Below are 72,089 nucleotides of genomic sequence, written 5' to 3' on the forward strand. Positions count from 1 at the left end.
ATCTAATGATCTTTTCATTGTACCATCCCAAATTCCAATAGCATTGATTATATGCAATTCTGGAAACTTAGTGCAAGGTATCTTTATTTATATATGTTCTATCTATCCAACTAATTTGAATACATACCAATTTATGAATAACTCTATTATATCATACATTTATTGAATATCCATGAGTTATTTTTAAAAGAGTGAATTCTGCTAGACATCTTGTTTATGCTAGGAAAAAATTTTGCTTACATAGCTTGCAGTGACAAACATTTTGAATAGTTCTCAAGGCACATGGATGAACAGTGTAGCAGAACTTTTCATGAAGCTTGAAAGTTTGGAAGCCTAAATTATTCATATTTATAAAGTCTATAAGTTGTATGAACATAGGCAAGTTGCTCGATTTTAGGGTCTAATTTCTTTATTGGTTAAAAAGAGAATGACAACAGAACTTGAGTAATGGGTTATGTGAGTAACAATTAGGTTATTGCCTATAGAAGAGTATGACTAGCTCCTTGACATTCAAGATGCAAGAGATGTCATTTTGCTTTTTCTATGTGAAACTATCTGTAAATCACTATCATAATCCACTGCGCCATCTACCATCCAGTCAACCATTTAGTTCAGGCCTGCTCTTCCAGATCTTCTCTCACAGGCTCTAAGATCCTTTTCTCCAGAGCAAATTCCTTCAGGGAATTCCAGTCCCCAAGAATGGTTTGTAGATCCCTGATAACAACAGGTAGAACAGGGTTAAATTCTCTCCTTCATATATGTCAGGATCATGCAAAGCAAGGTGTGTGTCTGGGTGTAAGCTTTGGTGCTTCAGAACATTCTAAGATGATCAAGAAGCTGGTGGAACAGACTACTAGAGGAAATTGTGCTATTTAGGACACACAGAGGACTGCATCCAAACTTGACCAGGGTCCAAGATGAGTCCAATGTGCATTATCAGCTGAGGTTATTCTCTTTGGACTTTACAAAATTCCTAAGAAAATGGAAGGGAGCCTGGCTCTTGGCCCATAGGAAAGGTCATTTTCCTCTTGGCTCCATTTGGTTGTTATACACAGGGTCACTTTGCACATAGCCTTCTCAAATGTGGATGATGGCCCAGTCTTCTAAATGCTTATTGGTAGTTGAACATCGCTTCTTTGCCATATACTGGAGACAGCTTCCTTGGGAGGGCAGACATGATAGTCCATCAGAATGTCCCTCTCTGCTGACTGCTTAGCCATAAATGTCTTACACAAAATGCCCAAGACACAGTTCTCATCTGTATGTAAGTATCCATTCTCATATGAGGACTTGCTACCTCCAGAATACTGAATCCAAGTACTTGAAGAAATTCAGAATTTCCCTATATTGCCACCAGTAGAACCAACTCCAGGGTTGGATCACACTCCCCGAGCTTTAATTTTTATCCTTTTGGGGGTAATCCAGTTTATTTCTTCATTGGCTCTTGGCTTTGAAATGAGTCCTATTACCTCTCACTCCGGATGAGGGAAATCCATACCCCCAGGGATCTAAGCCAGGGCCCTGGCATTGTTCTTTCACTGATGAAAGCATAATAGGAAAAAAAAATACTAGTAAATTTCTGAATAAATCATACTATTGCACAAACAAATCACAAAGCATCTATCAATTGTTCTATTTATGTGATTTTTATCACTATTATTTGGAACATTATAAAGGTCTATTGGATATGCTCCATTAAATCTTTCTTATCTTGATAAGCTTTAAGGTATGGAAGAAAGATCCTGGCTTTTAGAGTCATATAGCTCAGGTTTTGATTCTTGGCAGTGCCTGCCTCTCATTATCTCTGCGAACTTAGGTAAATTACCAAAGGTTTTACTCTTTAAAATTAAATGTGAAGGTTAATTGCACATAATCTATATAGTTTTAGGCTATACTTGCCAGGACATATAGATATTTCACAAATATAATAATAGCATACATCTTAAAACTTTGAGCCCAAATCTGCTTGGCTGGTAAAAAATTATGTCCTTTGGTAGAAGTCCCTCTCATTAATTTTTTCTGTCTTGGAGGTCTCAAGGGTGAAGGTTAGCCATAGTACTTGTGTTTTCATGTCCTGTTTGACACCTGGATTGCTGGTTTCTTGTTTAACTCTCTCTGGCCAGTTGGAAAACTTCTTGATAGTCTCATGATCGGAGATGGTTCTCACAGAAGAACAGTTAGGCTCCTAGAAACATGTCTGTCACTTATATCTCAGCCTTCTCCTTCCATTGCACAACAACACTTAGGGGAAAGGGAAGGTATTGGGGAAGGTCAAATTCAGTCTCCTATTATTACAATCCACTGCTCCATCTACCATCCAGTCAAGCTTTTAGTTCAGGCCTGCTCTTCCAGATCTTCTCTCACAGGATCTGAGATCCCTTTCTCCAGAGCAGCCTCCTTCAGGCGATCCCAGTCCCCAAGAATGGTTTGTGGAATGGTTTGTAGAACAGGGTTGAATTCTCTCCTACATATATTGCCAGGATCATGCAAAGCAAGGTGTGTGTCTGGGTATATGTTTTGGTGCTTCAGAAGATACTAAGATGATCAAGAAGCTGGTGAAACAGTTTACTACCGGAAGTTGTGCTATATAGGACACACAGAGGACTGCATCCAAACTTGACCTGGTCCAAAATATTCCTAAAAGCAACTGCAGGCTGCCACACAGTAAACTCTTAGTAAATGTAGTTCCTTTTGGTCTTTTTTTGTTTTGCTTAAGAACAATTCAATGTATTTGCTAGCCAATTGACTCTAAAAATATTTTGGTTTTATATCAACCCAAGTATTATTATAGTAATAAAATTTGAGACTCAAGTTATCTGGGTCATGATGTTACATATAGCATCTCAGAACTTGGGGACTCATTAGCAATGTATCCTTCACAGCTGTAGGCATGATCAGTTAATCAGAATAATTTCTAGAGGGGTGTTTAATTTATCCAGGAAGAGTCATGGTACTGCCTCAAGGCGAGAGCCATACAGCTTGAACAAAAAGAACAAGCGATTCTTTCCAAAAAATGGAGCAGAATGAAACCAGTTCCTCAAATGCTGTGTGAGAGAGACACATAATATAGAACACTTAGGTTAAAAGTATAGAGCCAACAAGACAAATAAGAACCTTCCTCAGGGTTTATGAGAAAGCGGGAAGACAACTGTTTACAAATTATATTACAAGGAAACAAATCCTTTACAACACTTTTATTTAGGTGAACTTTGAACTTCTGATAATGCAAAATAAGAACTAGTTACAAATGCCTATGAGGTCCAAAAGGCAAGAAGCAGTTGAACTACCAGGACAGAGTGGGTTCGACATCAGGGTAGAACAGAAAATGATTAGGAGCTGGAAGAACATAGGAGAGTTGTCCAGACCTGACCAAATCTGAGAGGATTCTTTTTATGTCTTGGGTTTCAGGATTCTCATAAAATCTTTCAGGAAGAGAATCCAGTTGTTGCTATTGTGTGTATTTGTTAATAAATATTTATATGGTATTTAGAATTATTTAATGAGTTTTCTAAATAATAACTTATTTAATCTTTTTTTACAGTCATATGGGATGCTGTTGGCATCATTTATAGATAAAGAAACTCGAGGTATAATTTGGCCAAGAACTTAGAGCAAGGAGCAATAGAACTGGGATTGAAAATTGGGTGGTCTGGTGTTGGAGTTTGGATCTTGAATGTACCTCAAAGTTCCAATGTTTAAAGCTTGGGACATGATTGGGAGGTGGTGGAATCTTTAGGAGGTGAGACCTAGTAGAAGGACACAAGGTCATTGGGGGGCATGTCTTTGAAGGGAATATTGGGCCCATGGCCCCTTCCTGTCTCTGCTTCCAGGCTGCCCTGGGGTAAATAACCCTCCTTGGACACACAATCCTGCTGTGATGTATTATGCCGCAACAGGACCAAGTAACCATGGACCGAAAACTCTCAAATGTGAACCAAAATAAACATTTCTTCTTTTAAATTAATTTATCTCAGGTATTTTTCAGAAGAGTAGAAAGTTATCTAACACATAACATCTAGTTACCATCTGAATAATCCTACTCATAGGTATATACCCAACAAAAATGAAAACGTGCACACAAAAACTTGTGTATTAATGTTCATGGTGGCATTATTCATAATGAAACTGGAGTTTTTCAGCTTCTGCTGGAAGCAGGATTTGCATAAGCTATAGGTCTCTGCAGCTGAGAAAGCTCGTTTAGTGTTAGCAGCTAATCAAAGTGGGGAGTACCTGCCGGCATCAGCTCTGAGGATTGCAGCTGGCAAAGTTGGATTCTTCTCCACAGGAGAGGTATAAAGCAGCTCTTAATGGTGGGCTGTCCCTCCAGTGTCACAGCAGATACCAACAGATCACTGCCCATTTCTTCTCTCCAGGTTCTAGTCTAGTGAATTCAAAGAATAAAATCCACAGATGATGAAGAGTGAGTGTAAAAAAGTAGGATTTATTTAAGTGGGAAGAAAAGAGACAGAGTTCCCACAGTGAGAGGGGAGGGGACGGGGCTGCAGCTTGAGCTGCTAGTGTAAGGTTTTATCTAGTTCTTGGGTCAATACTATTGTTCCAAACTTATGCTAATTCACATTTGAAAAAAGGTACTGATGCTATTGGTCCAAATTTATGCTAATCAGTTCTTGGAAAGTATCACTGCTATTGGTTAACCATGGAGTAACTTTCTTGTAATCTCCATTCAGATCTGCCCCCAATTCCATTTTCTCAGTGCTCATCTGGCCCAGGCAAGACCATTAAGGGGGTAACAGGGCAGTTTTCCTTGGCTCCCCTTGTCTGCTTAGCTGCATCTCGGGCCTGTGCTGGCATGGTGGGCCCCATGCAGCCATGGCCTGTACTTGCCTTTCATGCTCCCGACTGCCTGAACTGCTGCTCTGGGACAAGGGCTTGGCTTCAATAATAGCCCCCAAAGAAGTCATAACCCAAATGTCCATCCAGATATGAATGGATAAACAAATATGACATAGTCATACACAATGGAGTATATTCAGTTATGAACAGGAATGAAGTGATGATAAATATGTCAAAGTAGATGAATCTTGAAAACATTATGTTAAATGAAAGCCACCTGTCAAAAAAGGACCACATAGTGTATGATTTTATTCATACAAAATATCCCAAATTAGCAAATCCAAAGAGACCAGAAGTAGGTTAGTGGTTGTTCGGAGTGGGAAGGATGGCACATGAGTAAGGAGATAATGAATATGGAAATAATATCGGGGAGTCTGATTCAAGACTCTGGGCTCTCAACCTTGGGTCATGTCATCTTTCTTGAGCTCTCAAACTTACTGACTAGAATTAATTGTTTGGATATTATTAGACACTCATGGTTTTGGAATTCATATGGAACAAAGTCAAAAGTTCCCAGGCAAAAAGAAGCCTTGATGAATGAAGTTCAATAATAAAAGAGTGAGTAAGCACTTTATAAGAGGTTTCAGCATCTGCTTGCTGTGTTTCATCCTATACCCTTCCCTGCATATGGAAAAAAGCCTCTTTTCTCTTATTACTATTGAACAGCACAGGAAAAAAAAATCAGAGAAAAACGTCAGGGAGAGATTCCAGGAGGGGTCCATTACATTGCTGCTCTGTTAACCTTTCAGAAATAGCTAAATAAAGGAAGTCATGCTAAAATTCTGAGAAAAACATCAGTTAAGAATGGAACACAGATACTTTAAAAACCAAAAAGTCAAAAGCTTATTTTTCTTGCCTTTGTAAAAAATTCTTGCCACTGATTTCTTTTAGTGGGTTTCACCTTGGCATATTTACACATGCATGTAACATTTTGATCATCTCCTCCTTTCCATCACTCACTTTTCCCCTCCCCTCCCCACTTCACTAATAGTCTCACTTATACATTCATGTCATCTCCTCCATATGAGATAAAACATTCAATACTTGTCTTTTTGAGCCTGACTTATTTCAGTGATGATCTATTTTCATTCATTTTCCTGCACATGACAGGATTTCATTCTTTTTAATGATGGAATAATACTTTATTGTGTATACATGCCACATTTTCTTTATCCATTCATCTGTTGACAGGCCTCAAGGATTATTCCATAAATTGGAATCGTTACGGGATAAATATGAATATACAGGTATCTGTGTAGTATGCTGACTTTAATTCTTTTGAGTAAATACCAAGAGGTGTTATAGCTGGATCATATAGTAGTTCTATTTGTAGTTTTTTGAGGAACATCAATACTGATTTCTGTAATGGCTATACTAATTTATTCCCACTGAGTGTATAAAAATTCCTTTTTCCCTCATCCTCCCCAGCATTTATTGTAATTTGTATTCTTAATGACTATCATTCTGATTGGGATGAGATAGGAGTTCAATGTATTTTTTAAAGTTTTTTTTAATAGTTCAATGTATTTTTTAAAGTTTTTTTTTGGTGCACTATAATTATACAAAATCGTGAGATTCGTTGTGATATATTTGTATATGTAAATAATTAATTTGGTCAACTTCATTGCCTAGGACCTCCCCTTTCTCTCGTTTCCTCCCTACTTCATCCTCATATTCTGTTCTGCTGGTCTTTCTTTTATTTTCATGAAAATTCCTCTCCCTTTTTTCTCTCTAGCTTCCAAGAGAAAACATAGGACCTTTGGCATCTGAGTCTGCCTGATCTCACTTAATATGCTATTTTCCAGTTCCGCCCATTTACTTGCAAATAACAATTCCTTTTTTATGGTAATATAAAACTGCATTGTGTGTGTATATATATATATATATATAATATTTTCTTTGTCTATTCACCCACTGATGTGCACCTAGGCAGGTTCCACAACTTGGCTATTGTAAATTGCACTTCTATAAAATTGGGTAGGCATATATTGCTGTAGTATGCTAACTTTAGTTCTTTTGGATAAATACTCAGAAGTGATATAGCTGGATTATATGGTGGTTCCATTTCTAGTCTTTTGAGAACCTACATACTGATCATAGTGGTTGTACTAACTTACATCATTGCCAATAGCGTATGTGTTCCTTTATCCCCACATCCTCACCAGCATGAATTATTATTTATATTCTTGATAGCCATCCTAACTGGAGTGAGATTTAAATCTCAGTGTAGTTTTAAAATACAAATGACCAAAAAATATATGAAAAAATGTCATATTCTTAGCAATCAGGAAAATGCAAATAAAAAAATACATATCCTCATGTCTTGCCACTTTAAGATCCTGGCCAACAAATAGATGTGAAGGGCCCAAAGTGCTAAGGACTTTGGTGTAGCATATATAACTTTCTAAGATGATCAAGGCACTTGGTTCTTTCATGAGAATAGTTTCAGGCTGTAAGTCATCATCTCACCATTACCACAACCTTCTCTAGTTTACCTGGGTTTCATCTGTATAGCTATCAATCACAAGTAGGACGTTGAAAAATCATACACCTTCATTTTTACTTGCTTTCCAAGGAAAGGGTTTAATCTCCCAGATTTTAATTCCAAAGCTTTCAAAAATCTTTTACTTGGAAATTTAACTTCATCTATGGTAATAACACTAATTGTAGCGAATGCCTAAAATTGCAGGTTCCTCAGTCAGCAATTCCTTAAATTCTTTCTTTTTTACCACCAGATGGTGCTACTTCCTTTCATTTCCTAAAGACAGCCAGTTCATCTGGAAGGGAATTTTTTTACAGTGAGTTTTAAGTAACCTGGGTTAATATTCAAGTCTCAATATTCTGCTCTTCAAGACTTTGTGATGCAATAGGAATTTTGAAATTGGAAACCCAGTACTGGTAGTTGGAGAGCTAGTTGCAACACAGCCTGATGTTTCAGTTCCTTTTGTGTATTTAAACCAGAAGTAAGTCCAGGCAATTATAGGTAGGCTGGTTATAGAAACTACAATCAACAGAGCCTCCAACCTTCTATTTCTTGGTGCTCTATTCTTCAAAGATGTAGAAGTAAGTGTATTTCCTCATCACATAAATACTGCTTCATTTAAAAAAATAACCCACAATGATCTTAGAGCCATTATTTAGTCTTTAATAAAAATTTATAAAGATTTAGCCATAATTTTTTCTAACCATGAGGTAGAAAGGATAGTAATATTTATCTTGAACCTAAAAGCAACCTTGGAAAAGAAAGCTTAAATTAGGATGGGGCAGGTGCATGGGTATGTGAATCATGTTCATGAGGCTGTAACAGAGGAAGGTCAAATCTTCCATTTACTCTTCTACATTCTTGGTTCCTTTGAAATTAGATAGGCAAAAGACAAATTTTGACCAATGAAATACTATTTCATGTAAGGGTACCATTTCCAGGCTGAGGAGTGAGAAACTCAGGCAAATTTCTCAAGTTTGTGTCTCTGTGTAGAATACTAAGGAAGCTCAATGCTCAGGGTGGTGCAGTAACAAGATGGTAGCTCCATTGGCCTGGGTCTCTGAGTGACTTCATGGAACAGAAAGTTCTGTTGACTCTTGTGGGAGACGTAATGTGAACAAAAATAAACTTCTGTTGTATTAAGCTACTATATTTTAGGACTATGAATAAAGCCAGCTTCCTCTCTGCAATATTATGCTGTTCTCTCATGCCATTCCTAATGGATATGTTACTTGATTCAGATTATTTGCCTTTGGAGTTTCTGGTAGCATGTCGATTTTAAGTCACTCTGTATCATTTGTATTATGTATTGGTTTTAAATCCTTGACTTTTATTTTCCTTTTTATCAGGATTAATTGGAAACAATTTAAGAAAAGGCATTTTAGCAGGCATTTCCTAGATAGAATTGGCAGGAGTCCCAGAAATGTCATTTTATAATATTATATAAATTTCACAAACATCACTTTATTCATCTCTAAAATGGGAGTGATACTAAATTTCATATGAGGATTGATTTCATCAATAAATATATTTTGAGTAACATTTGGAAAAGTAATAATATAATTTTTGCTGCCTTCCTAAGCTCATGGTATTTATGTTGGTTTTAAGAAGGCTTCCATTTGTGTAGGAAGAATTTAAAATTTGTGATATGCAGAACGCAAATAGAAATAATAAATAAAATTTCTGCACATATAAATGTGGGTTTCTATGTCAAGACAATAACAGTGTAAGCTTGTAGAACTCAGATAAACCCAGCTCTCCACTGATGGAAGGATGTCACCCCTTCTACCTGTGGCTGTCAGACCCTGTATAGGGTAACATCTGCTTCTTTTTGATCTGAGTTATGGAAATAAGAAGAGAAAAGAGAGAGAGAGAGAGAGAGAGAGAGAGAGAGAGAGAGAGAGAGAGAGAGAGAGAGAGAAGCAGATCTTTCCCTGTGCAGTTTTCTCTCTATGGATCTTTTTTTTTTGGCTCTGTTATTCAATTAAGTGAGAGAACACAGGGAGTGATGAGGTATACTTTCACCCTCCTACTCAATCTTTGAGACTCTGAAAGGAAGCAAATATGCTGGCTGTAGTGTGCCAATATGGAGCACAGTCACATAAAAATGAACTATGATCAGGCAGAAGAAGGCCTGGAGATCTGTTTTTCTTGGCAGCCTTTGAGCCTGTGGTATAGACTGACTTCAGGATACTGAGCAGCAGTTGGAGAGCTTGCTGGAGGGAGTCTCCACAGCATTTTAAAGAGATAGGTATTTTAGAAGAGATTCACCTTACATTGGAGGCACAAGCAGATTCAGGGCAGTTAGCTGGACCAGTAGAAGGTAGTGCAGAACACCAGGTTATCACTGAGGTCAGAAAAACAAAATTACAGTCATACCAGACTCAAACTTCAGTCTTAAATATTATCAGGGTAAGTAACAGCATCCAGGTGGATAAAGGGCATTGAATCAAAACCTGAGGCCGAGGACATGATACTCAAGACCACTTACTTTTTCCTGTTGCCAGGAGGTTTATTAGCTCTGCCCACTTGCCCCACATTGGACATATCCAATGGACACATTGGACATACCTCTTGGAAGAAGAGGTAGAAGAACGGAGGAGACCATTCTTCTTTGAGAGCCAGAATTTTTATTTCAGAAAAAAAGAACATTTTTCAAATGTTAGGTTGGATTAAATTTAAACATAATTGGACATTTAGTTAACTTTTTCCTACTCAGATATGGAGGATTTAAATTGAAGGATGAAGTAGTTAGAAACAACATAAATAAATTACATTTTATGCATTCTAGTATGAGTTAAACTTATGACCTTGCTATACATACAAAAGAACACAGATGTTCCATAAATGACTTTCACATAAGTTCTTAATAAATGTTCATGTTAACTTAAAACTTGCAGAATACCTGACATTTCCTTTTGAATATTTAGGAAACATCAAATTCAGTATGTTCAGTAAAGAATTCTTGATTACTCACACTTCGTATTTATTTCTTCACTGTTTCTTACATTTAAAAAAAATGGCCTCACCATTTTGCTATTTTACTCAGCATTTAAGTCTTTTCTTTCATCTCTATATTGAATCCAGCAGGAAATCTGTTATATCTCTTACCAAATACATGTTGAGTGTTCTGTTCTCTGCCTCTCCATTATTTAAACTTAATAAAAAACCAAATGCATTTCTGCATTTAGCATCCTGTCTCCTGGGCATTCTAATTTTTCACCAAGAGGCTAATGTGGTCTTTTAAAAACATAAAATAAATCTTTTCAATCTCCTGCTTAAAATGCTTTTGATGACTTTCTATTGTTCTTAAAAACCTAAATCCATTACTTTCCTGAACCACGCCCTGTGTGGTTTGATCTCTGATTGTCTAACTCCATCTCCCACCACTTTCTTCCTCTCCTGACAGCTGCAGGCAACAGGCCCTCTTCATATTTATCAGTTATGCCAGGACTTTTGCATGTGTTCTGTCTGGAATTCTCTTTCTCCAGATCTCGGCTCCTTTACAGCCTTCAGAGATCAACTCAGACATCAGAAAGGCTTTCCTGACTATTTTTCTTATTCTTTATCATATGCTTACCTCCATGATAACATTTATCACTATCTATGACTTTTGATTTTTTAAAAATTGTTACCTGTTGTTTATAAGGTTTCCCTGGTGGACTGTAAGCTCCCTGGGAGCAGGAATCTTGTCTATTCACTCTTGTATTCCCACTACCTAAAATCTTTACAGTTACATAGAAAAGGTCAATAAATATTTGCTGAAAGAAAAGAGGAAGAGAAAAAACAAAACAGAAGAAAGGAAGGGAAGAGGTAAGGACAGAGTGAAAGTCGTCAAGTCTAAACCATTAATAAGGTTCATTATAAGGAATGAGACGTATCTTAACCATTTTTTCTATATGTCAAGAATGAACTACTTATTATTCATAATGAGATTAGCATTAATTTACTTTTTATAATCATTATGTTTCTGAACCAATTGGCACAAGGAATTTATAAAACTTTGTCAAACATTGTTTTACTAAATTTGAAACACAACTGCAGCATATAGTAGTGCTATTAGTCAAGTTTTTCTAGCTTTCTGCCTTCAGATAAGATAAGATTATGTTTTGGGTTATATCTTTTTTCATTATCTGGGGCCATGTGGATAAGTTCTAGCTAACATATTCTGATGAAATTGGTGTATGTTTCTTTCAAGCTGGAATCTATGTTTGCTGGTACAAAACCTTCCAAAGTGTCTTTCTTCAGATAAAGTTATCATCATGTTCCTTTTTTCCATTATATATACATATTGACATATAAATATAAATATGTATACTAATACACATATGTATACTAATACATATATAAACACTTAAGAATTTTCCCCAATTATTTATTAAATAGTGCTGAATGTATGTATTGTTTGTTTCATTTTATAAAATCATTGCTTCAACATGTCTTGGAAATTTTTATCAACTCTATTTTTTTATCAACTCTTCCGCATCCATTTGTCCCACAATTTGCTGTGTATTAGACACTCTTCCGTGTGCTTGGGATATATCAGTGAGGAAAACAGAAAATTTACCCCTAAACTTTCATTTCATATCATAAATACAATTATACAGTGTTTTTGGAGATAATAAATGTCATGGAAAAGAGAAAAAGTAGAGCAGGGTAAGGGAGAATCAAAATCTGGGATTGGAAGAAGACCTCCAATGGAGAGTTCAATACAAGAAGTCCTTGACATATAATGCTTTGACTTTCAGATTCCTTCCTTCCTTCCTTCCTTCCTTCCTTCCTTCCTTCCTTCCTTCCTTCCTTCCTTCCTTCCTTTTTCTTTTCTTTTTGAGAAAAAGGAGAAAGTGGTGTTATTTCTTTGATAGCAGATGAAAATACACAGTGGACACCAGACTTTTGAGGCAGTGATTCTGCCTGCTTGTGGGAACAGTGTGGTTTGAAAGAGGGAATACCAAGGCTATACTCCAGCTGTGCCTTATCAGTAGTCATAATTCATTTGTGGCCTTGAGAGAGAGAGTCATTTCTCAGAGTTGCTGGTACCAGTTCCAATGTCTGGATTCCTTCATTTCTGTGGCCCAGGAACTGAAGGACAAATAACTCATCCCGTTGTCATTTCTCTCTTCCTGATCTTTTGTCAAAAGGGATGAAGAGGTGATTCTGATCTTGGTTAAGACCTGTTTTTTCATAACTATGACATACCCAGCTATCTGCTTGCTGGTCATTGTCCATGAACTTGCTCCCATAAGTAAAAAGTCTCAGTCCAGTTTCATGTTGGATCAGAGAAGTCCAACCTGTTTTCGAGTATACCTCTAGCAGAGCAGGTTCATCTTTCTTTCCTGATTGTCAAGTGAAAGGGTTTCAGACATTCAGTCAATGGTTGGCCAAATTCCATAGTTCTGGGCCCAATGTGAGGCAGAACATCATGGCAGAAAGGCATGCTGGAGGAAAGCAGCACAGGACGTGACAACCAGGAAACAGAGATGCAGATTTTTCAATTTTATTATGATGGAGCAATAGTGACATGCACTCAGTAGAAGCCATACTTAGAATTTTGAATTTTGGGCTTTCCCCAGGCTAGCTGTAGGCCATATGAGTCTCTCTTGTCATATTGGGCGGGGGCAGCTAGCCTTTGTGCCTGGTCAGCCACACAATCACAATAGTTAGCAACTGACACTCTGTAAGTGCTTTGGGTTGCTAATCTATGATGTGCGGTAGGTTAGATCTATGGAAATGTAGTCAGTGCATTTTCAAATTGGGATATTTCCAATTTACTATGGGTTCACAAGGATGTCAATCTTGAAGAAAGTGTAAAAATAGTCCAGCAGACACTTGAGGGGAGAGCCCTCTGAGCTGAAGTGGACTTGCTAGAGCAGTGATTCTCAATGTTTTGGTCTCTGGAAACTTTTACACTCTTAAAATTTGTTAAAGAACCCAGAGTTGGTTTTAAAACCTTACAGATCTTCTAAAGAGTCCTGGGCCACCTTTGACAATCTGTGAGCTGGAGCAAAGGCTCTGAGGGCAGCACATGCTTAGTCATTTGTAGGAACATTAAGGGCAATAATACAACTGGCGGGTGATTCAGGGAGGAGAAATAGGAAGGAAGTCAGAAAGGTAACCATGTCCCATTATGTGAGACCTTGAGAGAAATTGGAAGCCATATATGAGCTTTGAGCAGAGAAGTCTCATTTTCTGGCTTAAGTTTTCAAGAAGACACAGTACTAGAAACTAGACTAAAGGGAGCTGGAAACACAAACAGGGAGAACCATAAAAGGTTATACAAAAACTGAGGGGAAGGACTCCGCACCTCAGTGTTAACCCTAAATATATCAGTAGACTAATACACAGTCTGTTAGTATTAAAGTAATGCCATTTCCCTCTGACTGATTCCCATTCAATATAGTTTCCTCTCTTTCTTTTCCTCATTGCTTTACACAAAGACACTATTATGTCTTCATTTAATTTTAGTTTTCTTGTTAAAAAGCAATATAGAAAAATATTATTTTCATAGATCCCATTTAGTCAACATTTTCCAATTCTCTATTTTAGTCTCCTTTTTAATAGAAATTTTAAAAATATAACAATTTGAAGGGCAACCAAAAATCTTTTTGCTAACGTTTTTGTTAAGAGTTTTTCATTTAACCATTTTGACTCCACATTTTTTTTTGTTGTTATTTTTGTTCTTTTTACCAGATAAATTTTCTACCAAAGGAATGTCTTGCGTTTTAATATGGATCTATCTTTAACTTCAATACCAAGATAGCTTTTTTTTTTTCTGAATACATTTTTTTGGTACACAAATTCATTATAAAATAAAAATAGATGTTGCCTTTCTTTTGGTATTTGAAAAATCAAATAAGTACATCAAATGCTATGATTTAATTAGAATACAATCACTCCCTTTCTCTGCATGTTTAACAATCCCTCCTGGCATCAGATCTATTTGAAATCTCAATGTTATTTTGAGATAAAATGTTTTGTGCAATATCATCCTTTATGTCTGTTTCATCCAATAGGTTATAAATTCCTAGAGAGTAGATTTCATGAATCTTCCTTTAACCACACCCATTTCCTTGTCCCTCATTGACTGATGGGTATATGATTAATTTAGGCATTTCTCATGTTATTTCTCATTCATTTCTGGTTTCTCTGCTGAAGCACCTAAAGAAATCTTACTAAATATACTAAAAATGTAAAACCTATTATTATTTTTTTTAATTTAAGTGGAAAATTTTGTGAGTCAGAGTGGAATTAGGAGTTATTATTATTATTATTTAGAATTAGGAATTGTTAATCTCAAAAAGGAATTTTTGGTCTATTTGGTATCCATGTAGTTTACCATCCTCTCAAAAAGAGATTAAATATTTCAGTGTACTCATTAGCTTGAATCAAAGGTTATCTGAAGCTTTTTCTCTCATGAAGAGAGGAAATGAAAAGGGACACATTGATTTATTGAAGATGATTAACAATTGTACAATTAAATTTATAACTATAAAAACCTATTCTTGTTTCTAAGTGGTTTAAATTAACTCTCATATATGAAGAATGAAGTTAATGAATCAATGTATCATGTCTATATGATATCACTACTTCTAATCATATCTTTTTGATGTCCCCACTTTTATTTGATGTTTGATTTTATAATCTTTGTCCCCCCTCAATATTCCATTTCTCCATTTTGTAAGCTAAGAAGAAAGTATTGAGATACTTGTATTTTTGGTATCATACTTCTCCTGAGTCTATGTAGAGCAATTGGTACCCATATAATTTATTGTCTAAATTGGACAGATTTGAGGGTTTTAAGATGCACTATAAAATATCACAGTAGAGCAGTGGATTTAAGTTCTAACTGTCCCTGGTAAGCCAGAATGTCTGGCCACTCTATAGACAGGTGTGATGGGAACACATTTTTTTTTTTAATCTCATAGTTAAAGGGGAAGGAATTTCCAGGATAGAAAGCAAGGAACACTTTCATCTGCTATTTACCTCTTCTCTGATTCTTTCTCAGTGGAGAGGAAGTGACTTTGCTGATCAATGAATCTGAGAGAAGAAACTGAGCATAATCTCCAAGTTTGGCACTGCCAAAGCAGCCAATGCGATGCTCGATACTTCTGAAAAGAAAGCCTTCCCCAGATGCTTGTTGTAAAAGTTTCCGATATTGTATATAAAACAGCTTTTGTTGACTTCAGAATTCTAATTTTATATGTCCATATGGACTTTTAGAAAATTAAATTTAAATATATCCTTTCCCTCACCACATTCTCCTTTACTGTATATCTTGGAATAATCTTGGAATAAAATGTTCTTTTTAAAAGAGAGCTTTCTTCTCATTTTTACATATAAAAGAATGCCTTAGTAGTTCTTGAGAATCTTCTGTTTACTTGTTAATAAGTAATCAGATTTAAATTGAACTCATGACTTTTGGAATGCATTAGCAATGCATTTATTAGAAAATAAATCAAGTTCCACCTTATTTATTTTGTTTATTCTTTACCTATGTTTATTATCAATATAAAATTTAAAAATACAACCCAACTTGTAGATCCTAAATTGGGAAATATTTTTTTTAATAATTCTTTTGATGACTTTCCTACAAAAGAGTACAGCTTTGAGTATATGTTATTTTTGAACACCTTCCTATTATTACAATTTTCATTATAAGGCAGAAACAAAAGACACTAAAGGCAAAACCAAATATTAACAAATATCTATTTTCAATTGCTTGAAAAAAATAAGATAGCTTAATAAATAACTGAAAGATATAGCACCGTTCTAAATAAGATATACCTTTTAGATTATGAAACATATGCAGTTGTATATCACTGCATTATTCGGGGTTACCTTACATCTGACCTTGTTGGTATTTCCAGACTGAAAGACACTCAGCTCCATGTACCTGGTTATTTACTGTGACTAAATCTGGTGTTGCTCTATTCTGTTAGTCCTTCAGGAGTAAATTCAATTGAGCACCTGAAGTTGAGAGGCCTGTCCCTTTCTGGCCTCCATTCTTTGGAAGTATTCCTCCCTTTTCTCTAGCTAAAGGATCTCCAGAGAGAGGGATGGAGAGGCTACAGAGCTGCTCTTGAGTGTGAGGAAGAATGCGGCCTTTCCTGGATGGACTTACACTAACTCCCTTTCCTGTTGTAACACTGCTTCGTTGGAGGTCCTCTTTCTACATCTGCTCACCTTGGCTAAATTGCCTGTCTTGGTCCTCATCTCCACACTTCACCTTTCTTAAATGCCCTTTATCTTTAGATTCACTGTACTGTTCTTCATTTTTTTTTTTGTACCATTGAATATTTTCCCTTCTTCTTCAACAAAATGTAGGTAATTACTCAAAATCCTATCTATTGGTCTCACCTTTTCTCTGCAGGTATTTTCCTTTGTGCCAACCATTACCTCAACCCAAAACTCCATGCTTTAGAAAAATTCCTGAAGGCCTACTCCTCATGTCCAGTTGAAGATACATCCACTTCAGAAATCCATATCTGTTACCACTTGTACATGCACTTTGTCTCTCTTTTTCTACCTCTTTCCTCTTGTTATCCCCTCCTTCTAGAGTACCTTTGAAACGTCAACCTGTTGTGATTTCTGCTTATGTATCAAGCCTTAGGTTCCACCTCTGGTGAAGCTAGTCTAGATATTAACTACATCTGATATCTTCATGATTTGAACTCATTCAGCATCTTAGGGAACTGATTTTCCTCCACAGAACATGTAGGTTATTTCTAAGATTGTCTTATCCTTGGACTGCATCTTGTAGTTGCCTACCACTATACCACATTTTTATGCTAAGAAAATGAAGCTTGTTTTCCCTGCCTAACCAAGCTGATTATTCTCACAAACTACCAGCCACCTGATGTGAATAAACACAGTAGCAAATTGCATTTTATAGTGTGACACTGTTGTTTTTGCAAAGAAGTGTATGCCAAGTGTGGTTATGCACATATATTTCCTGACTTACCATCTAAGATAAATGATTCTCATATGTAGCAATACTACCAATTCCAGTTTTCACAGACCTAAATTTTTGCCCTGGGAACATCTCCAAGATTTACCTAAAGGAGTATTAAAGGAAGGGAGAGAGAAGTTTCTCATTTAATTAGCAACTTTGCCTCCCTTACACCCACTGGATTTACTTTATGCCCTATGATCTTAGTTCCCCAAGCAATTTTGTCCCAGCCCTTTCTGTGTGACTGCCAACCTACTCCAGCCAATTGAATACTGATCCCCTTTTATCTCCCCAGGTAACTGGGAAGCTTGAGATTTTTCTTAGTTCCATGGGGGAATTGTTGGCTCTCTTTTATCCAGAATATTCATGCTCTTGAAAGGAGTAGTCAGGGTGGGTCAGGAGATGATCAAGCTCAGTTTCTCACTGTATCTGTACCTGTTCCTTCTGATCTTTGGACACTGGAACTCAACCTACCTATTCTTTGAGTGTGCTGCATACCATTTGTATTATCTTCCACTACTCTCAGAAGCCTAAATTTCATGTAACAGGTCCTATAAATTTGGAAGCCTATCCACAGGCCAGATTCAGTTTTTCTCTTATCATTCTGGCTCCATGCAGATCAGAAGATGCATCTGTACTTCTGATGATGTTAAGGGGCTGCTCCTCTGGGAGCTCATAGAAAGCCTGGGTGTCTGGACTGATGAACACTACATTTTAACCCAGTATAGATGCTGCTATAACTTAGGAGAATGTGGATTTGTAGGAAGAGAAGTGCCTGTAAGGGTGCCCAGAAAAATATCTTTTGAGTAATGAGAATATCATTAATCCTGATTTTGTCCTTTTATGTTCTCTATTTAATGCAACAATTATATAATTTACCAACTAGTTTTTGAAAAGAGAAAAATCATCATTCATCCCATTCTTCCAGGTATCCTAAACACAAATCCCTTGCCTCCCTGTTCCTACCTCATGCATGTGCATGTATCCAATGTGCATATACATTCCCACCTTCCCTCCACATAATAGACTGAATTTCTTAGAGGTAATGGTTTTGTGTTCATCTTTAGCATTAGACATGGTGTCATCAACACAGTGTCATCAACTCTCAATGTTCACCAAGTCAAATCCATGTGTTAAGATCTCTAAGAATCTTGGCTATGAATGAGAAATTATGGATCTCTTTTTTATCAGTGGACTCTTACTGGGAATTTAAAATATTTTGTCTTAGACATAATCATTTCTGTTTATAGTTGTAATCACTTCTCATTTTCCATGATGGAGGTGGGGTCTCCTAAGCAGGATCTCAGACAAGCCCCTCTTAATCTCCAGACTCCTTTCCCTAAGTGTTTAGGAGATGTGGGAACCACATAGATCAATGCAGGCAGTGCTGCTTGGGAATGGCAAGGGTGGAGAAGGAAGAAGTACAGCTATTGTGGTCTCCCAAAGTGTATCTTGATACACATTTTGAATCTTCTCTTTCATTTTTCTGTCTTTAATCATGTTGGTGACTAGAAACATATATGACTTTTATAGGTAATTGTCTATCTATCTCTCTGTTAGGCTTGCCTATTATTTCAAATTATTTGTTGATACTTTGATTTTCTGTGTAACTAGATCTGAGTTTACTATATAAGTGGTAATGCTGTTCACAGTGGCACAGTGGCAGCACACCCTTAATCCCAGCAATTTGGGAGGCTGAGGAAGGAGGATAACCAGTTCAAGGCCAGCCTCAGCAATTTAGCAAAACTCTGTCTCAAAAAAAAAAAAAAAAAAAAAAAAAGGTAATAAAACTAATAATGTTTCAAATCACTGGGGGAAATGCTAAGATCTATGATTGGTGGTTCCTATGGTAAGAATATATTTAGTTTCAATGAGAAACTGCCAAACTGTCTTACAAAGTGGTTGTCCCATTCAGCAATGAATTAGTTTTCTGTTGCTCAATATCTTTGTCAGCATTTGGAGTTGGAATTGTTTTAAAATTTGGTCATTCTAATAGGTTCATAGTGGTATTTCATTGTTGTTTTTTTTTAGCTTGCAATTCCCTAATGGCCTGTGATGTTGAACATCTTTTCATCTGCTTATGTATCATTAGTACATTCTCTGGTGAGATGTCTATTCAAGTATTCTGCACATTTTAAAATCTTATTCTTTGTTTTCTTGTTGAATTTTACATTTTTGATAACAACTCTTTGTTGGATGTGCCTTTTGTAAATGTCTTTTCCCAGTCTGTGGCTTGTCTTGTCATATTTTTAAGGAGCAGACATTTTTAATTTTAATGAAGACCAGTTTATCAACTGTTTCTTCCATGGATCATCCCTTTGGTGTTATGTCAGAGAAGTCATTGCCATGCCAAATGTAATTTAGATTTTTTTTTCTATTTTAACTTATAGTATGTAGTTTTATAATTTTGTGTTTTACAATCTATAATGTTTTGAGATGTGTAGAATTATGTTGGTTTACCATGGCATACCTTTACCTACCTGAGTCACTGCCTGAAACGTATCGAATAATCAATAAATTCAAATGTTATAAGTGTGTGTATGTGTTATAAATTGGATTACTTAGATCAGTTTTATACTTTGAATTGCAAAAATGGCTATAAAAGGAATAAAATCTCAGTAAATATCAAATATCATATGGAAAGAATTCATTATATTGAAAGAGTCATGAAATTCATAATTCATAATTTTATTACTGTAGTAGATGTTTGTTATAAAAGGCATAATGGGGACCAAGATAGTACTAAAATAATGTTTAATAAGTTCTCCATGAACTAGTGACAAAGATAGATTGTGTATATTTATATATTCAAATATGAAAAATTAAAAATAAAAAATATAACAGAAGGAAAAAACATGATTAAAATCTAGAAAGGAAAATTAAAAGTAGATTTTATTAAAGTACATACATTAAACTTTTAGCTACTTGTCTATGAAAAGTTCAAAGTGATCTGACATTTAACAAAACTTTCTTTCCAACGTGTCACAGTATATTAGGCATCTATGCCAAACATGTGCAGTCATGACAAAAGGGAAGTAATGAATAATATTCATGGAGAGTAGGCACTGTTACATTCATTCCCCTGAATAACAAAGAAAAAGATTAATGTTTACTCTTCTTTTTCAGGGAGTCACATTCAGGTCCCATATTTAGAGAAGAATGCAGGCTCTGAAGACATTTCTAGTGAGAGATTCATTTGATGCCATCATACAAATTCCACACAAAGTCACTGTCTCAATAAAATCCAACCAATTTAAGAGTAAATTATCATTTACATTTGTTGATTTAAAAAATCAATATATGGCTGGGAAGAGTGGCAAATACCTGTAATCCCAGTGGCTTGGGAGGCTGAGGCAGGAGGATCACAAGTTCAAAGCCAGCCTCATCAACTTAGCGAGGCCCTAAGCAACTTGGAAGGACCCTGTCTCAAAATTAAAAATAAAAAGTACTGGGGATATGGCTTAGTAGTAAAGACCCTCTGGGTTCAATCTCTAGTAACTAACTAATTAAATAAAATAAAAAGTCAACATACAGAGAGCCTTGAATTTCTTTACAAACTTGGGGTGCTAGGTTTTGTAATTTTGGCTGGTGTCTTTTCCTACATTTAATACATTAAATAATGACAGTAGGAACTACATACACGGGAAGTAATATTTGACTCTTTCGCTAGAGACACTGATTTTAATTATTTCAGAAAAAATTCTGGGTTCCTGTATTTAAAAACTGTATAGTACATTATAAAATAACTTGGAAACATAACCTCAACCATATGCTTTTCAGGTGAGATCCTACTGACAGGAATGTGTCAATTCTGAGATAGTCCTTGTATTCTGGGAAGGTTCTTTGGCAGTTTTTGTCCCAACTGACTTGTTAGAGGGGACTACAGAGCCAAGTTTCATTTGGAATTTAACTGCTGAAAATAGTCCAGTTTCTTCATGGAAAAACAATGGAGTTAAAGAACTGACAGGTTTTTAGACTTATTTGTGTGTTCCAGAGAAGATGCTGGCACCAAAATCCATAATCAACAACAAATAATTAGCATCACTGTTTTCTGTTTTGCCTACGCTGGTTCTAAGGATAATTGCTCTCTGTTTTAAAAACAATTAAAAAAAACCCTTTGAGGCCAGTTCATTTCAAATTGCATAAAAGATATTCTTTACTTACTGCTTAGAACAGTTTGTTATTTCTTTCTCTTTCATTTAAAATCTGCTAAAATGCAATAGTTGTTAATTTTCAACGGGGCATGTCTCTGGAGTTACTTTTCCAGTAATTCATAAGAAAGTTATGTCAAACCATCCAACTTCCTTAGTTGAGGGTTTGTAGGAAGTTTTTATTCACTGGATCTTTCCCCTTCACATTTCAAGGAAAAAAAAATGTTTCCTTTTTCTTCCGTTATTCAGATGAAAGTATAAATGCAGCCTACATATCACTGAACCTCATCTTTTAAAATATTCAATTTATTGTGTACCATTTGACTCCATCCTGTATAATTTTCTTCTTCTCATTTTTAAGGGACTGCTGTAATGCTGAGAAGTACGAGCCATGTGTAACCTGGGGGTGACCCGCTCAGGGGTGCTGCTGCTTTTCATCACAGTCACTCAATCAGCCCTCAAACCAGCAATGCCTCCCGTGATCAAAGACCAGCCTTTCAACATTTTCTGGGCAGCTTCGACAGTTTATTGTAAGGATTTCTTCAAGGTGAATCTGAACCTTCAATCATTTAACATTATATCAAATCCTTTAGAGACTCACAGTGGATCAACAATTGCCATATTCTATCCAAATGAATTGGGATATTATCCTTTTTTCTCCCAAGATGGAAAATCCTTTAATGGAGGAATACCGCAGAATATGAGCCTTTCTAAACACGTTAAGAAAACGGCTGAAGATATTGCCAAAGCTGTCTCTTGGTGGCAGTCGGAAGGACTTGTTATTATTGACTGGGAAGGTTGGAAGCCCCAGTGGGAGAGGAACTGGGGCAGCAGAATAATATATAAAAAGCACTCCTTAGCCTTCACGAGACAGCATCACCCTGAGTGGCCAGAAGCCAAAGTGAAAACAGTCGCCCAACAGGAATTCGAAAAGGCTGGAAGGAGTTTTATGAATGTCACGCTCACATTGGCTTTAGAAATGAGACCAAAACATTTATGGGGCTTTTATCTCTATCCAGATTGCTACAATTATGATTACAGGATAAACCCAGAGTTCTATACAGGTAATTGCCCAAATGATGAGATTTTCCGCAATGACCAGCTCCTTTGGCTGTGGAACAAAAGCACAGCACTTTTTCCTTCAATATATTTGGATAAAATACTAAAGTCAAGTTTAAATGCATTGAAATTTGTTCATTATCGAATTAGAGAAGCTATGAGAATTGCTGAAATGGCTAGACAAGATTATGCTTTGCCAGTTTTTATTTTTTCCAGACCATTTTATTTGAAAAGTATTGAAGTTCTGTCAGAGGTAAGAAAAGGTACATTTATTCACATTTAAAAAAATATAAATTTAGTAGAATGTTTTAAAGTCTAGAAAGAAACATTGTGGGATATTTTCCCCTTGATAATGGAATGCAGTTCTATTATTAGAGGCATGTATTTCTTCAAATGTCAACCCACTGAAACAGAATGATGGCAACTAAAAGTGTGCTTAGAGATTTTGGATAATGATTCTTATCAGCTTAGGATTCACAATGGTTTCTTGCAGAACAATTTTAAATTTAAAGTTAAATAATGTAACAGATTAATATTAACCAGGGATACATTTCAAAATCAGCTTCTTAATATGAGAGCATACACAGCAGTTCTCCAAGTCAGATTCATACTAAATGGAGCTCTGGGTAAATTCTGAACCAGTTATATTTTTCATTGTATTACATTTTTCTGTTTTAATTTATTAGGTTAACTGAAAACTTAGCATGGATCATGTTGATTATTTCTTTAAGAGTCTACAATGTGAGCTAGTAGTATCATGGGATTAAAAGTGATTTATACAAATAGATATTGTCTTTAGGCTTAAGCCAAAGCAGGATGCAGAGATGAGGGGATGAACTTGTTTGGAAGATAATGAGTTTGTGGACACTGCAAGTGTTCATCACTTTAGGACATTAATGTAAGGATGCAGTCATTAGATAGGTGGCTATGTAACAAAAACTATTAAATATCCATTCATACCTGAGAACCAACCATTCTATAATTTTAGTACTCTATATAGAACTGTTGAAAATAACACACAGCTCACTTTCTTAGACCATTTATGTTTGAAACAGTAGTAATTCTTCCTAAAAATATCAAACTTAAACTATTGACTGAAATATTATTGACTAGGTGTTTTATCATTGTAGGATTTCTAAGTGTTATGCAAATGGAGAGTTGATTTAATAAATTTAGGAGAGAAAGAATTCTAGCATCACGGTGGCATTGTATCTAATCTACTTCCTACTTACACACAAAATCCTTTTTTTTTTTTGGCCTGGCTTCTGCCTTTGCACTTTTTGGTGGGGTGGTTGCTGTATCAGAAGGAGAACTGCTGTTTGGGGACAATATTAATGCCTAGAAATTTCTTGAGTATGTTGAATTTACTTTGCCTCTGTCTAAGTTCAGATCACTAGTTCCCATTTCACCTTCTGGTACAGCATAGAATAAATTAAATCTTTCTTTCAAAGGCCACTCTAAATATTTTAAGACACTTATTAGGCTTACCAAAGTGTTTTCACTAAGGTATTACTCAAGTGACAGATTTCTCAAATCATGCCACTTTTACAAATCCTTTTGGGAAAAAAAGAGTAGGTTAGTATTTATTCATTTAAAATAATTTATTGAGTGTCTATAATCTGTTGGGAATAATGTTACAAACAAGAACAGTAGAATATAACAGTAATCCATGAAGTCTAATTTGCATTTGGATTCTGCTTATCTACAAGGATTCATGTGCTTTCACTTCTCCCCAAACACGTGTGGTTGACCACAAGGAGTTCCTGGCAATTCTCTCTGTAGACAATGCTCTTCTTTGCATATGAGCCTCTGTATCTTCCTTCTGGGCATAAGACTCTTTCTCTCTTTTTTGCCTTGTGAATTCATTCTCATTCTCAAAGACCTACCTGAAATTTCACCTGTTCAAGGAAGCCCTCTCAGACTCTTCTATGCAGAATCAAGAATTTATTCTCATTTATATATGCTTTCTGGGTGCTATTAATATAGCTATTAATTTATTACATTTGCAACTTCTTGTGTACATGTCTGTCTCAAACATCACTCTAAAGAATTTACTCAAGTATGGGAACTGAAATCTGGTTTACTGCCTAGAATATTGCCTGGAACATCATAACTATTTGTGGAATAAACTAAGAATACAAGGCAGAATCCTTCTTTCTAGTTCTGCTGTAGTCTTTTTAGAAACAGAGATGACATTATTAATGTGTTCTTTACCACAGTTGATGGGTTTAGCCTTATATTATTAAATTATCAATGACTAAATGTGATTTGGCAGAAAATGCTTCTGATACTTCTCTTTTCTAGGAGGACTTAGTGCACACCATTGGTGAAAGTGCTGCATTGGGGGCAGCAGGAATAATATTGTGGGGAGGAAATGAATATTCTGGTTCAAAGGTAAGCAATTATTTCTGTCAGCCTCTTGAATACACTCTAGAGAGTGGCTTGAAAATATTTCACATCAGGTCCATTGGTGACTGACTGTCTGCTCACCTGACTTAAATGAAGTTCAAAGAGTATAGGGATTGACATTGTTTGAGCACCTACTTTATACCAACCACCATAGTTAGCATAGGTGTAGAAAGAGCACCCTCCTCATCAGGCTGCCCAAAGTGAGAGACTGATTATTTCATTCTGCAGGTCTAATTTGGGGCACATTAATTAACCTCTTGGAGTCTCAGCTTCTGCATATAAAAACAGAACTAGAATTAAGCTGAATATGCAGGAATTTTAGTAAACGAAGTGGCATTATATATTATAATACACTATATATTATGTATGATGCCATTATATATGACATGACAAAGAAAATATTTGTACATAGGACAAAGAAAATGATCTAATATTTAAAAAATAATTATTTCATCTACACTGAAGGTGGATGCTCCATAAATTATTCTTTATTTTTCTGATTACTGTGACAGAAATATGCATGGGAAGTAAACTATTTTTATGTAAAGGTTTATGAAAAATTTTCTTTTCCCATTTCACAGTAAAAACACTTAACATGAGATCTATCTTAAAAAATTTTAGCAAAGTTCTAACACAATACTGTTAACTATAGATATTGTGTCATACAGTACATCTCTAGCACTTGTAACTAAGATGAATGAATCTTTGAATAACAACTCTCCATTTTCTGTCCTCTAACCCTTGACCCCTACTATTGTATTCTCTTCTTCCATAAGTTTGACTTTTTAGAACACTTGTATAAATCATGCAGTATTTGTCCTCCTCTGATTGCCTTATTTAAGTTAGCATAATGTTTTCTGGATTCACTCTTGTGTTGTCACAAATGGCAAGATTTCCTTCTTATTTTATTTTATTTTTTGGTACCAGGGATTGAACCTAGAGGCATTTAACCACTGAGCCACATCCCCAGGCCTTTTAAATATTTTATTTAGAGACAGGGTCTCACTAAATTGCTTAGGGCCTCACTAAGTTGTTGAGGCTGGCTTTGAACTTTGAACTTTCGATAGTCCTCCTGAGATTCTGGGATTACAGGCCTGTGCCACCACACCTGGCAAGATTTCCTTCTTTTTAAGGGTAAATAACATCCCATTGTACATATGTATCACAGTATCTTTCTCCATTCATCTGTTGATACTTGGATTGTTTTCATACTTGTTCATCATGAGTTCTGCAGTGAATATGGTTGTGTAGATCTCTTCAAAATCATGACTTCAAGTGTTTTGGATCTGTACCCATAACTATGTGCAGATATATATCCACATGAATGTATGTATGTATGTATGTATGAATCATATGGTGGTTCTATTTTTAATCTTTTGAGGAACGCCATAACTCTTCCCATGGCTCCTATACCATTTTACATTCATACCAACAGGGTGAAAGTGTTCCAATTTCTCTACAACCTCAATAACTTTTGTTGTTGTTGTTATTATTATTACTAAATTTTAGCTACCCAAACAGGTATGAGCTGTTATCTCATTGTAATTTTGATTTACATTTTCCTGATAATTAACAATGCCAAGCATGTTTTTATGTCTGTTGGATATTTGTATGTCTTTTATTGGGGGAAATGTTTGTTAAAGTCCTTTGCCTATTTTTAAAAATTGGGTTATTTGAATATGTGTATGTTTTTGTTTTTCTTTTGCTATTGAGTCATGGTAGGAGTTCCTTCCATGTTTTGAAAATTAGCCTCTCATCAGAGATAAGAGTTGGCTTATATTTTCTATCATTGCATGGGCTCTTTTCATTCTGCTAAGTGCTTTGCTCTCCCTTTGCTGTGCAGAAGCATTTTAGTTCAATGCTGTCCCACTTGTACATTGCTGCTTTTGTTGCCTGTGCTTGTGCTGTTCTACCCAAGAAATAATTGCCAAAATCTATACCAAAGAGTTTTTACCCTATATTTGCTTTTGGGAGTTTTAAATGTCCAATTTTTAATCCATTTTGAACTGATTTGTTTGTATGGTGTAATGCAGAAGTCCAGCTTCATTTAGACCAGTTTTCCCAACTCTATTTGTTGACAGGGTTGTCTATTCCCTATAGTGTTTTTTTGGCACCCTTTTCAAAGATCAGTTGGCCATGTATATGTGGGCTTATTTCTGGACACTATTCTGTTCCTTTGATCTATATATTCTTTTTAAAATTCCAGTACCATAGTGTTTTAGTTACAGTGGTTTTTTAACATACTTTGCATGGGAAGTGTGTGGCTTCCAGTTTTGTTCTTTCTGAAGAACACTTTGGCTTTTCTGGGTCTTTTGTGGTTCTATAAGGATTTTAGAAAAAAAATTTCAAATTCTATAAAAAAATACCATTGATATTTTTATGGGAATAGCATTGAATCTGTAAGTCACTTTGAGTAGTATGTGAATTTTAATGATATTATGTCTTCCAATCCATGAACATGGGATGTCTATTTATTTTTGTGTCCTTTAATTTCTTTAATTAATGTATTTGTGTTTTTTCAGTGTAAAAATCTTTAACTTCCCTGGTTTATTCCTATTTTATTATTATTTTTAAATATTTATTTTTTAGTTGTAGTTGGACACAATACCTTTATTTGTTTTTATGTGGTGCTGAGGATTGAACCCAGGGCCTCGCGCTTGCTAGGCAAGCACGCTACCACTGAGCCACAATGCCAGCCCCCCTATTTTATTCTTTTTGAAGCTATTTCATTTTTAATTGGTTCTTCTTAGTTATACATGTCAGTAGATTCCATTCTGATGAAGTTATACAAGCATGGAATATGTCTTATTCTAATTATAATCCCAATCTTATGAGTGTGCATGATGATGGGATTCACTTAGCTATTTTCATATTTGTATATAGGAAATTATATTAGATTTATTCTACTGTCTTTCCTATTCCTATTTCCTCTAAAATGGATTGATTTCTAAATTTCCTCTTTAGATGATTCATTATGAGTATATAGAAATTGAACTGATTTTTGTATGTTCATTTTGTATGCTGCAACTTTACTGACTTTGTTTATTTCTATCACTACATTTATGTGTGTGTGTGTGTGTGTGTATGGTCTTTTGGGTTTTATACATATAGGATCTTATTATCTACAAACAGGATAATTTTACTTATTATCTTCCAATTTGGACTCATTTTATTTTGTTTTTCTTGCCTAATTATTCTATGACTTCTAGTACTATATTGTCAGATTAAACATCATTGTCCTTTTCCTTATCTTAGAAGAAAAGTCTCCAACCTCCCACAGTTGACTATAATGTTAGTTAAGTTCATTTTTTCCCTCTAGTTTTCTATTGTTTTCCCCCTAGTTTATTGAGAGTTTGTAAATCATAAAAGAGAGTTGAATTAATGGAAACAAATGAATAAGTCGGGTATATTTATTTGGATAAAGATTTAAATTAGAAGTTAAGAACAGATACCCTGAAGTTCAGCAGTGTTTGACGTAATGGTGAAATGCCATTTGTTGAGTCCTAGGAAACTGGTGACCAGCTACTGGTAATGAGATGGAGACAGGAAATCCACTCATCCGATGAAACAAGTAGCAACTACAATGGAGCTTCCAAGAATAGAAAGGTGACTGAGGATGTAGAGAACTGGAGTAACAGGAAGCATGGAGGAAAGCATAGGTAGGAAGAGCACCTCTTAGTGCCCTATCAGCTAGCACTTAACAGGGCTGCACAGCTGAATGGTCTAAGTGAAAGGCAGTGCCACAGAGCCTTGTTTCTGAATTAATGACTGAATTGCCTGTTGGCAAAAACATTTATGGTTAGGCTTATAATGCAGAAAATTGCTGTGGCTGTATTAGTAAATCTTAAGACATAGTGTTCTAATTGCTATTTTATAATTTGTTTGGAAATATATTTAAAATTTTTTTCTTTGACCAAGTTATTACTTGGGAGAGCATTTTTAATCTGCGCAAAACTAGGAAATTTTGGCTTACCTCATTTATTATTAACTTATATATATATACTGTGTTTTGAATGGATTGGGAGTGACTAGTTAGGAAGCTATTGCAATAGGTGAGATTTGGTAGTGACCTGAACCAGGTTGGTAGCAATTGTTGAATTCTGGATATGTTTTGAAGGTATACTGAAAAGGATTTGCTGATGGACTAAATGTGAATAGATAAGCAGTTAAGAATAAGGTAGCAGAATACAACAGTTACTAATAGGGCATTATGTAAAAATGTGGATGTGTAACCGATGTGATTCTGCAATCTGTATTTGGGGTAAAATTGGGAGTTCATAACCAACTTGAATCTAATGTATGAAATATGATATGTCAAGAGCTTTATAATGTTTTGAACAACCAATAAAAAAAAAAAAAAGAATGACTCCAAGGTTTTGTTCCTGAGGCATTGAAAAGAGGAAGTTGGCACGTGCAAAGATGAATAAGGCTGCCAGAGTTCTAGGGTGGAAAGTGGGTCAGTGGATTAGATTGAAGTACATTAAGTTTGAAATGCTTGTCAGACATCCAGATAGAGATATAAAATAATTAGGTGAGTAAGCAATCAGTTCAGGGATAAGGTCAGGGAGATTATACGTTTGGGAATTATACTTAAAGCAATGAGTTGGGATGAGTTTATCCAGAGAAAGTGTATAGCTATAGAAGACAAAATGTCCAAGACTTGAGCCTAAGACACTTCACAATCAAAACATAGAAAAGATGAGCAGAAGCTGCTAAAGAAAGCTAAGAAGAAGCTTTAGTGGGTTGGCTAAAGAAAAACAGGGCAATGTAATATTCTGGAAGTTAAGTGAACAAGGTGTTTCCTGGTGTGGGATTGAGAAAGACCAGGTGACACCTAAGTTATATTTGATTGTACTTGCTTGGGTTTATGCTCTCTTAATTATAGCTCCCCAAAATCCTTTCCATCTTTCCCCTCCCCTTCTTTCTTTACTCTTTCCCTATTTCGCCTCCTCCTCCTTCTTTAGTCCAATTGTTTTCTTGTTTTATTTTATTCCATCATTCTTAGAAACCTCTTCAGATGGCTCAGACAGGGAGCCTTGTCCTAATTAAAAATAACATTTTTTCCTAAATGAAGTATGAGACTGGCTCAGATCAATTGTGTTTGAAACAAATAATATTACTCACATGATTTTCAGAACCTGCTATTTTCCCAAATGTTACCTTGTTTAACTACCTGTCATTAAGAGCTTTATTCTGTTTTATGATTCTTCATTTGAATCTTCTGTTTACCTCAGGGAATTGTCTCCAGATGATCTTCATGTTCATCTCCCCCTAGAAATGATACAAAACTTGTTTGGATAAGACTCTTCCTAATCAAAGGCATGGCTCATCGTTTCTGTGAACATATTAAGCTTATCCTTACTTAAATGATTAATCAATGAAAATACTCTTCTTCTTTCACTTTACCAACTGCAAAACTTCAGGCATTAATTCCACCTGGATTATAGAACCACATTGTGAGAGTGCTTTAAGCAGATTTCTATTTTTTCCTGTAGGAGACCTGCTTATCTGTGCAACAATCTATTCAAGGGCCACTGGGACACTATGCTGTTAATGTAACATCTGCAGCCAAGCTCTGCAGTCAAAGTCTATGCAACAGTCATGGAAGATGTGTTCGAAAAACACCTGAATCCTCCTCTTATCTGCATATGCCTGAAAGCAGCAGAAAGAAATATGTTCCACAAAAGAGCTTCAGATTTGTCATTTCTGAAAAGAGCAAACTGCAGACAATAATGGACATGAAGAATAGATTTGTGTGTCACTGCTATTACAGCTGGGGTGGAGAGTCTTGCCATCTTCCCTCCTCAGATTTCTTGAGTTGGAAGAACAAGGCTCCTGATGCTAACTTTAACTTCCCAGTTTTTCTTGGCATGAACTTATCTGTGCTTCTGATGAAATTTCTTTCCTCCCTACTACAATGTCAAAATTTTTTCTTTCAATAGTAAAGAGTAGAAAATGTTGACTGACTTTCTTCAACGTCAGACCTCTTCTACAATATTTATTGGATTTAAAATAAAATATATATATATATAAAAGGAATCATTGACTGCATTTATTGATATAGCAAGGACTTCCTGGATGCTTTCTCAGTTCATGATAATGACAGGGCTAAGGAAATGACTATGCCTGTTCTTCAGGGAGCTTACATTATTGTGAGAAAATGAATAATAATAAGTAAACAATGAATACACTAACACACATAGTTCTGGTGGTAATAAGTGCTGTGGAGAAAGTAAAGGAAGGTCAAGGAATCAGGAAAATGAGAAAGCACTGGGAATTTATATAGAGTAGTCAAAAAAAGACTCTCTAAGATGATGCTCAGAAGGTTGGAGGAGCAGGTCAAGAGTATATTTGGGGAACGCTTTCTTAGAATAGTGAACAGCAAATCAAAAGAAAACAGCTGCTTGCACTCCAGCAATTAGGAATTCTTAAGTAATAGAAGTGACCCCAGGATACCAATTATAAGTGTGAGGGACTCTATGAGTGAATGCTGTAGGATCTAACTTTATCTAAAGTGTCTTAGATATTCATCAGGCAATCATCAATATCAGAAGATAAGGCCTATCAGACTCCCATATAGTGGAATTGATGTGGAAAATTCTTTTGTTTGATACTTTGTCTATTAAAGTCTATTGTTCATTACCAATTTATCAATTCTCAATGGATGGTAATTCAATTCACTTGAAAAATTTACCTGGTCTCTTGATTTGATCAAATTGTTATCTAAATAATTTTCTCTCACCAAGAGTCCAAAGAGATTATAATAGTCCAAATGTTATTTCCCTCCTCAGGTTAGGAAAGCTATTTTCCTGTCTGGCATTTTCTAAATATCACACTTGCAAAACTGACACAGAGTTTTGTCAGGCAAATCACATTTGAATTCCTATTTTATTAGTTCGTCCACTCATTAGTTATTCTTTCATTCATTGTGGGGAGAAGTAAAAGTTAAAAGAGGCAGTGAAATATACTAAGCCAAATTTGGAACTATTTGATAAGTTCCCATATCTTGTTGATATCCTATTGCAACAAGGCTGCAATTCTAAGAATTAGATTCCTATACTCAAGCATGACATATTTAAGTTGGTACTAAGCCATTATAAGTGAAAAAGAATTGGCTTTTCTATCCTTCCAATGACAATTATTTGACAACTGTTAGATAAGGGTTTGGATAGTAAACATATTCCAATGAAGCAGGATAAGGCAAATATTATTAAATATTATCACTATTTTGAAGACGAAACAAATACTATTTTCCACTTACATGGAACATGTGACATAGTCAATTCTGTCCAACCATCAGTGAATACATCAAAGGTAGAATACACATCAGTCCGTTGTTTTATCTTACAGTGCAGCCACAATAATCAGGGTATTAGAAGGTTCGAGGTAGGGAATGAAAAGGGGAAATAATAAATACATAAAAGAAAATAGGAAATATCCTAGTTCTACCACCTATATATAATCATTTAACTTTTTTCTAAGAAAATATTATTAGATATTATTTTACTCAGATTAATAGGCAGCAAAAGAAAACTAAAATGGAAGGAACTGCCACATTTTTAATAATGGATTCTTCAAATTTTTTTGTGTATAAAACAATCTGCTCAAGTTAAAAATAGGTTAGGATAATGAAAAACATTCAGTTTTGTCATGATTTATTTTGACTTGCATAAGTTTAGTAAATGAAGCATCTCTTCTAAGATGTTAAGTAAAATCTGTTAGAAACTTGAAGAGGGCTTGTCTCAGTTCTGAATTACCTAAAGACAATTTGCCTGTATCTAGGGCAGCATTGTTTTTTTTTACCTTTCTATTAATTGTTAAAACATCATAGTACCTTTTGTTCAAACACAAAACTTTTTGATCAGATACCCAGTTTTCCCAATTGTGAAAATGTAATTGGTTCACATGAGTCATTGCTTTAATCAAAAGGAATGTATATCTTCATCTCACAAGCAGAATGTGATAATCATACACTTTGGTCCTTTTCACAATTTGTGTCATGTTGATTTTTATATTGAAGACATTCTTTACAAAGCTTTTTGGTGTTGTAATTTAAATTCTCATCCTTAACTCAGGATAATTTTCTTTCAGTATTTTTCAGAGGATTTTATTTCTTCAATTTTTCTATTCATTTATGAAATTACTTGGTCCTTCTACATGAGTACTCTGTGTTCCTTTCCTCTCAACTATTCTTCCTTTGTCTGTTTCTGTTTTTTTATTATGAATTTGTTAATTTTATTTTTAGAATACTATATTTTGATACTCATTATTAATTATAAGGAACTCTTTTTCCAAGGACTACTGTAATTACTCTTTTCTCACAGTAACCTTGTTTTGGCTTGTAGATTCAACAGCTTATTAAATTTCTTTGAAAATACAAATTAGATTTTTTTTAAAAAAATTTTTGTTATTATACATTTTAGCCTGTTTCATTTTCTTTGGAATAGCTGTTCTTTTGTTAATTTATTTTCTTTCACATTGTTGGTCAGTGTTAAACGTCTGGAAATCTTTCATCATCATTTTATTGAAAGACTAGAGAGACTGACAAAATCTACCATGGGGATTCCTCCCTTCCCACATGTGTTTGAGAATAGTTTCTTATCAGATTTCTTGTGTGGCATGGAGGATGCCCTCTGAGAAAGGGGTTTGGGCACATTGATGAATAAGATACCATCTGGGGCATGTGAGTGGAAAATAGGCAGGTTGCTAGGAACCCCCATAATTATCAAAGCAAAGAGAAAATTATCATGGGAGAGGAGTATAATTCCCTTATGAGTTGAACTGCCTTTTTCACTTTTATCTCATATGCTCAGCAGAGAGACTCAGCTATATCCATTTTAGCTCTGCTTTTGGATTTGGTCCAATATACAAACTGAACTCTGTATAGGAAGGGACATTTAAAATATCCTGAGGTCAAATGTCTTTGCTACTTGCCATTGTGTGTACTCCTGGGAGGTTGCATGCTCTGACTTGTTCTGCCATATTAGAAACAATATTTTGAACCGACCGGGGGATCAGGCCCAGCGGCCTGCCGGCGTGGTACACACGTCACCCCAATTGGAGTAGGGGCAGAGCAGAGCCGCCACCCACGCTCGCAAGGTAGGCAGACCTGCGACCGACCGGCAGGACAGGCCCAGCTGCCCGTCAGCGTGGTAGAGAGATCACCCCAATTGGAGGAAGAGCACAGCCGCCGCCCGACCCTGTAAGGGAGACTTTTCAACTATACAAGAGCAATATAAATATATAAGGGGAAAATTTCAAAAACACAACAGTTTCACCAAGCAGAAAGAAATGCAAGCAGTATGAAAAGACAAGGAAAGAAAGGACCACAAGCAATGCAGGTCAACTCAACTTTAGAAGAGGTAATAGCTGCAGCTGATGGAATGTCAGATAAAGAATTCAGGATATACATGCTTCAGATGATCTGGAGTATCAAGGAAGACATTAGACAGCAAAATCAAACAATGAAAAATCACTTCGAGAATGAATTACACAAACAAATCCAGGAAGCAAAAGATCAACTATACAGGGAGATAGAGGTTATAAAAAACAAACAAACAGAAATCCTAGAAATGCAGGAAGCAATAAACCAACTTAAAAACTCAATGGAGAATACTACCAGCAGAGTAGAACACTTAGAAGATAGAACATCAGACAATGAAGACAAAGTATTTCAACTTGAAAAGAACATAGACAGCTCAGCAAGACTGTTAAGAAACCATGAGCAGAACATCCAAGAAATATGGGATAACATAAAGAGACCAAATTTAAGAGTCATTGGGATACAGGAAGGGACAGAGTTTCAAACCAAAGGAATGAGCAATCTATTCAATGAAATAATATGAGAAAACTTCCCAGACTTGAAGAATGAGACAGAATCCCAAATCCTAGAAGCCTACAGGATGCCGAATGTGCAAAATCATAAGAGATCCACACCTAGATACATTATAATGAAGATGCCCAACATACAGAATAAGGAGAGAATTTTAAAAGCTATAAGAGAAAGGAAGCAGATTACATTTAGGGGTAAACCAATCAGGATAACAGCTGATCTTTCAACACAGACTCTGAAAGCTAGAAGATCCTGGAATAACATATTTCAAACACTGAAAGAAAATGGGTTCCAATCAAGAATTGTGTATCCAGCGAAATTAAGCTTCAGGATGGAAGATGAAATTAAAACCTTCCACGATAAACAAAAGTTAAAAGAATTTGCAGCTAGAAAACCATCTCTTCAAAACATCCTCGGCAAAACATTACAGGAAGAGGAAATGGAAAATAACAATGAAAACCTACAGTGGGAGGTAGGACAGTAAAGGAGGAAAAAATAATCAAAGAGGAAAACAAACCATGTTTAATAACATAAATAAACAAATATGGCTGTAAGAACAACCCATATCTCAATAATAACCCTAAATGTTAATGGCTTAAACTCACCAATTAAGAGACACAGGCTAGTAGAATGGATCACAAAACAAGACCCAACAATATACTGCCTACAGGAGACGCATTTGATAGGAAAAGACATACATAGGCTGAAGGTGAAAGGTTGGGAAAAATCATATCACTCATATGGACTTCGGAAACAAGCAGGAGTGTCCATACTCATATCAAATAAAATAGATTTCAAGCTAAAGTTAATCAAAAGGGATAAAGAGGGACACTACATACTGCTCAAGGGAACCATACACCAACAAGACATAACAATCATAAATATATATGCCCCAAACAATGGTGCAGCTATGTTCATCAAACAAACTCTTCTCAAGTTCAAGAGTCTAATAGACCACCATATAATAATCATGGGAGACTTCAACACACCTCTGTAACCACTGGACAGATCTTCCAAACAAAAGTTGAATAAGGAAACTATAGAACTCAATAACACAATTAATAACCTAGACTTAATTGACATATATAGAATATACCACCCAACATCAAGCAGTTACACTTTTTTCTCAGCAGCACATGGATCCTTCTCAAAAATAGATCATATATTATGTCACAGGGCAACTCTTAGACAATATAAAGGAGTAGAGATAATACCATGTATCTTATCTGATCATAATGGAATGAAACTGAAAATCAATGATAAAAGAAGGAAGGAAAAATCAAGCATCACTTGGAGAATGAACGATAGGTTACTGAATGATCAATGGGTTATAGAAGACATCAAGGAGGAAATTAAAAAATTCTTAGAGATTAATGAAAACACACACACAACATATCGGAATCTATGGGACACATTGAAAGCAGTTCTAAGAGGAAAATTCATTGCTTGGAGTTCATTCCTTAAAAAAAGAAAAAACCAACAAATAAATGATCTCATACTTCATCTCAAAATCCTAGAAAAAGAAGAGCAAAACAACAGCAAAAGAAGTAGAAGGCAAGAAATAATTAAAATCAGAGCTGAAATTAATGAAATTGAAACAAAAGAAACAATTGAAAAAATTGACAAAACTAAAAGTTGGTTCTTTGAAAAAATAAATAAAATCGACAGACCCTTAGCCATGCTAGCGAAGAGAAGAAGAGAGAGAACTCAAATTACTAGCATACAGGATGAAAAAGGCAATATCACAACAGACACTTCAGAAATACAGAAGATAATCAGAAATTATTTTGAATCCTTATCCTCCAATAAAATAGAAGAGAGTGAAGGCATCAATAAATTTCTTAAGTCATATGATCTGCCCAGATTGAGTCAGGAGGATATATACAACCTAAACAGACCAATATCAATTGAGGAAATAGAAGAAACCATCAAAAGACTACCAACTAATAAACGCCCAGGACCGGATGGGTATACAGCAGAGTTTTACAAAACCTTTAAAGAGGAACTAATACCAATACTTTTCAAGCTATTTCAGGAAATAGAAAAAGAGGGAGAACTTCAAAATTCATTCTATGAGGCCAACATCACCCTGATTCCTAAACCAGACAAAGACACTTCAAAGAAAGAAAACTACAGACCAATATCTCTAATGAACCTAGATGCAAAAATCCTCAATAAAATTCTGGCGAATCGGATACAAAAACATATCAAAAAAATTGTGCACCATGATCAAGTAGGATTCATCCCTGGGATGCAAGGCTGGTTCAATATACGGAAATCAATAAATGTTATTCACCACATCAATAGACTTAAAAATAAGAACCATATGATTATCTCGATAGATGCGGAAAAAGCATTCGACAAAGTACAGCATCCCTTTATGTTCAAAACTCTAGAAAAACTAGGGATAACAGGAACATACCTCAATATTGTAAAAGCAATCTATGCTAAGCCTCAGGCTAGCATCATTCTGAATGGAGAAAAACTGAAGGCATTCCCTCTAAAATCTGGAACAAGACAGGGATGCCCTCTCTCACCACTTCTGTTCAACACAGTTCTCGAAACACTGGCCAGAGCCATTAGACAGACGAAAGAAATTAAAGGCATCAAAATAGGAAAAGAAGAACTTAAATTATCACTATTTGCAGGTGACATGATTCTATACCTAGCAGACCCAAAAGGGTCTACAAAGAAACTATTAGAGCTAATAAATGAATTCAGCAAAGTGGCAGGATATAAAATCAACACGCATAAATCAAAGGCATTCCTGTATATCAGCGACAAATCCTCTGAAATGGAAATGAGGACAACCACTCCATTCACAATATCCTCAAAAAAAATAAAATACTTGGGTATCAACCTAACAAAAGAGGTGAAAGACTTATACAATGAAAACTACAGAACCCTAAAGAGAGAAATAGAAGAAGATCTTAGAAGATGGAAAAATATACCCTGTTCATGGATAGGCAGAACTAACATCATCAAAATGGTGATATTACCCAAAGTTCTCTATAGGTTTAATGCAATGCCAATCAAAATCCCAAGGGCATTTCTTGTAGAAATAGAGAAAGCAATCATGAAATTCATATGGAAAAAATAAAAGACCCAGAATAGCAAAAACAATGCTAAGCAGGAAGTGTGAATCAGGCGGTATAGCGATGCCAGACTTCAAACTATACTACAGAGCAATAGTAACAAAAACAGCATGGTACTGGTACCAAAACAGGCGGGTGGACCAATGGTACAGAATAGAGAACACAGAAACCAATCCACAAAACTACAACTATCTTATATTTGATAAAGGGGCTAAAAACATGCAATGGAGGAAGGATAGCATCTTCAACAAATGGTGCTGGGAAAACTGGAAATCCATATGCAACAAAATGAAACTGAATCCCTTTCTCTCGCCATGCACACACACAAAAAAATGGATCAAGGAGCTTGATATCAAATCAGAGGCACGGCATCTGATAGAAGAAAAAGTTGGCTACGATCTACATACTGTGGGGTCGGGCTCCAAGTTCCTCAATGGGACACCCATAGCACAAGAGTTAATAACTAGAATCAACAAATGGGACTTACTCAAACTAAAAAATTTTTTCTCAGGAAAAGAAACAATAAGAGAGGTAAATAGGGAGTCTACATCCTGGGAACAAATCTTTACTCCTCACACTTCAGATAGAGCCCTAATATCCAGAGTATACAAAGAACTCAAAAAATTAGACAATAAGATAACAAATAACCCAATCAACAAATGGGCCAAGGACCTGAACAGACAGTTCTCAGAGGAGGACATACAATCAATCAACAAGTACATGAAAAAATGCTCACCATCTCTAGCTGTTGGAGAAATGCAAATCAAAACCACCCTAAGATACCATCTCACTCCAGTAAGATTGGCAGCCATTATGAAGTCAAACAACAAGTGCTGGCGAGGATGTGGGGAAAAGTGCTGGTAGCAGGCCCGCCCTGGCCCCTGGGGACTCAACCCCCAGTTCTTTGTTCTGCATGTCAATGTGGCCAGCTCACAAGGCTGTGACGCGGGCTTTCGGTTCCCTGTTTATCTGTCTTGAGCATATGTGTCTCTCGGGAACATCTTGACCTGTTCGAGTCTCCTGATAGGGGACGGTGACGTGATGGTAACCCAAGGACGCAGTTATTACTCTTCCCTCCTCACTTTTGAGTGTCTTCCCGCAGCTGTTAAAAAGATATATAAGGGGAACAAATTGGGCAATAAAGCGCAAGCACGCTTCCTCCTGGATGAAGAACCTTGGTGTCCTGTGTATATTTAACCCCGCTGTCCCCCGCCGGACTCCGCTCCATTAGCCGGACGCGGCAGAAAAGGGTACACTTGTACATTGCTGGTGGGACTGCAAACTGGTGCAGCAAATTTGGAAAGCAGTATGGAGATTTCTTGGAAAGCTGGGAATGGAGCCACCATTTGACCCAGCTATTCCCCTTCTTGGTCTATTCCCTAAAGACCTAAAAAGAGCATGCTACAGGGACACTGCTACATCGATGTTCATAGCAGCACAATTCACAATAGCAAGACTGTGGAACTAACCTAGATGCCCTTCAATAGACGAATGGATAAAAAAAATGTGGCATTTATACACAATGGAGTATTACTCTGCATTAAAAAATGACAAAATCATAGAATTTGCAGGGAAATGGATGGCATTAGAGCAGATTATGCTAAGTGAAGCTAGCCAATCCCTAAAAAACAAATGCCAAATGTCTTCTTTGATATAAGGAGAGTAATTAAGAACAGAGTAGGGACGAAGAGCAGGAGAAGAAGATTAACATTAAACAGGGATGAGAGGTGGGAGGGAAAGGGAGAGAGAAGGGAAATTGCATGGAAATGGAAGGAGACCCTCAGGGTTATACAAAAGTACATAGAAGAGGAAGTGAGGGGAAAGGGAAAAATAATACAAGGGGGAGAAATGAATGACAGTAGAGGGGGTAGAGAGAGAAGAGGGGAGGGGAGGGGAGGGGAGGGGGGATAGTAGAGGATAGGAAAGGCAGCAGAATACAATAGACACCAGTATGGCAATATGTAAATCAATGGATGTGTAACTGATGTGATTCTGCAATCTGTATATGGGGTAAAAATGGGAGTTCATAACCCACTTGAATCAAAGTGTGAAATATGATATATCAAGAACCATGTAATGTTTTGAACAACCAACAATAAAAATAAAAAAAAGAAACAATATTTTAATTGATTGCTCCAATAAATTGTCTCTCCATCCACTTTCATTATTGGTGTCTAAAGATTTCTCTTTCAGTGGAACATCTCATACCTCTAAAATAACTTTCTACTATGGTCTTTCTCCCCCTTAATTAAAAAAAAATTAGCTTTTCCAATTTCATCTGTTTTATTGTTTGAATCATGTCACCCCCTTCTTGTTTTCAGCTTTTTATTGTATTTTGTCTAATGACATGTGCTGAAAACGACTCAGTAAACAAACACATGTGGTTGGCTCACCATCTTGAGCCATTAGTTCTAGTAAGTTCACATTGTATTTTCTCAGGATGACAACGCCCCACTAAGTCAATATTCTGTTCCCATTAAGACTAGTACATTAGGATCTATTCTTAATACATATTGTAATACATAAAGCACTTGACTCCTTTTTTTCTCTTAAATCTGCAAATCTTAAATATATGGTTCTCTTTGCTTTCCTATCATCCAACTAAAGTTTCAATCAGTGTTTAGTTTTTCTTCTTATGCCAGTGAATTTAAATTGGGTATTTTCAGAAAGCAATGGTCACTTATACCAAGACACTTCTAAGAGAGTCTGACTTCAGTTATAAAGAGATTTAATGCAGGCCTACAGTTTAACTTGGAGGACTGAGTCACCCCTGTAATGACATGTTTCTCTGAACCGGCTGGGCATCCTTTGCCACTCAACCTCTACTGTGCCCCAGGTGACTAGAGGAACAGCAGCAAACAAAAGCAAAGGTAAAAACATACTTTTTTTTTCTGTTCAAAAACCTTTAAAGATTGTTTCAGAAATATTTTGTCCTGAAGCAGTTAGAAAAAAAAATCATTTTCTTGGGCTATTTCTATTTCTCTTTAAGTCTAACTTTATTTACTATGTAAATGTATCATCTTTCAAAATGAGAGTTTGATTTTATGAACCCAGAACCCTAAAACACACACACACACACACACACACACACACATTTGTTTAAATTAAATTTTAGTTAATTTAAAAATCTATTATAAATTTATATTTATAAATATTCTCACTTTAATGATCATTCTAGGCTTGTTTTCCCTCCTACATGTACAGTCTACCTGAAATATATATTTCTGTAGTATGTTGGGTTATTCTAGCCTAATACTTAACTGGTGATAGTGTCACAATGTATTAAGCAAAGCAGCTTAATAAACTAACTGCAAATAAGTCACAGGGACACAGGGCTTTATGATACAGCCAAACCTTAATGTTTTTATTATGACTGTTATCTGTGAAGAATTCCTTAAGCTAACATTATAGACACAATTGTGTTCTATTAGACTAGAATGCATTTATCTGATAAAGATTGTATGTTTTTGTACAATTTTTAATGAAGTCCGGTTTTCACAATTCATTCCATAATTCTTATACTCACCTTGATGGTGAGTACTAGAGGACTCTTATTTAAAACAAATATTGCAGTTTTAAGGAAATATGCAATATTCAAAAGGGTTTAAAAATGGATATATTTTGGTCAGAAAAATGTTTTAAATTTTCTTTCCAAATATTAATAAGGTGGCTCAATATTTAGAGATGATAGTCAATATGCACTTTTCAGAAGAAAAATCACTTTGTAATTGGTAGGAGGATAAATACATATACTTACATATAAATAGATAGGTTTTTCCTGAAAAGAAAAACTGAACAGTTTTTTTCTTATACTGAAACAGTATGAGAAAGATAAATCTTAAATTCATTTAATCCACTGGAGAGAGAAAAATCTTAATAAGAAACTAATGATGGGGGAAAAGCTGTTTATTTCAATGACTACATATATCAAAAATAACAATTTGAAAAAATATTAACTGAACAAGATAGTTTAACAATAAAACTTGTTATCTCTAACTCCTTCATTCCCACATCATTAGTAACTATTCTGCAGACTTTCCTTTCCCTAGACACCTCACATTAAAACAAAACAAAGCAGAAACCTCCTAAGACAAAACCTTTGTGTCTGTATAGGCTTATACTGACTCGAATTACTTTATGATCATTTTATTCTTGATTTCTGCCTTACATAAAACCTTTCTTTCTATATCTCTCCTGGGTTTTCTCTTTCTGAGAAGCCTGCAACTAACTCTCTTACATATATCAATCAGGTAGCAGAGTGACATTGGGTTGATCTCTTTGTCTCAAGGCTTTGGAATTCTTCCATTAGATGTGACAGGTGTTAGAGTCATTGTTACTTAAGAAAGTTGTTGATGAATATGGTGCTCCTAAAAATCTTAGCCACATGATTTATTTCAGTCTTACTTGTAAATTAGAATTCAGCTGGAGGATGGCAAGAGGATTTCTCATTGATATATATTCATATAATTTTTTTAATTTGTTCTTTCTAGATATACATGGCAGTAGAATGTATTTTGACATATAATACATACCCTGAAAAGTATAACTTGTTCCAGTTAGAATCCCATTACTGTGGTTGTATATTATATGGAGTTACATTGGTCGTGTATTCATATAGAAGAATAGGAAAGATATTTCCAATTAATTCTACTGTCTTTTCTATTTCCATCTCCCTTCTCTTCCCTTTATTCCCCTTGGTCTAGATCAATAAACTTCTAATCTTCCCCTCCCTTGTTGTGGGTTAGCATCTGCAACTCAGAGAGAACATTCTACCTTTGGTTTTTGGGACTGGCTTATTTTACTTAGCATGATAGTCTCCAGTTCCATCTATTTACCTGCAAATGCCATAATTTCATTTTTCTTTGTGGCCGAGTAATATTCCATTGTGTACATATACCACATTTTCTTTATCTAGTCATCTGTTGTAGGGCACTTAGATTAGTTCCAAGGCTTGGCTATTGTGAGTTGAGCTGCTATAAATATTGAAGTGGCTTTGTCACTGTAATATGCTAATTTTAAGTCCTTTGGGTATAAGCGGAGGAGTGGGATAACTGGCCCTATGGTGGTTCCATTCCAAGATTTTTAAGGAATCTCCATACTGCTTTTCATAGTGGTCACACCACTTTGTAGTCCCACCAGCAATATATAAGTGAACCTTTTCCTTCACATCCTTGCCAACAGTTATTTTTACTTATATTCTTGATAATTGCCATTCTTACTGGGGTGAGATGGAATCTCTGTAGTTTTGTGTTTTCATTTCTCTAATTGCTAAATATGTTGAATAATTTTTTCATATTTTTTTGACCATTCATTCATATTTCTTTTCTGTGAAGTGCTTGTTCAGTCCTTAGTCCAATTTATTTATTTATTTGTTGTTGTTTGTTTGTTTGTTTCTGTGTTAAGTTTTTTGAGTTCTTAGTATATCTTGGACATTAATGCTCTATTTGAGATGCTGGTGGTAAAGATTTTCTCCCATTCAGTAGGCTTTCTGTTCACATTCTTGATTGTTTCCTTTGCAATGAAGAAGCTTTTTGGTTGATACTGTCCCATTTGTTGACTCTTGATTTTACTTCTTGAACTTTAGGAGTCTTATTGAGGAAGTCGGTTCCTAAGCCGACATGGTAGAGATTTGGGCCTACTTTTTCTTCTAGTAGGCACAGAGTTTCTCCTACTCAGATTCTTAATGGAAAGTAGTCATGAGAAAAGAGTTAAGAAGTTGAGACATGGAGAAAGTTAAGAAAACTTAAAAAATAAGTTATAAAAATTATGTGTAGGGATTCAGGGATCATTCTTTCTGTCCTTTTTTTTTTTTTAAATCAATACCTAGCATTTTCTTAAACAATAAACTGAGTCTGTATTTTCTTAGGAAATCCTTTAACATATCCAGTAAAGTTATATTTATACTTATATCATTATTTATGGTTACTCTGTTGAAGTCTTAGTCTCCTTAGTTTACCACATTCTTTGAATTTTTCTACATTTATTTGAATTGCAGATGCTGTGAATTTCTTACAGGAATCACCTCTAGTTGTCTTTTTCAGAGAATAAAACCTCTTACTTAAGCACTAAGCACAGGTCTAATGTTCATCATAGATCCAAATGAATGAATCCCATGTTTCCTCTTACCACATATATTTGAAAAACAATAATAAAAACACATCCCATTCTTCAGCAAGCAGTATTTCTTTAACATGATTTATTGGGTGTTCATGAACTGGCTATTATTCTAAGCTGAAACTGCTTCGTCCTTTGACAGAGCCATCTCAAAGAGCAAACTTATTCCATCTGTAATCCAACCCAGAATTTGAGTTTTGAACATCTTTTGAATTTCTTAACTGTATTAGGAGGCTCTATCAATATTATAGTTAGAAATTAAAATCTATTTATAAGTGTTTTCAAGTGTTTCATAGAGATTTTGTAATTAGACTGCATACAATTAGCAGTCATGGACAAATAAAAGTATTTTAAAAAATTAGATATCATTTTTATGAAAAAAGTATTTTTGCTTTACATTTTTGGTTAATACATGTTGCTATAACTAAAGCAGAAGTCCAACTCTATTTACTAATATCTAAGGGCAGACCTCAAATGCTGTGAGTGGGCAACCAAAGTGGAGAACAATTTCTCTAAAAATGCATACAAATCAATGGTTGGTTAACTACTATTTATGACATTTCAACAAAGTTTATTTTTTTTTATAGAAACAAAGCAAAATTCACTTGATTATAATATAAACTACTTGTTCCCGAAACTTGGTGATAACCAGGCTGACCAGCACCTTCAATGGCAACATTAAGAACTTCACATTCCACACAGAGGGCACACCTGAAGTGAAAGCCCAGGGCCATAGGTAGAGCTATGAAGTATCTGTGTAGTAATCATACAAGATCTAACCTAAAAAGTGAATAAATATACATTATTTCATCATCTCTTTTCTAATGTGCTGAAATCTTTTTCAGATTGCTGAATTTGAAAGGGTTCAGCAGCTTATAGACAAGTTTACTGAAGGCTGACAGGGATATCTCAAGAAGGAAACATTAATTACAATGTCAAAGGGCATTGCAGACTCAGGCCTAAATTAAATACAAGAGGTCACAGAATGGTGGTAAAATGTCCATAGAGCAATCTAATTCAGGGGATTGCCATTTATTCTGTGTGAGAATGTCAACCAAAGATTGCGGAGTTTCAGGAGCACAGAGGGAAGAGTGGTAGAAAGACCATCCCATATCCACAAGTTTAGAAGTTAATACTTAAGTTCCAGTTCATAAGTATCATTTTTAAAAGTTGAGATTTCATTTGATAAGCAGGGAATAGATGTCAGTATATGTTCAGATATATAGAAGGCTATCAATTTTTATAATTGTAACTCACCCTTCTCTGCAAAACCCAGTATTGTGATATGCTGAAAAGGTGAATTAAAACAATAGAAAAACTTGAATGGATAGATAATGAAACTTCTTCTAGTGTGTTGATAGTGGCATCTGGATCCAGAGTAAAAAATTTTAATCTCTATTCTCTGCTGGCTTTCTGTATAATGCAGAGATTTTTCTCATTTTGTTTGGTAAATATACCAGCATAGTTGGACAGAATTCAAAACCTGCAATCAGAGTTGAGACAGGATTTATAAGAGGAAAGTGTGAAAAAGAATAAAAATTTTAAAATAATGTCATGCACATCGAAAAATGAAGAATGAGATCAGAAGTTAAACTTCATCAAAAAATATAATTAGATGATATAATGGAATTGAGGTACTTTAGGAAATCTAAGAAAAATGATCTGAAATTGAAAAGAAGCTAATATTGCTTCTCAAGACATTTAAAATTTTTTAAAATAAATCACAAAAGTTTTATACAATCCAAGAAATGAGAAGAAAATGGGAAAGCTATTTTTCCATATTTAATTTATCCAAATACTTTTGTTTGTAAGTCAGAATTTTGCCATGTTTACAGCATATTTTTCTATTTCAATGAATAATATACTGGTGTTGTGTACCACATTTTCACATGCCCATCATAAATATTTCTAGTGAATATCCACAAATCCATTAACTACTGCTACTTTCCTGTACCACAGATGTCATTAAAAGCCAGTGGTGTCCTTCTACCTGAACAAATTTTTAGAACTATTATGCTATCTTTTTTCCATATTTTTACTGGTGCATTATACTTATACATAATAATGGGATTAATTGTTAAATACTCATGCATGCATAGGTTATAACAACATAATTTGGTCAACATTGTTTTCAGTATTTCCACTTTCCTTTCCCTCCACTCCCTTTCTCCCTCTACTTTCCTCTACTATACAGGTCTCCTTTTTATTTTCATGAGATCCCTCCTCCATATTTTGTTCCCCCTTTTTCCTCTCTAGCTACCACATAGGAAAGAAAACATATGACCCTTGAGTTTGGCTTATTTCACTGAACATAATGCTCCTACTTCCTTATAGTTTCCTGCAAATGACATAATTTCATTATTCTTTATGTCTGAATTAAACTTCATTGTGCAAGTATGCCACATTTTTCTTATCCATTCAGATGTTGATGGACACCTAGGCTGGTTCCATCATTTGGCTATTGTGAATTGTGTTGCTACATACATGGGTCTGCAAGAATCACTATAATATGCTGACTTTAACTCTTTAGGATAGATATCTAGGAGTGATAATAACTGGGTCATATGGTGGTTCCATTCCTAGTCTTTTGAGGAAACTGCATACTAATTTCCATGGTGGCTGTATGAATTTATAGTCCCACCAACTGTGTAAACATGTTCTTTTTTTCTAAATTCTTTCCAACATTTATTATTGCTTATATTCTTGATGGTTGTCATTCTAGCTGAATAGATGAAATCTCAATGCAGTTTTCATTTGCGTTTCCCTAATTGCTAAAGATATTGAACAGTTTTTCATGTTTATTGGCATTTTGTATTTATTCTCTTGAGAAGTGTCTGTTTAGTTTATTTGGATTATATGTGGGTTTTTTTTTGGTGGTAAGTTTTTTGAGTTTGTTTTATATTCTAGATATTAATCCTCTGTCAGAAGAGTAGCTGCAAAGATTTTCTTCCATTCTGTAGGTTTTTTTCTTCACATTTCCTTTGGGGTGCAGAAGCTTTTTAGTTGATGCCATCCAAATTATTAATCTTTGGTTTATTTTCTGAGCTTTAGGTGTCCTATTCGGGAAGTTGTTGTCTGTACCTGTATGCTGGAGTGTTGACCCTACATTTTCTTCTAGCAGTTGCCAAGTTTCTGGCCTAACACTTAGGTCTTTGATCCATTTTGAGTTGATTTTTGTGCAGGTTGAGAGACAGGGATCTAGTTTCATTTTCGGCACATGGATAACCAGTTTTCCCAGCACTATTTATTTAAAAAGCTGTTTATTCTCCCATGTGTGTTTTTGGCACCTTTGTCAAGAATCAGATAGCTGTAAACGTGTGGACTTGTCTCTATATCTTCTATTGTATTGGTGTATGTGCCTGTTTTTACACCAGTACCATGCAGGTTTTTTTTTTGTTGTTGTTGTTGTTTGGTATGAGAATTGAATTCAGGAGCATTGGACCATTGAGCCACATCTCTAGCCATATTTTGTATTTTATTTAGAGATAGGGTCTCGATGAGTTGCTTAGGGCTTTGATAAGTTGCTGAGGCTGGCTTTGAACTCTCAATCCTTCTGCCTCAGCCTCCTGAGCTGCTGGGATTACAGATGTGCACCACCATATCTGGCAACATGCAGTTTTTGTTTCTACAATTCTGTTATATAGTTAGAAATTGGGTATTATGGTGTCTCTGGCACTTTGGGGTTTTTTTTTTTGTTTTTTTTTTTTTGCTTAGAATTGCTTTTGGTATTATGAATCTTTTATTATTTTGTATGAATTTTAAGACACTTTTTATTTCTAGTTCTGTGAAAAATGTCATTGGTATTTTGATGGGGATTACATTGAATCTGTATATTGTTTTTGGTAATATGGTAATTTGAACAATAATAATTCTGCCTTTCCTGCCTTTCCATGAACATGATTGGTCTCTCTATCTTGTAGCATCTTCTTCAATTTCTTTCTTAAGTATTCTATAACTTTCATCTTGTTGGTTAGATATATTCCTAGATTTTCCTTTTCTTTTCTTTTCTTTTAAACACTCACTTTTTAATTTTTTTTAGTTGTAGATCAACACAATATCTTTATTTTTATTCATTTATTATTTTTTATGTGGTGCTGAGGATCGAACCCAGGGTCTCATGCATGGGAGGCAAGCACTCTACCACTGAGCTACAACCCCAGCCCTCTTTTCTTTTCTTTCTTTCTTTTTTTTCTTTTTCTTTTTTTTTGAAGCTATTGTGAACAGGATTGTTTCCTGTTTTTTTTTTTCCCAGCAAATTCATTATTGGTGTATATAAAAGTTATGGTATCATTATGCTATTTTTAACTGTACAAAATTGCTTCCTTTCCTGTTTTCTTAAAAATAAGCTTAAGTTTTAAAAATATACAAAAGTGACTATTTAAATGACATTTGTGTAAATAGTAAATTTACACTTAAATTTAATGCGAAAGGCCAAATCCAGAAGATTTTACATTTTAAAGAAATAAAATCTGAAAGAGAATATAATTGTCTTTGTATAAAATTATATACTTAGTCATTGTCAAAAAGTATTTCTTTTACTTTAGGACTTGAAATTTCTTGCAGTCAAGATCAACAGCTTTCTTGGAAAAGCACACATAGTCTTAGGACCACATTTTGAATAAAATGTTCCCTCTGTCAACCTGTTTTTAACTAAGCTCCTTAAAATAACATTAAGTTGATTTGAATCTTCAGCTTTCTAATTAAAGCTTTTGAACTCAAAAACAATCTAGTGGTCTGTGAAATGTTACTCAAGTACATTCTTTGATAATGACATGAAATAGAGGTATAATAAAATTCAGTGCCTAATAGGAATTATTGGCCTTCAAGAGATACCATCACAAAGTAGATTATATCAGAAACTGATAGGTACTGTTTTTTAGAGGAAAAAATATGGAAAAATTTAATTAAGATATCTCTACCATTGACATATTTAGTTTCTTCTGGAATATTTAGAGTCGGCTGGTAGAATACTGACATTGTAAAAGGAAAGAAAATCCATCAGAGGATAAAAATGGATCTCTATTTTGGCTGTTGTTTTAATGAGTTTTTATTAGAAAACAGGTTAACAATTAGTTCTGCAGGATTGAGGATACTGCTTTTACCTCAGTGACTCTGGTCTGCCTTCCATTCTGATAAATATTTATGAGCATATTTTGTATTATTGACAGTAAAATATCATTTGGGTCAGTACTTTCTCGGAAGGGTTGGAAATAAAAGATTGCATTTATTGAATTCCTTAGGGACCATGACTTTCAATATACCTCTTTAAACCCTTATGGATTTAGGTGCCTTCAACTTGACATCTTACAGTTTTTAAAAACAGAATCCCAATATGATGAAAAAGAAATGGAGGAATAGTAAATTTGGAAAATCAATTCTTTCTGATAATATGTTGGCATTAGGGATGTGGGGCTGTGTGCTTTTCAAAGCTTTTCCAGAGTTTTGCTTTAAAGATCGATGCCTATGCTTCAAGAAAGCAAAACATTACACAGTGTGCATGAAAAGAGAGTTTTAGGGTTGTGGTCAAAACTGAAACATAATTAGCAGGAGATGTACTGATTTATGATATAATTTTTCCGTGTAGTGATTTTTAAAAACATATGAAGATGCCCTAAATAACTCATTTGAGCTGTTCTTGTTCTGTCCTAGGTTATTCCTTAACAGTCTTCCTGTGGCTTCTCTCTTGTGCCTTTTCCTTTCAGCCTGGCCTAACACAGGCACCCCAGGAATCCAGTTAAGCCTAAGAGAGATCACCTCACTCCTTTCAGACTCCTCCAAAATTTTCCCATCTCACTTAAAGCCAGAGTTCCTCCAAGTCCCAACAGGATTTTTTTTTTTTTTTTCTTACCTCTCTGGCTTCCTTTAGTAACCAATCTCTTTTAAGCTCCCTAAACCATGATAGGGATGTTCCTTCCTCAGGGCCTCATGTTTCCTCAGATATCCTCCAGGCTCACACCTCTTAAACTTTTGTTTTCCTCATCCCATGTACTGTATATTTTATTTATTTATCTTGTTTATTATCCCTCTTCCCCACGAGAATTTAAGCTCTGTGAGGCTCTTGTCTGTTTTGTTCACTATTGTATTTCCAGTGCTTAGAATGTGATCCCGGTCCACTGAACCAGGCTCATTTTAGCTCATTAAAAATTCTCTCACTAGATGCAGTAGCACATGCCTGCAAGTCCAGATACTCAGGAGGCTGAGGCAGGAAGACTGCAAGTTCGAGGACAGCCTTGGCAATTTAGCAAGACTCTGTCTCAAAATAAAAATTTTTAAATGGATTGTGGATTTAGCTCAGTGATATATTGTTTGCTTAGCATGTCTAAGGCCCTGAATTTAATCCCCAGTACTGGAAAAAAAATCCGAACTCATGTATGAATGAATAGGAAGAGCCTCTGCCTCCACTCAGGTTTGTCAGTGCCCCAGAGAGCAGCAGGAGTACTCCTGCACTAAATGAGTGGGCTCATCACTTGTTGCATCAAGGGAGAATGCACTGGTACCTCTAGGAACCTTGGGATTTGCAGTGAGAGGGTGTTGGAAAGAACCTATTGTAGGATTTAGGTTTTGGTTGGGTGATAAGAGAGGGGGTGTGAGGAGAACAGAATGCTGTCAGAAGGCAGAAGCATTTGGATGTTTGAGTAAAGAACAGCCGTCATTCATTTGTCATTCATTCTGGGTTTAGAATTAAAAGGTGGCCTTTTTTGTTGTTTTATTTTATTGTGGTGTGACAATGAATCTGCCTCAGTTTGTCTTCTGTGAGGTTGTCTATGTCTGATAGGGAGCCACTAAGCAAGTGTAGGAAAGGGGTGAGAGAAGAAATAGGAATAAGTAGGAGAGGAAGGCTTCTTTGTAGACTCTTAAATTTGGACATGGAAGGCTTGTCTCCTGCCAGGGGTCCCCTTGCCCACCCTCTTCTCTTTCCTTCACTGTCAGTAATGAGGTGAGGTCCCATCTTCCTGTTCCCATGTCCCATTTCCCCCTCAGTGGGGCAAGATCTGAGCTGAGAAGCAGAGGATGGTGTGCCAGCAGCTATGTGTCCCCATCTCGGCTGGCTCTTCTCTCAGGGGAGGGTCTGGAGAAAGCTCATTCCCTTCCCTTCACCCTGTGGCTTTCATCCAGGTTGGTTTCACTGGCAATCATTTATCCAGGGGACTTCAAAGGGTCCCCACAGAAGATTCCCTATGGAAGGAAGGGAACTGGTTCTTCATGTATGTTCCCTAACAAAACTTCCTCCTAAGAAGAGAAATGCGAGTGATGAAATTTAGGGGACAAGTGAGGATTAGACGTCCCACTCATCCCTGCTCTCAGTGTCTTGCCAGCCCCTCCTTGGTTCTACCAATTAGAGATTTGCTTAAAGGATCAAACCTTCCTGGGATGATTTGAGGAGGCCGTGAGAAAGCAAAGGTAGTGTGGGCAATGAGGCAGGCTACACCATGCTATAGGCTATACCATGCTACAGGCTATACCATGCTACACCAACCAGACCAGATACACTCGTGCCATCACTGGGGCTGTGATGGCATGGTGGGGTGTGGGGAAGGGACTTGAGGAATTCTGAAGCAAAGGGTGTGGCGTGGGGAGGTTCCCTGGTAAAGGGGAGGTAGAGAAGCAGAGAGTTTGACTGCTGGTGGAGACAGGGGGCTGAAGCAAGTGTCTAGGAGGTACCAACAGGAGGGACCATGTCCCAGCAAGCTATGCTTCGTTTGGATGGTAACAGGGTGCACCAGAAATCTGAGACATCATAAACAGAAGAGCTTACTTATTTAAATTTGCCTGTATTCATTTTATCAGGAGCTACGCCTGCCATTGTTCATGTAGTTTGCACCCCTGTTGAAAAGGATTAAGAAGAAGAAGAATATTCCAGGATATACAAAGAGACTCTTGTAATTTTGTAATAAGAGCTTATAGATGTTCTGTGGCAAAGATGAGGGGCAAAAAATAATCAGTGGCAAGCTTTGTTTTGACTAAATATGAAAGCAGAAGGCAGTAAAAAGACAAAAGCAGTTTGGGGAGAATAGAATATATATGTCTACAACATCTTTGTTGTATGCATATATAGTCTTCTCAAACAGACCCAAATATGAAGTTTAAAGAAAAGTACCTCACCCATTAATGAACCTATATGCGGATCCATATTTTTTTTTACCCTAAAGTAGAATAAAAAAAAAAATCAAAGAGAGTAGACAGCTTTGAATTCCACAGTGATTTTTAGAGTCATAAAATTAGATTCCTTTCAAAACAGGTTTCCTTCAAACCATAATTTGGACCTTCAAAATAGTATATTTCACATTAGTAAATTGGGTAATCTTACTGATCTTTGCATTATAGAGGAATAAAGACATCTATTCAATGAATAAAAATTTCTGTTTCTAAAGTCTTTAAAATGGCATTTTGTATATGTCAGTTCACTTATAACTTCTTAAATGTCTTATAATAGTTTCATAAATTACAATTTTGGTTCACTTCATCAGTGTCCTAGGCCTGAGAAATACTGTGAAGTTTGGCTGCTGACCCCTTGTGGTTAGAAATGATAGTTACATACAACACAGGCACAGGGTTTTTGTTGGAGGAAACAGAAACCAAAGCTTCCAGGGTTCAAGCACAATTCCTGGTTGTAAGCAATCAAAACAAAGCCCAGCTGCTTTAACAATAAATTGCTGTCCTGTGAGGACAATGATGTCACTTAACAGTAACCATGGACATCAGGTTCTGAGTGTCCCTGAGGCTAGCTGATTCTGGACACTGGAATTTCTTTCACCACTAAGCAACAACACCTCTTTGAATCCCAACATTCCAATCTAAAATCTAGAATAGGATACATCTAATTGGCCAGGCTGATGTCCACCTCATCCCTTCAGCTGAAAGGAAGGCTAGCAAAACATTTGGACATCTTGACTTACTTAGTGAAATCTGGCCTCTGCCACCCACTGACACAGGCTCAATGCAGAATTCATTACAGAGGAAGAGACTTCATGTCCTTAGCATTTAGTCAAAGGACACGTGGTGTCTACTATCAACCCTGATATCTCTGTGCTAGGCATAACCACAATGCATTCTCATCCTTTTTTTTTTTGTAGAAGAATGCAAAGTTTTTGTTGTTCAACACTTTGATGAGTTTTTTTTAAAAAAATAATCCTTATGTAGTTGTTTTATAAACAGATAACTAAGAAGGAAACTTGAGAAGACAGTTGCTCTTCTTCCCCTCTCTTACCATCCAAGGTGCTGACTCTCATGTCCATTCACATTGAGTTTAACGTCTCTGGAGCATTTCTTGTCTTTCTTCCTATCTGCTCCCTATCCCCAGGGTGAAGCACTTGCTCTAACAAATTAACATTAATATGTACTACTTGTTCCATTGTTACAATTTTACATTGCCTTATCTTTCATGCGATGTGATTATTAGTCAAGCATTTTCAACTTCCCAGGCTTCAATTCCTCATTTGTAACATGCAAATGCAATTATAAACCTTACATAGTTGTTACAAGACTTAATGAGATACTATTTGTGTATCACTTAAGCCCAGTGCCTGAGATTCCGTGGGCTTTCCAAAATGATGTAAAATATTATTTTACATTTTTTTTTGGAAGGCAAGAGATACATCTAATTTATTTATTTTTTTACAGTGTCTGCTGCTCCATGAATGTTAAATTGCATTGTTTGTTGCTGAACAGAAGCCTGGTCACTATATTAGCTTCTATATTTGAATTTATTTATGGGTATCTTCAAGATTTTTATTCTGGGAAATGAATATTTTGTTATATTGTATACATGTATGAATATGTAGCAAAGAATCCCAACATTATATATAATGTATTAATACAAATATATAAAAGGCCTTAAATAAAAATGTACTTTAAAAAATATAAAAATATAATAATAATGTGAGTTCACTATTTGAGTCTTTTTTATCAAAATAATCACTACAGAAAATTAAATCTCTCCACAGGCCTTCTGGAGTACATTAAAGCAGAAGATAGCGTAAGTTTTTATCTTAACATGAAACTATTATTTGAAGGACAATTAAGGCTTTGTGTTGTTCAGCCAATACATCTTGCAACATGGGTACTCATATTTTTTATTCTGAAGTCTATCTCTTCTCTAAAACCCGCCCGACTCCCAATTTATCAAAGGAAACCTTTTATAGCTGCTTGGAATGCTCCAACAGATCAGTGTTTGATAAAGTATAATTTAAGACTGAATTTGAAAATGTTTCAGGTGATCGGAAGCCCACTGGCCAAGGCCAGGGGGCAAAATGTCACCATATTTTATGTCAACAGATTGGGATATTATCCATGGTATACATCACAGGGAGTCCCCATTAACGGGGGTCTCCCCCAGAACATAAGCTTGCAAGTGCATCTGGAAAAAGCTGACCAAGACATTAATTATTACATCCCCGCTGAAGACTTCAGTGGACTTGCTGTTATAGACTGGGAATATTGGCGACCCCAGTGGGACCGAAACTGGAACACAAAAGATGTCTACAGACAGAAGTCAAAAAAGCTTGTTTCTGATACACAAGGGAATGTATCAGCTACTGATATTGAATATTTAGCCAAAGTGACCTTTGAAGAGAGTGCAAAAGCTTTCATGAAGGAAACCATCAAATTGGGAATTAAGAGTCGACCCAAGGGCCTTTGGGGTTATTATTTATATCCCGATTGCCACAATTATAATGTTTATGCCCCAAACTACACCGGGTCATGCCCAGAAGAGGAAGTCCTGAGGAACAATGAACTCTCCTGGCTTTGGAATAGCAGTGCTGCTTTATATCCTTCTATTGGTGTCAGGAAATCCTTCGGAGACAGTGGAAATATTTTGCGCTTCTCACAATTTCGAGTGCATGAATCCATGAGGGTCTCCACCATGACATCCCATGATTATGCTCTGCCTGTATTTGTCTACACAAGACTGGGGTACAGAGATGAACCTTTGTTTTTTCTTTCTAAGGTAAGAAATTCCTTGCCCAATGGTAGGGAATTTTCTCCTCATCTCTAAAGGAAACATTTCTTTGATAATTATGAGAACACCTCACTAATGGGCTGTAAGAGCATCATTCTTCCTGGTCTATTGACTCACTTGGACTTTTCATTTATGCAAGCTGAATTTTGATGATCTTATCTATTATTATTCTTTTAGTGTATTTAGTATGGCAGGAAGCTGCTATGCTTCCTGAGAGCTGGCTTTGATTGTACTCCCTTGTGACTAGCCCTTATGGAAAATTGCTGAGATGGTTGGTGGAGAATAGTTCTGAAAATTGGAGAGGGTGTTTTAAAGTGGAGGAATTTGCTCATGCACATACAAGTGGAATGAAAGACATTCCTGCTTCTGTCCTCATCTTTGCAAATATCAAGAGAAGAAAAAAGCATTTTCTTTTAAAGGCATAATACCAGCTTTAATAAAAGGTATAAGGGAGGGACAACAACGTCAATGTATTTAATGCTTCTAAACTGTAAATTTTAAGTGACTAACAGTAAATTTCATGTTATGAATTTCTATCACAATTTAATTGCTTTTTTTAATTTTAAAAAGGTATGAAGGAATTGAAGATCTGCTAAATGTAGGGGAGTCTACAGATTTAGCCATCTGGGTTACTGTTGCCTTTAAAACCACAACTAATAGAAAGTTGGTAGAGTGCATGGGTTTTTAAATTCAATATTTAAATCACTAGTAGATAGTTTTATAACCTCGGTTAAAAGTTCAGGACTGCCAATTTGTGATGCAGTGATGTTTTGATATATCTTACCAGAGGCACTTCTTTTTTTCTCCAGTATTAAAAATTCCAGCTTACTGGCCTGTGTTAAAATATAAACATCTCCTCGGTGTTAGGCATCCTAAGGAGGAGGCAGAGGAAACACCCCGTGTGGGCTTGACCCTGACCTGTGGTTATCTGTGGAGTATATATGAGTAAACTATATTCATCAGAAGGAGAAATGGTGCATATGTGTGAAATATGAAAAAAATGCTATGCCGCTGGCACTACTCATGAAATAAGGAAAGAAAATGTTTCCATTGTGAACTAAAATTCATGCTACCCATAAAAATCATCCATACATAATTGAATAAGGAATAATAAGAGGCCAGGGTGGTGGTGTACACCTGTAGTCCCAGAAGCTCAGGAAGCTGAGGCAGGAGGATTGAGAGTTCAAAGCCAGCCTCAGCAACTTATCGAGGGCCTAAGCAACTCAGTGAGACCCTGTCTCTAAATAAAATATAAAAAAGGGCTGGGGATGTGGCTCAGTGGTAAAGCTGTAAATCGCCCCTGGGATCAATCCCTGGTATCAAAAAAATTAAAAAAAAAATAGAAAGAATGATAAGAGTTCAGTCCTGTTTGAAAGGTTTAAAAAAGTTATCTCAATTTTTAGAAAGTAATCTTGACTCTAGCATTGAAAGCTCAATAGAACCTTCTGTGAAGCTTTTCAATGTTTAGTTCCAGCAAGTTCCTTTCTTTAGTGATAATAAATTTACTTTTGGAAGAAACAATAAACATTAAAGTACAAAGTGTTCCTTTCAAAAACATAGTTTAGACTACTTGTACATTCTGCACATTCTGCCAGCCTTAGGTAAACTTCTTTCTTTAGTAGCAATAACTTCAGAAATGCTGCTGCTTTCTTTCACAGGAAAGAAGAAATAGCAGTTTGGGTCTCATCTCATTCTGCACTCTCTTCTGTTCTGAAAGGCAGGCTATTTTCCAAGTATTTTAAACCATAGCATACCCACCTTTGTACTCTAGCCACCATAAAAATCTGCCCACAAAATTTTAAAAATCTGAAATTCATTTGTATCAAACCCCAAAAGACCATTAAGTGCTCCCATTTCTGACTTTCCTATAGATGTCGGCTTTTTAGAACACAGACACAGACACACACACACACACACACACACACACATACAGGTAAGGTTAGAAACAGGATTTACCAGTAAGTAGCAAATCTCTTCATCTTTCTGAACCTCAGTGCCTCAGTGTCTTAATGTCAAAAACAGGACAATATCTCCTACCCTATTTGCCTAGCATAAGTCCAATGGAAATCAAATGCAAAAGAGTATATGGAAAATTGAAGCACTACAGAAATACATATCACTTTTTAACAGGCATCAAAGCCTTAAACTTAACCATGGGATATCTGAGGGAACAGCTTAAGGGAATAACAGTATCACCTTGTTTCCCGCAGAAGTTTACCTGTTCTACCTAAAAATAAATGCAACCTTTATATTAACTGATGGTGCGGTTTACAAAAATAGTGACAGGAATTTCTTTGGCTGTAGGTTTAAAGATGATTATTCCTGAAATTAATTAGTGTTTCTTTGTTAATGGGAACTCATTAGTAAGGCTCCAGCTCCCCACAGTGGGCACTTACTTACATGCATTGTGGTAAGCTTCAGAGACTGAAACCCTTTGGAGTCCTCTGGATGTCCCTACCTTACATTTCTGAAGCCTTGATTTGAGCCCAAGAATCAAGGGGAGAGGCAAGGCAGCCCTGTGCCACACTGGGACCCAGGAGGTTCATTTTGGCTACCTGGGTTTTGTTCTTTTACTTCTCTTTCATGTGACAACATAGTGTAGCTCATGCACTTAGGTGGTCCCTCCAAAGGCATTTTTTTTTTCTGTGACTTTCCTAGCAGGGTAGTGCTCTTGCTTTACTGACTTCAAAGCACAGCTGCTCTGTGATTTATTTAGCATCCTGCTCTCTGCCAGTGACAGTGCAATAATTTGGTGAGAAATTCTCAGTAATATCTGCTGTCTTCTGCTTATCTTGGTCAATGTGTACTTGAACACGTTGCCATTTGTAATCAGTCTCAATAAACTGTTTCTGATAATGACCCTCCTGAAGGACACATTGAGAAGAAACCAACATCAACTCAGATGGCATGGCTGTCACCACACACAGCCATCATTTCCATATGGATCAATAACCTATAAATACAAAATGTTTGATGACAGTGCTTTTACCTGAAGGAAAGCTGTGGGGACATCTGCCCCTCTGATCACACCATGTGATTATCACCCTGCATGCTCAGGGATGTTTCTGTGTGAGTAGAGTAAGAAGTTCTGCTAACTCATGTCTGCTAGAGCCAGCAGATGACACAGGCCCTGCAAAGTCTGTGGTCTGGGTGCTGCATGGCTGGCTTCCCTCTGCTCCTCTTCACCAGATCACTGACAGTTTTCAAAATCCTTGCTTTTGCATGACCTCACTTGAGCGTTCCCACACCTCTTCCCTTTCCTTCCATGCTGGCTCTCACCTGTTCAGCGGACATGGTAGTCTGAGGAATAGAAATGGATGTGAACCTAAAAGGAAAATTAGTTTAAAGCAAAATTTCTTCCCTTTTGAAAATGATCAAAACACTTTCCAGAAAAACAAAGTTAAAAGACCAACAATGGAAAACTTTCCATCTGATGGGTAGGCTGTGAAATGTCAGGGAAAATCATCTCTCAAGTATTGGTATCACAATAGACTGGTCAAAGCAAAATAAAATTTAAATTTTTTGGTTTTTTTTCCACCAAATGACCATTTTCTATCATTTAATCAGTGGAAATTCATCTTTGGAGTAAAAGATCAGTTTGGTATTCTAAAGAATAGGAGAATGTATTATAATTTAATAAAGTAAGAAAACTATTTCATATATTCAATTATTATTATCCCACCTCCTCAAATGCTCTAGATCTACTTAAACAATAATCTTTCAAGATGACAAAAATCAACATTTTTCTTGCTAAAATTTTGTTTTTATCTCTCTTAAACATACTTGGAAAAATCCTAGTGACTTTGCCATTGCTATATGAGTCATAAATCAAGCCCAGGAAGTCAAATACTTTGAAATTAAACATAGATAATTTCAGGGCCCAGATGCAAAGGATGGACAAAATCAAAATCCAGGAGACTTAACACTGTCCCTTTCTCTGTTTTTAGAATTGAGATTGAAACCCATCTGAGTCACTGTGGAGGTAAATTTCCACAGGGGCAAAATGGAGACCAGAACTTGCTAAGAGAATTATATTCAAAGAAGGAAAACTTTGGACTCTGTGTATCATATACATATAGCTAGTTTGTGGGTATGTGTCCCTAATCAACTTCAAATAAACAACTCTTGATGACTATTTACAGTCTAAATGTAAATAATATCCTGCTACAAAACGTTTTAAAAAATGTTTATATGCTGTTTCATATGATTATAGGGTATGATTTTGAGCACGTGTGATTATAGCTAATAACACTATGTTTATTCCTTGTAGTGATTTTGAATGTGGTTCATTCCACATTTGTGTTACTCAACAAATGTGAAGAATACTTTCTACAGAGTTTATGGGTTCAGTCCCAGCTCTGTTATATTGAACACAGACTCTAATCCTCATACCTGGTGGGTTGCTTTACATTCAAATTAATAATGAACTCTACTCTCTTCAATCTAGCAAGATCTAATTAGTACCATAGGAGAAAGTGCTGCCTTGGGAGCTGCAGGCATTGTGATTTGGGGAGACATGAATTTAACCTCATCTGAGGTAAGTAAGTACCTTGAGGGTATATATTAAGAATTTGTTCTGTTTTCCTATAGAGCTTGTTCTGACCAAAGCTCTTATGATCCCCAGGATAAACCTGTTTTAGAATAAAAGTCCAAATTAGTATCTGGTACATAATTAGGGCTCAGTAAATATTATTAGCTTTTGTAAAGATAGTAATCATGACACTGACATTTGTTGAATATTTGATATATTCTAAGGGTATAACTAAGAGATTTGTGTTTTGTTTGCTTTTGGGTTTGCCCACTTACTGGTCACCTGAGGTACTGCATATCATCTTCCTTTATAGATGAGAAGGTGAGAGAAAACTGAACTAGTTAACAGCTAGTTAGACTAATTAGTGGTGGGGCTGACATTAACTGTAGTTGGTTTGATGCTGGAGGCCTTGCTTTTAGCCATGTGAAACACTATCTTATTTTGGGATATTGAAACAGATGGTAACTTTTTAATCTCCACATTGAAGTTATTTTTTCTCTATAGTGAAATCAGCTGAAAATTAATAGTACTTAAAATAAGATATAAATGTCTTCTCAAATTTTTCCCAGGTGAGATACTATTTACTCCAAGAAATCTTTCTAGGTTTCCCCAATCCCCATTAATTGCAATCTCTTCTGTATTTCCAGATGTCGTTTGTTTATATCTCTATAGAATAATACATGTTGCCTAGAATTATAATACTAATTGATTTTTTTGAAATTTCATGATGATCTGATATCATTCTTAGAATTTTACTGGCTAAATTTGTTGCTAGTGAGACATGGTACATGAAACTGTTTATAACTGTGTCCCTCCATGAGAATTAGATACAAACTGAATGCTCAATTCCTGACTTTTCTGGCTTGATACTTCCACTCCAGCCCCCATGTGGCTCCTGAGAAGGGCTTCATCAGGAAATTGTGTGCACCACTCAGGTGGCCTCTGTTTAGAACACATAATAGGAACCACAGGCACACGAATTACCTAGGAAGTCTCACAGGCTCTCCTGTGTTTGAGTTGTGCATAGAAACTTAGAACCCAGAACAATCAATGTCGAAGCATAATTAAGAGGAAAATCCAGAATGTTCTACAATAATTCAGTGGAGCTCTAATGATGGAGTTTAGAATCTCAATCACATAGAAAGGAACCACATACCTGAAGACAGCAACTGGGTATGATTTCTAATTTGGGTTTGTTCTTTCCTTTTGGCAGCCATTAACTTGGGAGCTAGAAGGAGAGAAAAAGGGTGTTAATTGGAGGAAGGCAAGGTCCCCTTGTACTCTGGGGCCCATTTTTCAAGTTCAGTTGTTTTGGTCAACTAGAGCATCTTCTTCATCTTCTGTCCCTTAGATCTATCCCCTTTCTGATCTGAGCCCCCCAGTGCCCAGAAGCCTAGGAGTCCACCAGCTGGAACCATGCCACCAGGTCAAGTCCAGAGAGGTGCCTTGTGGGTCTCGAAGCTCTAATCCTATCGGAACTGAGAGACACACTAAAATCCATTTATTTTTACATTCCCAGGGCAACTGTACAAAGGTGAAGCAGTTTGTGAGTTCTGATTTAGGGAGCTACATAGTCAACGTGACCAGAGCGGCCGAAGTGTGCAGCCTTCACCTCTGCAGGAGTAACGGGAGGTGTATAAGGAAGACGTGGAAAGATCCCGATTACCTCCACTTGAACCCTGAAAGTTACCACATAGAGGCCTCTGAGGATGGGGAATTTACTGTGAAGGGAAAAGCATCTGATACGGACCTGACAGTGCTGGCAGAGAAATTTTCCTGTCATTGTTATCAGGGATACAAAGGGGCTGATTGCCGAGAAATGAAGGAAGCTGATGGCTGCTCTGGGGTTTCCCCTTTTCCTGGCTGGCTAATAACACTATGTTTGCTCATTTTAGCAGGTTATCAAAGCATTCAGCTGTGAAGTAATTGAGCTTAAGGGGAATTGTGTGGCCTCTAGAGTAAACCCTTAGGGAAGAAATGAAACCGATGACAATTTTTTCTTTCATAATTTCCTTTAAGAGCTATTTTAAGCAGACATTATGTATGTCCCTTAAGAAAAATAGAAACGTATTATTTTATTTGTGCCTGATTTAGTTGGAAACCAGATCTAAGAATACAAATTGGTGCCCTCCTCTCCTTAATACTTAAATCGTATTTAAATTAAAGCTAATATATTCTAGACTTTTCATGAATGTATGTACATGGAAGCATGCATATAAATATTAAATTATTGATTTCAAAGACTATTTTTCTAGCTAGCAATTTATTTAAGGATAGATCACTAAGTAATCATCTGATTCATCTCAGGGGTCACCACCTCAAGGCATGACCTAGTCAACTGATCCATCAAAGAAGATCAAATGCAGAATTTCCATTCCAGCCTCCACTCCACCCTAGGCTTCTGCTTCCCACCTAGACTTATCGAGTTACAGAATCACTCTTGACATGGATTCTCCTGAGAAGGTGGGAACTGAGGCAAGGGGAGTTGCCCTCAGCTCATTGCAAAGGTTATCTATTCAATCTGGTGCCTCTCTCCCTCATGGGAGTCCTTCTCTCACAGATCAGAATACTGTGAAAGACTTTGGAAAAATATTCTTGCTTGCCTAGACTGGTGATGCTGTAGATTCAAAAGTTGAAGCTGTGTGAATAAAAATGCGTTTGGTAACTTTTGCAAACAAAAATCATTATTAAAAAGAGATTTAATGAATGACATTTAAGGGACCCAGAAGTGCTGTTGAAATGAAGGTATGTGAAAATATTAAAATACTTTTTCTTGGCATGCTTTCATCTCCCAATATATATGAGTTCGGAGTAGGGGATTTAGAGTCTCTTTGAATCTAATTGGAATCATGGCTTCACTGCCTATCGGTTATATGATTTCGGGAAAGTTATTTATGTTCCAATTTTTTTTTTCATCTGAAATTTGGAAATATAATTCCTACCTTGGTAAGTTTTTCTGAAGAGTGAATGCAATAATACATCCCTTGCATGCTTGGACTTTTAGCTGTTAGTACATGTTGCTGATTCAAAAGGATCTCTTGATTGACAAAGTAATGGAAAAGCTCAGAATAAAACAGAGTCTTGAACAATTTCCTGTTTCTGATTCTGTGTTCTGTTTATAATCACTTGTGATTTGTGTTGTGCTTGTGGGAGACACCTTCAATGTCTTCAGGATTTCCTTTCCTGAAGACAATCTAATGGGAAGATAAACTTTTTGAGATTTCACTAGTCACCTCATGAGAAAAGACTTTCCAGGTCACTCCTACTTCATTTATTCATTCATTCACCAATTTCTTCACTAATCAATTTATTGAGCATAGCCATTTTCTAGGCTTTGGCATACATCCTTGGAAAAAACAGACAAGGGTCCTTGCCTGCTTTTAACTTACATTCTAGCTGAGACAGACAGACATTAATTACACAGGTAAGTGATTTATATCATATGTTAGAAGGGGGTGAGATCTATGAGAAAGAAAATACAGCAGAGAGCAAAGTGGCAGTGGGTGGAATTCCCACGTGCTGGTCCTCATCAAGGAGAAAGTTAGCTCAGAGGATACTTGGGGGAAGGATATTTCTGGGAGATGAGACAGCCTGTGCAAATTTGGTATGGGCCTGGTGTATTCAAGAAAGATCACTGAGGCCACCAGGACTGGAGTATTTTCCTTCACCATCAATTTCTCTATGCTTGTTCTTTGGTCCATTGCACTATTGCCATCTGACACAGAATATATTACATATGTGTTTATTTTCTGTTTTTGCTAGGCCTGGCGTGGTGGTGCATGCCTGTAATCCCAGTGGCTGGGGGGGGGGGCAGAGGCAGGAGGATTGCCAGTTCAAAGCCAGCCTCAGCAACTTAGTGAGGCCCTAAGCACCTCAGCAAGACCCTATCTCAAAATAAAATTTAAAAATGTGGCCTAGTGGTTGAGCACCCTGGGTTTAATCTCTGGTACCAAAACAAGACAAAACAAACTTATGAACTATTTTCTGTTTTTGCTCACTAGAATGTAAACTAGGAAAGTGAGCTTCATTGTGTTCACTGCTAGAACACTATTTGCTATTGCTTGGCTGCCTGGCACATATTCAGTGTTTAGGAAGCATTGATAAGTGGAGCAATCAATGCAGAAACCTGAATCAGTGGAACCTATAAATGTACAATGATTTTAAAAGAATTCCCTTTACTGCACATCAATAGTAAGTTATTGTCATTCTGAAGCATTACTGTTTTACTCCTATTCTAGCACATAAACCTACGAAATCAGTCTAACTAGCCTATGAAAAGTTCAGACTTAGAGAGAATAAGTCACAAGGCAAACTCAGGCAACCAGTACAGAGCCCAATCTGGAATTCCAGTTGCTAAGTTTTCCTTCCATTATAACTTTGTATTCCTTGTCATGTAATTAAATCCAAAACATTTGTTTGGTTTCAACTATGAATTTAATGCATTTTAATTTTTCTTAATTTAGGCCACTCCTACTAGTTATGTTCAATCCATTTCTGGATCTTTCAGCTGTAGGTTCTCTGTGGATTTAATGTGGTTCACTGCTTCTGGATAGGAAATCCACCTTTAAGGCTGCTTAATGACCTTAGCTTCTTAGGAGCATTCTAACTTCCCTTTATGGAAACAACAAGGTATTTACTCAGTCTCTCCACTCTTTGCTGTTTTTTTAAATATAAATATATAATAATGATATCTTTTGTCTTTTTATGCATGTTTAATGACATAAACTAGGAAACAGTATAAAAAACAACACATAAAAAACCCTATCTCAAATGTTAGGTATTATCTATCAAGTGCTTTGAATGTTGGTCCTCATCAAAGCTGTGATGTTATCTTTATTTGGAAGTATAAAAAATTACATATGACTCAAGAGGAGTGGAATCACTTACAAAATGTCACACAGGAGTACCCAGTTCTTGAATCTTTTCTTTTGAAACTTAAACTAGTTATCTTTCTATCATATCTCAGCATAAAATGTAAAGGATGTATTTGTACTCATTCAATCCTTTAACCAAATTACAGAGAAATATGAACCACAAATACACTGTATTACCAGGTATTCGGGATTTTTTTTCCCTTTGGAAGAAAAATTCTTAAATTAACCAATCTACTGGCAATGTATCCATTTGATATACTCTAAATATCATTTACTGATAATGTAAAGCAGGTATCTTAGAAAGATGACCAGTTCCAGTCCTAGGACTTTAAATGTACATGATGAATTGAAATATCATTATAATATACGGTAAGACCACAACCAGTGAACAGAAGGGTTATATGAAAAGCACTCAGGAATCAACTTAAAGAGTCTCCCACTGCCAAAGGTGGGAAAACAGCTAAAGAAATTTGAAGACACCTAAAGAACTAATTGCAATGGGACAATATAGTTCTATTCTTAGAAGATCCAAAATGCTCACCAGAAGACTTCTAGAGGTGATAACAAATTCAGTGAAGTGTAAGGGAATGAAATAAACATTAAAAAACAATAGCTTTTCTATACTCAAAAATAAATCTAATAAAAAAGAAATCAGGATAACAATTCTGTTCACAATAACCTTTAAAAAATGAAAAATATAGCAACCTAGGAATAAATCTAAAAAAAGAAGTGAAAGACCTTTAAAACAAAAATTACAGAATAATGAAAACAGAAATTAAAAAAGACACTAGAAGATGGAAAGACTATCCATGTTCATTAATAGTCAGAATTAATATCATTAAAATGACAATATTATCCAAAGTGAAAATTCTATTGGTATTTTGGTGATCTCAACCAAAATACCAATGGCATTTTTTATGGAGCTAGGAAAAAAACAGTCCTAAAATTCACACAGAAAAATAAAAAGACTCAGAATATCCAAAGCAATCCTAAACAAAAAAAGAAATAATGCTGGGTTTATCAGAGTACCCATTTCAATTTATGCTTCAGAGCTCTAGTAACAAAAACTGCACGGCACTGGCATAATAGACACAGACCAAAGAACCAGAATAGAAGACACAGAGACAAACCCACATAGATACAGTTTTCTGATATCTGACAAAGGCACCAAAAACACATGTTGAAGAAAAGACAGCCATCTTAACAAATGCTGCTGGGAAAACTGGATATTTTTATTTAGAAAATAAAAGTAGTTCCTTATCTCTTACCCTATAAAGTCAAGTCAAAATAGATCATAGATCTAGAAATCAGATCAGAAATTTTATAATTGTTACCTAGGGATAGCACTCCAACACACAGATGCAAGCACAAAGATCCAACACAGAAATCTCAACAAGATTCTTATGGCTTAAGAAATAGTACCAAGAATTAATAAATTAGATGGTATCAATGTTAACCCTTCTTTATAGGAAAGGACATGATTAATAACAAGAAGAGAGCCTTCAGACAGAGAGAAAATTTGCCAGCTACTCTTCTAACAGAGGATTAATACCTGGAATATATGAAGAACTAAAAACAAAACAAAACAAAACAAAACCCTTAACACCAGAAAACAAAAAATCACATCAGTAAATTGACCAAAGAGCTAAATAGACATTTGAGAAGGAAGGAAGAATTTCAAATGGCCAACATCTTTAGCAATCAGGGAAATGAAAATCAAACCTAGACTGAGATGTTTTCTCACTCCAGTTAGGAGGACAATCATCAATAACACAAATAATAATAAATGTTGGCATGGATGTGGAGAAAAAGGAACACTTATACATTGTTGGTGGAACTGCAAATTAGTTCAACCACTATGAAAATCAGTATAGCGATTCCTCAAAAGACTAGGAATGGAATCACCATATGACCAAGCTATACCACTCCTCAGCCTTTATACAAAAGAATTAAAGTCAGCATACTACAGCTCTATACACATTCTTCTTTATGGCAGTGCAATTCATGATAGCCAAATTATGGAACCAGTTTAGGTGTCCATCAACAGATGAGTAGATAAAGAAAATGTGGTACATAGACATCATTTTAGTCAGCTTTGCATCACTGTGACCAAAAGACCTAACAGGAAGAATTTAAAGGAGGAAAAGTTTATTTTGGTTCATGATTTCAGTGGTTTGGTCAGTGACCATGGGGCCACTGACTCAATGGCTCTGGGCCTAAGATGAGGCAGAACAACACAGTGGAAAGGCATGACCAAGGAAAGCAGCTCAGGATGTGACAGGCAGAAAAGGGGGGAGAGAGAGAGAGAGAGAGAGAGAGAGAGAGAGAGAGAGAGATATCAGCTAACCAGGGACAAAATATAAACCTCAAAGTTATATCCCTAATAAACCTACCTCCTCAAGCCACATCTCACCTCCCTATAGTTACCATCCAGTTAATGTATATCATTGGATTAATCCACTGATAATGTCATAACATCTCTTAATCCAATCATTTCGCCTCTGAACATTCTTGCATTGTCTCACAGATGAGTTTTTTATGGATACCTCAAATCCAAACCATAGCATATCAACAGAGTTTTATTTGTTCTCGAATTAGAACAAAATTATGCGATTTGCAGGAAAACAGATGGAACGAGAAAGCACCATGTTAAATGAAATAAGCCAGACTTAGAAGGTCAAGGGTTGTATATTTTCCCTTACATGTGAAAACTAAAAAGGAAAAAGTAAAAATAGGGACCTCATAAAAATAGAAGGGAGGCCAGAAGAGTAGAGGAACAGGATCTAGATGAGGTAGGAGGAGAGAGAGAGAAAAAAAGAGGTACTGGGGATGATATTGATAAAATTATGTTACATGTATGTAACAATATGTCACAATGAATCACACCATTATGTATAATCATAATGCACCAACAAAAATGGGAAGAAAGAAAGAAAGATAGAAATACCTACAGAGTTGAAATATATCAGGTATATTTAAGATTATATTATTTAAAAAAACTTGAAAAAATTAAAAGTTATAGAAAATTCGTATGTGAACTGGACACACTGTTTCCTTCTGAGGGCCCAGGTGCCATCATTTATTTTCTTCTAGTATCACTTTGTGCAAACTTGAAATGGGGGTTTGTTCTCTGTGACTGGAAAGTAAAAGCTCTTTGGTTATCATTGGGGCTACTTACTGCCTTCTGCCCCACTAAAATACCTAGTATCGTGATTCCTTTGATGAATCAGTTTGACTGAGTCACAGGATGCATATAATTTGGTTAAACATTATTCTGGATGCATCTGCAAGGGTGTTTCTGGATGAGATTGACATTTGAATGGTAGGATAAGTAGAGAAGATTGTCCTTTCTAATATGGATAGGCCTCATCCAATCTGTTAAAGACCTGAGTATAAAAAAAGGGCAGAGTAAGGGAAAATTCAACTGTCTTTGTCCTGGGACATTGATTTTTTTTTCCTGCCTTCAGATTTGGACTCAGACTAGAACTATATCAATAAATCTCCTGGTTCTTAGACCTTTAGACGCAGACTGGAATGATTACCATCAGCTCTCTTGGGTCTCTACCTTGTTGCCTGCAGCTCTTAGGGCTTCTCCGTCTGAATAATTGTGAACACTTAATTATAATATGTCAATCTCAGTCTATCTTACAAATGTGTCCGCTATTGGTTCCGTTTTTCTATAGAATGGAAACTAATATATTGAGAAAAGCTCTCAAATATATTGTTACTTCCAAAAGACAAGCATTAGCAAGGATGCAGAGAAATTGGAACCCTTACTCACTGTTGATGGAAATAAGAAATGGTGTAGCTACTATAGAAAACAGCATGGAAGTTTCTTAAAAATTAAAAATAGGATTATCTTACTACCCAGCAGTATTACTTTGGGGTATTCATTCAAAAGAGTTGAAATCAGAGGGCTGGGGCATAGCTCAGTAGTACAACAATTGCTCAGCATGTTCAAGGCCCTGGATTTGATCTCTAGCAACACACACACACACACACACACACACACACAAACACACACAGAGAATTGAAATAAAAATCTTAAAGAGATACTAGCCCTCCCATGTTTAGTGAAACACTATTTACAACAGACAATATGTTGAAATGCCAGAAAGATTTATCAACAGACAAATGGATAAAGTATATAGTGAATGTTGTATTTCTAATGTATTACTTGTTACATTGCGCCTAAGAACAACAGGGTGCTAGGTCCCTCCACTAAAGAACAAAAAATTTTCTAATTTTAATTTGTGTGTATTCTTGCCATTTATACAGTTAAGAAATTTATCTTTACTTCCTTTTCTACTTAAGAAGGGAACAAGATAGGAAAAAATTATCTTTTTTTGCCACCACTGTATCCTGCACAAAGGGCACGTTCTCATATCTGTATTATCCCAGTCACTGAAACTTCCTCAAGGGTGGCGACTGTCTTGTTCACTCCTATCCTCCAAGGCCAAGCTCAGATTAGGTGCACAGAAGCTGTTTTAAAAATGTTTGTTGGATAAAACAGAATATAAAGATTCAGTTATTCCTGATCCATGATGAAAAAAAAAAAAACACTTGGAGAGTTGTCACAATATTGTCACAACATTCCTGGGCCTACGACCTACATTCAAAAAGATCTCTAATTCACTATATTATGAATTTCTACAAAAACATGCACATTAAAATAAATAACAAGAAAAGAAGAAGTAATGGGAAGAGCAGTAATTGGAGTTCTGGTTCATATCTTGAATAGTAGCAGTAGAAACAACTAGATTGTCCTCAGGAGTCATGAGAATCATAACAAGATGTTAATCTTTCTTTCTTTCCTCTTTTCTCTCCTCTATCCACCCTACCTTCATTATTTCTCCACTCCTTCCAGTTAAATTGCATTTCTGTTCCATATTTTGGCCTCCCAAATTAAACATGATGACTGTATTTATTGTATGAAATTTATTTAGATTTAGAAGCATAAATCTTTTGCTTTTTCTTTCCTCATTCTACCTTTTTCCTTTTATATATCAAAATGTCTTTCTAGCTTATTTTTCCTTTTTTAAAAAATATTTTTAGTTGTTAATGGACTTTTATTTTATTTATTTGTATGTGGTGCTGAGAATCGAACCCAGTACCTCATTCATGCTAGGCAAGCACTTTACCACTGAGCCACAACCCCAGTCCCCACCTTTTTTTTGTTTTTGTTTTTGTTACTGGGGATTGAACCCACAGTTCCTTTACCACTAAACTACACCTCTATTTCTTTTCATTTTTTATTTTGAAGTAGGGTCTTGCTAAATTGCTGAGGCTGGCCTGAAACTTGTGAAACCCAGCTTCAGCCTGCTGGGTTGCTGGGATTACAGGCATGCACCATTACACCTGACACTTTCCTTCTTACGGAAAGTCAATCTTTTAGAGTTCCATTACAACAATACATTTTTAGAGCATTTTCATCAACCCCTAAAAACCCTTGGGCCCATTAGTGGTTAGTATGCATTTTCTCACATACCTCAAAAATTTTATAGAAATACTAAGCTACTATGTCTCTGCAGATTTGCCTATTCTTGATATTTCATACAAATAAAGTCAGAAAATATGTGACTTTCTTTAACTGGCTTCTTTCACTTAGCATAATGTCTTCGGATTTCACTCATTTTTGTACCATATATTTATACTTAATTTCTTTTTATTGGGTTATTTTTATTTTTTGGCCATGATTTTGTTTTCTTTTTGAGATGGCATCTCAGTATGTTTCTTAGGCTGGTCTCAACCACCTAGATTCAAATGATCCTTCTGGCTCAGCCTTTGTAGTAACTGAGACTACAGGTAGACAGACATACTAATGTACCTGGCTTATCTTTTATTAATAATGCTACAAGCATTTGTGTGTGTGTGTGCGTGTGTGTGTATGTGTGTATATTTGTGTCTGAATGTGTGTTATATTACATACCTAGAAATAGAATTGCTAGGTCATACGTAATTTTATGTTTAACTGTTTTTTAGAGTAGTTTCACCATATTGCATTCCTCTATGTATGAAAGTTTGGATTTCTCCTCATTCTCACTAACAGCAGTTATTATATTACTAGTTATTTCATTATAGATATCCTAGTGGGTACGAAATGGCACTTAATTTGGTTTTTATTTGCATTTCCTTAATCACTATTAATGTTGAGCATCTTTTCAAGTGTGTTATGGGTAGAATTGCCCACCTTCATTCATGTATTATGTCTAACCCTTAGTACGTCAAAATGCAGCTGTTTCTGGAGATGAGTTCTCTAAAAAGGTAGTTATAGTTAAATGATGTCATTAACTTGGCCCTAATTCAATATGACCAGTGTCCATATAAGGAGTGGAGATTAAGACGCAGACATTCACAGTGGGAAGGGCATGTGAATACAGAAGGAGAAGATGGGCATCTATAAGATAAGGACAGAGTCACTCAGGAGAAACCAATGCTGTCATCATCTTGGACTTCTAGCCCCCACAATGGTGAGGAAACAAACTTTTGTTGTTTGATTCACTTAATATGTAATAGTTTGTTATAGTAGCTCTAGAAAACTAATACAGTGAGGTTTTCTTTACCATTTGTGTATATATATGTATATGTGTATATATATATATATATATATATATATATTAAACCTGTCTATTTATATTCTTTACTTATTTTAAAAGTTTCTTTTAAAACTATTGTGTTGCAAGAATTATTTATGTATTCTAAATAAAAGTCCCTTATCAAATATATGATTTGGAAATTTTTTCTCCCATTCTCTGGGCTTTCTTTTTGCTTTCTTTATGATATGGAGCACAAAAGTTTTAAATTCTCAACTTTCAATTTACCTAATCCTTTAATTTAATTCAGCATTTTTTTCTTTCCTTTTGCCTTTTTTTTCCCCTTGTGCTTTTACTGATGTCCTCCAGAGAGCATCTGCATTCATGCCATGTGTGAGATATAGATGCTGCTAGGGGAGCTACTTTGGTTTCCTTTGAGAGCCCCAAGTTTTGTGAGAATTATGAGGATTGGATGAGAGATTGCTAAAGGTCTCAGTTCCACTGTAACAGCATCCAGATAGGCTAAGGTTTATCTTTTGAAGTCAGCAGTGATATTAATATGTGCCCTCAAGAAATCCTGACAAGAGTATTTTTTTGCTTTTTGAACTCACACTTCCTAGTTCAGTCTGAGTTAGTCTTCTGGGGCAAAGGATTGTAGATTTCCCCATCTTTCCTGTAAAATCAGCATTGCATTAAAGCATGTTTTATCTAAAATCTAATAGCTTTGTAGTACAAGGATATTTGAGAATATCTAGTTATTATCATATTACCATACATAGTTATCCTGAGCCAGTGTTTTCTGAATGCTAAATATTGTGCTCGTTCTGTACAATACTACACATAGTATTCTGTGAAGCACCACAGAGTCTTGCAAAACTACAAGTCGACTATGGAAATACTCAAATTTTAAATGTTAGCATTCTTGTTAATATGTCTATGATTTAAAGTTTTTAACTCTAATCAAAGGTGGTATCAATAACTTTTTGTATGTTTACCAAGATAAAAGGATTTCTTAAGTTGTATAAGAGAACTTATCCCTCAATCAAGTTACTGTGGTAGGTCAAGCGCGCAAGCTTTTTTTGTTTCTGTTTTTTTAATTTTTTTTTCCAACTAAAAAGAATAAGATCAAGAAAAGGATGGTTCTGAAACTTTTCTTTAGGCCCAGAATTTCACAAAATAATTCTGGTTGAATGTTAGTGTATATATAAATATTTCAATGTATATTTCTCTATTTCATTTTGGGTAT

At 35.8% G+C, this 72,089-nt stretch overlaps 2 protein-coding genes across 2 annotated transcripts; both read left to right on the plus strand.

Annotated features, from left to right (window-relative positions):
* Positions 1 to 7,808: 7,808 nt before the first annotated feature.
* On the plus strand, positions 7,809 to 30,867 carry LOC124077891 (hyaluronidase-1-like). Its single transcript, XM_046422424.2, has 4 exons — positions 7,809 to 7,917; positions 21,798 to 22,748; positions 24,800 to 24,889; positions 30,400 to 30,867. The coding sequence occupies exons 2-4, from the start codon at positions 21,828 to 21,830 to the stop codon at positions 30,844 to 30,846; spliced, it is 1,458 nt and encodes a 485-aa protein (XP_046278380.2). The 5' UTR covers positions 7,809 to 7,917; positions 21,798 to 21,827; the 3' UTR covers positions 30,847 to 30,867.
* Positions 30,868 to 53,924: 23,057 nt separating this feature from the next.
* On the plus strand, positions 53,925 to 62,526 carry LOC124077951 (hyaluronidase-4). The gene is made up of 3 exons (XM_046422521.2): positions 53,925 to 54,893; positions 59,353 to 59,442; positions 60,956 to 62,526. Exons 1-3 carry the CDS (start codon positions 53,940 to 53,942, stop codon positions 61,355 to 61,357), a joined length of 1,446 nt encoding a protein of 481 aa, XP_046278477.1. The 5' UTR covers positions 53,925 to 53,939; the 3' UTR covers positions 61,358 to 62,526.
* The last annotated feature ends 9,563 nt before the right edge of the window (positions 62,527 to 72,089 follow it).

The sequence above is a fragment of the Marmota monax genome, unplaced genomic scaffold (genome assembly GCF_021218885.2).
Source record: "Marmota monax isolate L192 unplaced genomic scaffold, Marmota_monax_Labrador192_F-V1.1 WCK01_AAM20220418_F8-fsc00027, whole genome shotgun sequence".
Classification (NCBI taxonomy): domain Eukaryota; kingdom Metazoa; phylum Chordata; class Mammalia; order Rodentia; family Sciuridae; genus Marmota; species Marmota monax.

What these genes read in the sequence shown, in the direction of transcription:
- LOC124077951 (XM_046422521.2), top strand. Translation starts at nt 53,940, where the DNA reads ATGAAACTATTATTTGAAGGACAATTAAGGCTTTGTGTTGTTCAGCCA. An exon ending in CTTTGTTTTTTCTTTCTAAG is followed by an intron (nt 54,894 to 59,352) that starts GTAAGAAATTCC and finishes TCTTCAATCTAG; the next exon opens with CAAGATCTAATTAGTACCAT. An exon ending in TGAATTTAACCTCATCTGAG is followed by an intron (nt 59,443 to 60,955) that starts GTAAGTAAGTAC and finishes TTACATTCCCAG; the next exon opens with GGCAACTGTACAAAGGTGAA.
- LOC124077891 (XM_046422424.2), top strand. Translation starts at nt 21,828, where the DNA reads ATGTGTAACCTGGGGGTGACCCGCTCAGGGGTGCTGCTGCTTTTCATC. An exon ending in GTATTGAAGTTCTGTCAGAG is followed by an intron (nt 22,749 to 24,799) that starts GTAAGAAAAGGT and finishes TCTCTTTTCTAG; the next exon opens with GAGGACTTAGTGCACACCAT. An exon ending in ATGAATATTCTGGTTCAAAG is followed by an intron (nt 24,890 to 30,399) that starts GTAAGCAATTAT and finishes TTTTTCCTGTAG; the next exon opens with GAGACCTGCTTATCTGTGCA.